The 69567-nt window shown below is 40.5% G+C and overlaps 1 protein-coding gene across 1 annotated transcript; it reads left to right on the top strand.

Annotated features, from left to right (window-relative positions):
• The first annotated feature begins 38358 nt into the window (after positions 1-38358).
• Positions 38359-66274, top strand: MGST3 (microsomal glutathione S-transferase 3). The gene is made up of 6 exons (XM_020979010.2): positions 38359-38469; positions 56565-56688; positions 61076-61149; positions 62103-62160; positions 65455-65527; positions 66023-66274. The coding sequence occupies exons 2-6, from the start codon at positions 56572-56574 to the stop codon at positions 66157-66159; spliced, it is 459 nt and encodes a 152-aa protein (XP_020834669.1). The 5' UTR covers positions 38359-38469; positions 56565-56571; the 3' UTR covers positions 66160-66274.
• Positions 66275-69567: the final 3293 nt, after the last annotated feature.

Raw genomic sequence — 69567 nt, 5'->3', positions numbered from 1 at the left:
ATATTAATTTGCCTGTTGTCCTACAGCCCCTCTAATCTGATGGGTATGAATGAAATCTCAGGGTTGTTTTAATTTGTATTTCTAGTGATTTTGAACACTTTTTCTTATCTCTATCAATAGCTTGGATGTCCCTTGAGAACTGACTACTCATATCTTTTGATCATTTATCATTTGAGAAAGGGCTCCTATTCTTACATATTTAAGTTAGTTTCTTATAATAGTGGGGAAATGATTCCTTCATCAAAGAAACTTGCTACAAAGATTTTTTCCCATTTTGATTTTAACATGAGTCTTATTCTACAGTCCTTATCCCAGTAAATTGCCCTAATACTTTGAGATTCTAAATCCAGCCACTTAGACTGGCCACCTAGTTGCTAGTATTTCACAATACGAACTTTCTTGATCTGAACTCTTTTAAGCCTTAATTGCCATTAAGACTGTAAAAAATTATCTCTTCATTGCAGGTTACAATATAGTGAGGGGTGTGTACTAGTGACCTGTCCAGAAAATTATGGGCCAGACATTACTGGACTTTAAAAGGAACCAATCTGACTTTTGGAAAGCATGGAAGCTGTGCTAAGCCCATGGCAATAGTAGGATAAAAATATTTAAAAGAGTTATTTAGTTTATCAGTTAGGACATGTATTTAGGTCATGAATGGATGAATAAATAAAGTATTTATTAAGCACTTACTAAATGCCAAGTGCTGTGCTAAGCTCTAGGGATACAAATGCAAATGCAAAAGAAGGAGGCATCTGAGACAGAATTCAAACCTAAGTCTTCTTATCTCCAAGTATAGCATTAAGAAGTAGGACAGAGAAGGAAGAGGAGCAGGAAGAGGAAAAGAAGAAGAAAAGTCCCTGTCCTCAACAAGGACTTTTTTCACCTCTATTGTAATAGAGAAAACAATGCATCTAGGGAACTGGTAATCTGGGATGAGCATTTTGGTGTGAAAGTTACTGGGATAATGAGTAGGGCCATGTTGTTGTTCAGTTGTTTCTCAGTTGTGTCCAACTCTTCATGACCCCTTGGGGTTTTCTTGGCAGAGATACTGGAATGGTTTTCCATTTCCTTCTCCAGCTCATTGTACAGATGAGTAAACTGAGGCAAACAAGGTTAAGTGACTTGCCCAGGGTCGCACAGCTAGTCTGAGATCAGATTTGAACTCAGGTCTTCCTGACTCCAGGCCCAGAGTTCTATCCACAGCACCAACTAGCTGCCTGAGTAGGGCCACAGGAAGTAGATTGGCACATTCCATCCAGGAACAACAGCAGCACTGATATAATCAGAACTGGATGAGAGGAAGAGGAAAGAGGCACTCAAGGGACTTCAAGAAGGCTATAGAAGAGGTGGCCAGAGAATGAGTAAAATGAAGTGTGGCTAGAGCTTTTTTGAAATAATGTTATTATGGGAGAAGCAGTCACCAATCAGGAGATCAGGACCCCAAGATGAAAGTTCCAGGTCATCCAATTAATATCTAAGAAAATAAAGTTAGATATGTGAGTTGGAATCTGCTTTACAGACTTCTGAAGTTAAAGTTCCCAATCAGTAAAGTGAAGTTAACGCTACCTGCTGTCCTTTGATCTTGGGAATTCTGCAAAGATTATGCATAAAACTTGTCTCCCAAAAAAGAAAACATCTTTCACTTCTTTTATATTCTCTTCACACTCTCCTAGGCACATAAGTTCTCAAATACTTCTGGAACTGAATTCTAAGCCACATTTATCAATTGCCTGTTCAATATTTACTATTTATTATCAGATCAACTTGACCACACATGAATTCAAAGCAAAGGCATTTAATTTAACGGAAAATCAAGGTAAATACATGAAAAATTTCTTCTACACACAAAGAGGCACATTCTCTCACAGATTTACATTGTCCCAGTAAGAGAGGGGAGAAGAAACATGGATAGCCCAGAAAACTAGGGTTGAATCTCTACTGAATGCTCCTGCCTCTGAATTTCCCAGCTCCACTCCTGACCCTGAATCTGCCACTAGCTGGCTCTTTAAGGAGATAGTAATGCCCTCTACTTGTATTCTTCTGTGTTGAGCTGCAAACCGTTCCTCTGCTGAATTGCTACTAACATCTGCTATTTCTCTGCTGAATTTGAGCTGATAGGAGGTCTCCTCCTTGCAGGGGAGTAGTAACAACCCTTTCCAGTGTTAGCCCACAGCTTCAGGGTTATTTTAGCTCTTTTTGGGGTCAGAACTCCCTTCCAACCACAAGAAGAGCCAAGACAAAAAGAATCCCTTAGGTCAAATCAATATTTTTTTTGACTGACTTTCATTACCCCCCGAGTGGAAATTCTCTCAAGCCAACTCGATATTTGATCTTAGGGAGTAAATGCCTTTTAAATCCCATCATGACTCTGGCTGCTATCAACAGAACCAAACAGATTGCCCCGGGGCTTTTCTTCACCATACTGGAGGGGCACTGGAGGGACTTTATTCAGGAAAGGTCTCTTGCAGGAGTTAGCAATTGAGCTGAGCCTAGAAAGCATAAAAAAATGTAGATGAGGAGGGCATATGTGCCCAGCATGGAAGACAGTACATGTGCAAAGACAGGATGGAAAAACAGAATATGACGGATGGAGAACAGCAACATAGTTTGGAAGCCGGAACTAAATCATGAAGGATTAAATGCCAGAGGGGTTTGTATTTTATCCTAGGGGCAAGAGAGAGCCACTGAAGGAAAAAAAAAATAGGAAAGCCACATGGTCAGATCTGTATTTTATTTTTTTTAATAATTTATTTATTTTTAGTTTTCAACATTCACTTCCATAAGATTTTGAGTTTTAAATTTTCTCCTCCTTCTTCTCCCCCCTCCCCAAGATGGCATGTAATCTGATATAGGCTCTATTTATATGTTCATATTAAGCATATTTTTATATTAGTCATGATGTAAACAAGAATTAGAACTAATGGGAAGAACCATGAGAAAGAAGAAAAAAAAACAATGAAAGAAAAGGAGAGCAAATAATGTGCTTCAATCTGCATTCAGACTCCATAGTTCTTTCTCTGGATGTGGATAGCATTCTCCATCATGAGTCTTTTGGAGTTGTCTTAGGTCCTTGCATTACTGAGTAAAGTCTATCAAAGTCAGTCATCGCACAATGTGGCTGTTACTGTGTACAATGTTCTCCTGGTTCTGCTCATTTCACTCAGCATCAGTTCGTATAAGTCTTCCAGGTTTTTCTAAAGTCTACCTGCTTATCATTTCTTACAGCACAATAGTATTTCATTACATTCATATACCATAATTTGTTCAGCAATTCCCCAGTTGATGGGCATCCCCTCAATTTCCAATTCTTTGCCACCACAAAGAGCTGCTACAAATATTTTTGTACAAGTGGGTCAGATCTGTACTTTAGAAATATTAGTCTGGCAGCTGAATGAATTGATAGGCAAGAGACACGAGGCAGGGACTCCAATCGGACTACTGTGATAGCTCAGGCAAGAGTTGATGAAGGCTAATGGAGAAGTAGGAAGTCTAGGTACATGAAAGGCACAGATAATTCAGAAGTTTCATTTTATTAAATACTTTCAAATATTTTCCTCATCAAATGTTGCAACAGAATGGGACAGATTTTAATTTCTCATCCTTTCATTTCTTCCATTCCAGTGGAGCTACTCATGAACAATAAACTACTCATGAGATAGACAAGAAAGAAAAAACATATATAATTTAACCCATAAAACATTTGTTAATTAGCTACTATATGTATGTAGCTTTGGGTGATCAACAAAAATTTAAATAACACACAACCCCTATGCTCATGGAGTTTAAGGTCCAGTAGGAAGATACGATTCACATACAAATAATGATAGTACAAATAATACTTGGTAAGTGCTTTAAAGGCTGAAGGTACAAAGGACTGAAGTGCAAACTGAGGTGAAAAATAATTAACAAGAAGAATCAGGAAAGGTTCATGGGAAAAACAGCAATTGAGCTGGGCTTTAAAGGATAGGTAGGGGGTCAACAGGTAAAGAGAGATAGCAAGGATATTCCAGGTGTGGGAAGCAAAGTCAGAAAAGGTACACAATTAGGTATCAAGAGTATTTTGTTAACAACAGGGATTCAAAGGATGGCTAGGTAGCACAGTGTTTAGAGCACCAGTCCTGCAGTCAAGAGGAGCTGAGTCCAAACCTGCCCTCAGACATTGGACACTTATTGGATGTGCAACCCTGGGCATGTCACTTACCCCAATTGCCTCACCAAAAAAATAAAGCCAATAGGGCTTCAAATTTATATGGAACGTGGAGGGTACACAGAGAATAGGATGAGATAACAATACAAAGTTAGAATGGTACCATACTGTAGAGGCCTTGAATATCAGGCAGAGTTTAAACAAACCTTACGCAAGAGGGAATAGCAAACTACCAAAATTTTTGAGCAGGGAAATAATGAGCATAACTATTTAAACAAAGGATTCAAATAACAGGTAATATAAGTCACTGGAGAAGCCACCCTTGGCCCATCCAGAAATGGCTGCATTAAAATTCTTAATTATCCACAGTAGGTTTTATTTTAGATTCAGACTAATTTCTTTTAGGTTCTGAACTGACCAGCCTGTATTAAACTCTACGGGTATTTCATATATTCCTGATATGAAGCAAGCCATGAACACTCCAGAGCATGCCTCTGTCATTCAGCTATACCATTTGGACATCTAGAGTAGGACAAAATTCATGATTCTGGGCCTAACATCTTGCATCCCACCATCTTCCAAGTTCACAGATGCTCACTAACTGACCCCATTTACAGGTAAGGAAACTGAAACTGTTTACTGAGATTTGATTAGACCAGGTACACAATTAGTGTCAAAGACTGAGTTGGAGGCTGCATCTATCAGAGGCCTTCATGTTTGGCTTCAGCACACAGTCAACCCAAATAGCTATTGTTTACTTTTCCAATCTCATTCTTGGTCAAATGAATGAGTGCTACTGCCTTTCTGAAACATTTGACAATTTTGAACTGAAAACAGAGTGGGTAAATACGAGTCATTTGCCACTGCCCATTTTAGGAGATGAAATTATGTACTCTTGGAAATCTCTCTGAGTTGTTTGAAGTTTCACGTGCACTATTTTATTGGATTGATGTGTTGATTGGTCACGTGGGGAGGTCCCAGCACTGTGCTTCATCATCCCATCCATCTCACCCCCATTCCCATTTATTATTGGTAGCAATGCGTACCCAGTGGATGCCTGAGATGCATGTCACCTATAGTTTATTGTACTATGGATTCACTTTGGAGTGTGGGTGGGACCAGCTGCCCACTGAGGTCTCTTCTGACTCTAAAATAAACTCCTTTATAGATAAGGGAACCAAGACGAAGTTGTTTACTCAGTAGGACACTGCTAATTTGGGCAATCCCCAGGTCTCTTGCCTCATAGGTCAGAGCTATATCCATAACACTGCCCTGTCCTTGGCACTTGGCCCTTAAGATATTTGGCTTTCTCTAACCAAGCCAATCAGGCCTGCAATGGAAGCCAATTCTCTCTAGCAAGGCCATTTTGCCTTGTCATTGTTAATAACAGTTGACATTTAAGGTATAAAATGCAATTTACATACATTATTTCATTTGGTCTTGCCAATAGCCCCATGAGGTAGGAGTTATAGGGAAGCAAATACTTCATATTTGATTAACTGGTCTCTCTAAAGCAAGCCTCCATGACATATGTTCTCCGAGCCACTCACAGCCCACCAAAGAATGGGGCAGACTGCGAAAAGCGTAGAGGATGTAAAAGAAAGTAAAGATGTAACGAGTACTTTGCCCTTCCGTTGGTCACCATTGCGCCCATTCTGTAACTTGGCAGGTGGGTTGCCACTGCACACTCTCTCCTGTTTGTCACATGACCCCGGGCATCCAACCATCCTAGGTCTGTCTCTAGTCTGAGAGGAGTGGGAGTTGAATCTTTTCACTGTGTTTTCAGTTGCTCCTGCCTTTGAACAGGGACAAAGTGAGTGTAGCCACGTGCCAACCCAGCTGACACCCCCCATGCAATGAGCGGCAACAACACGAGGGCTTCTTCCCCTCCCTCACTGCATGCCACGCTCCAAGGTCCATGAGCATCTGGTGCTCTCTCCCAGGTCAGTTTGGTATTTCTTTGTGAGCAGTTGCTATGGAGATTTTTTTGGTTCTAACATTAAAGTTTCTGGGGTAACTTTGTAAAATGGGTGATAAAAAGAAATGGAAGATCAAATCAGAACATAGAGTGTTTAATCTGGAGTGGACAAATAGATACTTGTTTTACTTACATGAAAGACAAAATATTTTACTTTGTTTGCCTCGAAGTAATGGCTGTTCTGAAGGGATACAATCTTCATTGCCATTTCAAATCCCAACATTCTGACTTAAACAAATTGAACACCAATGAAAAACAAAAATAAAGCATCCAAATTGTTGAAAAATCTCAGTGGGGAACAATGGTTTTTAAAGAAAGTAAACTCAGGAGCAGCTAGGTGACTCAGTGGATAGAGTAGCAGCCCTGAAGTCAGGAGGACCTGAGGTCAAATGCGGCCTCAGACCAAACACTTGACACTTACTAGCTGTGTGACCCTGGGCAAGTCACTTAACCCCAATTGCCTAAAAAAGAAAAAAAAGGAACATAAACTCAGCTAATGCGGTGGTCACTAAAGTTAGTTTTCAGATTTCTAAAGAAATCTATTGCAAATATGATTCCAGAGTACAATAAACTGCTGACAAGAGGGTATAATGCATCCCATTAATTAAATGTAAACAGTAAGAAAACATGAAAAATGTATTAAAACTTATACTGCTTAGCAAAGTAATTTTAACATTAATGTGATTTTATGATAAACAAAAAGTCTTAAGTAATAAGTGTAATTAATTGATATTAATTGGAAATTTCTCTTTTTAAATATGGTTTATTTACAAAATAGTTTAATCATTAGTTATATCTTTATTTGGAAAGTGGGCCACTAAACACCTATCTGCAGTCCTGAAGAAGTTTAGCATATTTAAATTTTAACCCCCACCTACTGCCAAGTTGTGCAGGTCTGCTCTACAGTAACAAACCGTGGCCCCCATGATGGTAATGAAGTAGGTAGCAAGTGTGTACCTCTTCACCTACCATCCTCCTTTGTCTTCCTGAAGTAGACATCCAAGCCCAGATTGCAACAGCCATGAAACCAGAAGGTACCCTGTGGTATCTGTGCTAGTAACTTTTCTTTGTCTTTACACTTAAATGCATGATTCAGGTCTGTGGTAAAAGATCACCTTGCAGAAATACAGTAAGGGTTACAAATACTTTAGGTCCCCATGGAGCCCTGTAATTTCACAACTACAGCAGCACTGATCTAGAGCCGTAAGAATTTTCTTCCAAATCATTCAGGGATCCAGTGTGGTGCTAGGCTCAGGGAAAGGTGAGGAGGTATTTTGGGATAGTGAGTTGACAGCACAGATTGGACTCCAGAGATATCACAGAAGGTTGGCATTGGAAGAGACTTGAGGACTCATCTAATCAAACTAATAGCTAGGCGGAAAAATCCCATCTAAAACATATACAACAAATGGTCGCTTTTCCCTTTGCTTGGAAACTTCTAATGTGAAGAAAGCACTACCCCAGCTGTGGGGAACCTGCGCCACATGTGGCCTTCGAGGTCCTCAAGTGTGGCTCTTTGACTGCATCTAAACTTCACAGAACAAAGTTCCTTAAGAAAAGGATTTGTTCTATAAAACTTGGACTCAGTTAAAAGGCTGCACCTGAGGACCTAGAAGGCCACATGTGGTCTCCAGGCCACAGGTTCCCCACCCCTGCACTCCCCTCTTCCCAAGATAACCCATCCTCCTTTGGGGTGGCTCACAATATTTGATTTCCAGTTAGTACATGTTCCTCATATAAAGCCCAAATCTGACTCCTTTCCATTTCTACCCATTATCTCTCTGCCATATTAAATCCCTTCAGATTCTTGAAGACAGCTATCAATCCCCCCAGTTTCTTTTCTCGAGGCTAAATATTCTCAGTTCCTTTGACTCTCCCTTGTCACAAACATGAGCCCCTTCATCATTCTAGCTGCCCTCTTCTGAATATTCTCTAGCTTATCAAAGTGCTTGTTAAAATGTGGTGCCCAGAACTGATGAAATATTCCAAATGTGACCTGCCTGGGGTGGAATAGTGTGACCACCATCTTCCTGCTGCTGGAAGCTATGCATCTCTTAATTCAGCCTAAGATCATATTATTGGGGGGAAGGAGGTTACCGCATGACAGTGTTGAGTCACAGTAAGTTTACAATCCACCCAAACCTTAAGATCTTTTCTGGACAAAATACTATCTTGTCATGTCTCCCTGACCTATTTTTTGAACTGAGGTATAAGACTTTCCATTTATCTTCGTCTTTTTTTTAATTCATCTTTATTTTATCTTTATTTGTTAAGTTTGATCTTATTGGGTTTAACTCAAACTTCATTTGTCAAGATTTTTTTGGATCCCAATTTTGTCATCTAGTAAATTAACTATCCTTCCTAGCTTTGTGTTTTCTCCAAATTTGACAGATATGCCATTTTTCATTTGCATTTTTCAAAGTAATTGATAATAGGGGCAGCTAGGTGGCTCAGTGGATTGAGCACTGGCCCTGAAGTCAGGAGTTCCTGAGTTCAAATCCAGCCTCAGACCAAACACTTGACATGTACTAGCTGTGTGACCCTAGGCAAGTCACTTAACCCCAATAGCCTAAAAAACAAACAAACAAAAAGTAATTGATAATAATGTTAAGGAGCACAGGATCAGGCATAGATAGCAAGAGCTCTCCAAAGAAGACTTTTTTCCAAGTTCACATTGAATCATTACTGAGTATTCTTTGGTCCAGTCACTCAACTACATCCAAATACACCTAACTGTCCTATCTTCTAGGGTGGGAGTGGGGAAACTGTGGGCCTCGAGGCCACATATGGCCCTCTAGGTCCTCAAGTGTGGCCCTTTAACTGAATCCAAACTTCACAGAACAAACCCCCTTCATAAAAGGAGATGTTCTGTAAAACTTGGACTCAATCAAAAGGCCACACCCAAGGACATAGAAGGCCACACGTGGCCTCAAGGCCACAGATTCCCCAAACCGGTCTGGTCTATTCACTTGTACTCAATGTCTAACACAAAAAAAATGCTCAATAACTGCATAGTGTGTTGTATTGAATTGAATTGAATCTGTTTGGCAAAGCGTTAAAAACTCCCATGGATGAAAGTGGTTAGCCAATCAGATCAATGTGTTGCAAAGAAAATTGCAAATGAGGCCTTTAGAATTTCTTGGAACTTAGTTGGACAGTTAGTATCATGCCCATCATTCTAAATAGTAAGATTCCTTTAAGAATCCTGTAGAGATGAAGATATTTCAGAACAAGGAAGGTATAAATTATCTCAAAAGAGTTCACAGAGAGTTCAGAGACAAGATTAAAAATCAAAAAACTGGGGGAGGAAACACTAGGGAATTAAAACATGGCTGCTTTGCTGAGTGAAAATGAAGGGTATCTAGGTAACCAGTCAACCAATCAATAAATATCGAGGACAAATACGTACTTACTGCTGTAAATGGAATGTGGCCCCTGCCCATGAGAAGATTATCGTCTAATGGAAGATGACACATGAAAATGGAAAAATTAATGAACAAAAACTTTTTTTCAATATGCTGAAACTCCACTAATCAGTTAGATGGAATTGTTTTTCCTTTCCTCTATTTTGAAGAAGAAAAAGACAAATCATAAAAAACACAAGTTCCTATCAAAATAATGAATTTCTAGGATGTGCCATGAAGCATAGTACAGAGTCAGCTAAAAATCATTTACCTTCTTAAGTCCCATGCATGAAAATTGATGGTCAGCTCTATGACCCTGAGGCAAGGTCCTAAAATACTTTTTAAAATCTTTGAATCCTGAACCATCAAATAAAAATTATGCTTATTCTGAAGGACATCAATCCCATTGTCAGCAGTGAGAGAGCAGTATTGTAATAAGGTAGATATGTTCAGGAACATTTAGGGTCTGTCTAAGTGAGAAGCAATGAATACACGTAAGGAATACAAGTATCAGGTATGTTGTGACGATAGCTGTTGCCATCTGGTCTGTGTAACAGACCATTACAAGTTATAAGTCACAGTCTATAATAGTCTGGGAAAGTACCAAGAAAGGAACAGTCCAGAAGTGTTCACCAGTTAACCAAGTGAAGTCCTAGAATGTTGCTGATGCCATCTCACATGCTGTCAGGAACAACATAGGCCAGGGCATGCCATGGATATCAGCTGCTGCAATTGCCTCCACCTTCTCTAGGCGGCAAGCACATCCTGCACAATGAATTTCAAAGTTCATAGAAAATTAAAAGGGAACTGCAAGATTAGTGCAGAGTAAAAGTTTCTAAATTTTTTTTAAAGGAAGAAAACAACAGAGTTTACAAGGGGCTTTACCCTCAGAATTCATCTGAAATATTCTGTTCAGTCCTGGTCAACATAGTTTAAGGATATTGGTAAGATGGAAAGTATCCAAAAGAAGGCACCCAGGATGGTGAAAGACCTTCAGCCCGTGCAATATGAGATCAGCTGGAAGGACCATTTATCCTGGAGTAGAGAAGATTTATGGGGGGAACATGATTGCCTTCTAAAAGTATTTGAAGGCCAGTTGTATGAAAAATGGATTAGATTCATTTTGTTTGGCAACCAGAGGACAGAACCAGGTGTGTGTGTGTGTGTGTGTGTGTGTGTGTGTGTGTGTGTGTGTGCGCGTGTGTGTGTATACATTTTTTTTGCCTGAAATCCTTTCAGTTCCTCAAGGTCTGCCACAGGCATGAAAGTACATGGCATGAGGGCAGGGAAGAACTGAAGATATTAACTATAAGTAGTAAAGGATGTAATCTGGGAATTGTAGCTTGAGGAAGAAGGTTGTCCAATTACCTTAACAGAAAAAGTAAAAAATGTAACAACTGAGCTGCTGTTCAAAATCCAGCTTATTCATCACACCTGACATAATTAGACTAGGGGTAGAATGTGGTCCACACATGTATCTTTGATTCGGTGCAGTGTAGAGTACTGTTCAAAAACATGAACAAACTGGAGATTATGTCTGAGATAATGTGTTTGGGATAGCACAGGGTCAGTATACCTCCCAGTTGAATGAAAAGTTTCCATCAGAAAAGTGATCCTTTGTAGGGAAGAAAGCAGCCCAATTTTGTGGGGGTATTCAATACCACCAGGATAGAGTCCTGGTCCTAAGATGGAAACAGATAAGGAATATAATAAAAGGTTGTCTTCCACCCAGATCTGTGAAAGCATCCAGATAAGTCCTTTGTCCAGGTGTAGACCCAAATAGCTTCACAGGTATTAAAGAATGTCATGACTAGTGCCAGGAGGCCAGGCAGATGATTTTCCGCACTTCCCCAGGGCTCCTGACTATTTTTCTATGGCAAAAACAGCCTCAGTAAAAAGTTTCATCAGTACCACATAAAGACAGGAATGGATGTATAGTAGACCACTGGATATGTTTTTTTCTTTGTAGGTTAAGAGTAAGGAGCTCCCATAAGGAAGTCTACAAGGCCTTGAATGCATACATTCTGTTATTATATTGCCAAATTGATTATTTCATTTAGACTCTTACTGAAGAAATTGCCAATACCATTTCCTTTGAGAAATTTTTATAGTATGTTTGAACAAGATAGCAACATAAACTTCATCCAAAAAAGTTTTAATAATCCCAAGAACTCAATATACCTTTAAAGTACTTGTGGTAATGTTAAATACTGACCACATCAAGAAAAGGAGACTCTGATCACTAAGATGTAGTAGAGGTGAGCAGACCATGTCAAACTAGCTTCCTTTCCTTTTTGAAGAGGTTTGCAGCACTAGAGAGTGTTCAATATATAAAGTGATCCCCAGACTTACTACATTGCATTCTGGCCACCTTACTAGAAACCCATCACTCCTACTACCCCCTGCTTTTTAAAAAATCTTTTACTCTGAAAACAGTAATCAAATCAACAATCTCATTCCTAGAAAAAATATATCATTCAATTGCCCTATGACTCTGCTCACCATCCCTGTGACCTCCTAGACCAAAATATCCCTCCCTGATCACCTATTTTTCCAATGAATGAATGTCCTGGAGGAACTGAGTCAAACCAGTCCTGGCATTTTTGCTATAATAAAGTCAAGAGAAAGAAGGGAAATTATGCATGTATGTGTTGCCTTCCCCTAAGCTCCCTGAGACAGGATCTGTATTGTTTTTTGTATTTGTGTTCTCAGCTCTTAGTACGGTGTCTGGTATATAGTAAATGACTTTTCATTCATTCATTCATTCATTTCTTAGCATTCACCACCACTTCAACTCATTCTGCATTTTGGCATTCCTAACACTATGCTTACCGGACTGAGTCACTCTTGCAGTTGCCTGCCCTTTCTTCCATCTTCTCTACATGTATTTTTCAAATGAAGTCGTTCAGTGTGATGAGAGGGTGATACCAGAAGTCAGAAAATCTCCCTGAGAAATATGAAAGTGTACCCTCAGGAGTAATGGGGAGGTCCTGAGAAAGGGAAGAAAGGAACATTTTTCATCAAGGTGTCAATGACCAAGAGGATTGTGTCCCACCTTTAGGATAGCCATAAGTTCATTTTCTCTTAAGAACTTTGGAATTGATTGTGAGACATGGGAGACACTGTCACAGTACTGCCCAGCATGGCATGCCTTCATCAACAAAGCTATTGCGCTCTATGAGCAAAGCAGAATTGAAGTAGCTCAAAAGAAACATGAGATGCACAAATTTAGAGAATCCACCCCAAATGTTCAATGGACTGCTTGTGCCCAACCTGTGTTAGAGCATTCCAAACTCGTATTCGTCTGATCAGCCACAGTGTGACACACTGTAACTTGATTCTAACATACTGATGTCATTTTGGTCCTCTTTTGAGAATGAAAACAACCACCACCAACCAATCCAGTTAATTTTGAAAGCAAACCTCTCCACCATCAAGGAATGAAGTGAAGTTGGTATATTTGGGGAGTAGCCTGCCAGCTTGCCCACTAAAGCCTCAGCCTGAGCTCCCACCTCACAAGAGCGCTAACAACCTGCTCAAGATATCACCATTAAAAATCCCAAGGGTAGAGGTCAGGCACCCAAAGGATTTCTGGCTTCAAAGTCGTTCTGAAGTTCACCTGCAAGAACAAGCCAGTCAACAGAGCCTCAGCACTCCAGCTATCAGGACAAAAGCAAGCAGCTGCTGATGGCAGTTATCCAGCATGAAAGTGAGAGTGAAGTTAAACCTAAAAGAAGAATAGTATGCACATGTCTGACAGGATGGTGAACTCTCTAAATCAGATCTAGACAACAAGGAACACCTTGTTCCAGGAGGTTTCATTCCTTTCAGCTGGTAATAACTTTGGAGAAGTAGGCACAAGGGTGAGGCCAAGGCTAGCAGGCTGGAGAACTCATGGGTCTATAATTAGAAGGGCTCCAAGGGCATTTCTGGAAGCATTCGTCTCCTAATGAAAGTTTTATAAGAAGCAAAGGACATTGGAAAGAACCTAGGTGAACAGATTCACTTTGTTTATATTGAATATGCTCAGCCGACAGGCTGACCCTCCCTGAAAAGGGAGCAATTGTGGAATCTCTGTTACTGATTTTCTGAGGCTTTGTAGTTGGTGTCAGCTAAACATTAGTACAAGTCTGTAAGGAAACTAATTTAGATTCAGCCACAGGCTCCATAGCTGAGTAGGCATTCTAGGATTCTGCTTCCTCCCCTAGGAATGTGCCTGGAGGAGTTTCAGAGATAACACGGAACATCTAGAAGTGAGATTTGTGAGATCATTTCAGCCTCATCTATTTCTCCCTATATTGGAAGCTTCAAAGGCACTAGCCGTCACTGAGAAGCAGGGAGCAGAGGCAGGGCTTCTCTCCCTTTGCCTCCAAGAAACTCCACAATTTCGATAAGAGTGTGTCACACCTGGAAATGAGAGCTGTGAGGTCAGCACCCCACAACATTTCCCCTTTCCTACCCTAAGCTCCATCAGAGCTTGATATAAGTTCCCAGGATCCTTAGTTCTAAATAACCCCACTGTGCTTGTGCCATGCTAGATAATATAAACATTTGAGCTTAGCCCATAAACACCCCCACTGTGCATGCTCTATGCTGACACATCATTATATAACCAAAGTTAATGTAAACTTATGATCTTATTGTTGGTATGTTGCTTTCTTTGTGTGCTGCTCTATAAATCAAGGGAGCACTGGTTAGTGAATGAAGAATGTGAACGCAGATGTTCTCTGTGCTTGTCTCGACCTGCCACCATCAAGAGTAAAGAGGTTAGGTATTGTTAAACTGAACCCTTCTTAGCATCACAAGGATTGAAGACATCTCCACAGGCCTCAGGATGGAAAATGCTGTCCACATCCAAAGAAAGAACTACGGAAGTCGAATCGCTATCACTTATTTTTACCTTCTGCTGAGTTTTGTTTCCTCTTTCTGATGGTTCCTCCTATTGGTTTTAATTTTTACTTACAACTTCACTAACATGAAAATATGTTTAATGGGTATGTAAATGTAAAGCCTATATCAGATTGTGCACCATCTTGGGGAGGTGGGGGGGAGGAAGGGGGAGAAAATTTTCATCTCAAAAGAATATGGAAGTGATTGTTGATAAATCAATTTGGTCAGTTCTCTGTTAGGTCCATGTTCAAACTCTTCTCTTCTTTCTTCCAGATGTAGCCAAGTGGGGTGGGAGTGGCAGGAATCGGACCCTCAGAGCATCTAGAAGATCTTTGAGGATGTTGCTCCAGCCTTTTAAAATTTCCTCTCCGGTTCACAGCTACCATCACAAAGGGCCTCAGAAAATTCTGGAAAGGAAAAGTGAACACCCTGGGCCTTCTTCCTCTATCCTCAATGAGAGATTCAAAAACCACCATGCCATGGAGTCTCTGAAGGGGTGGGATTTGTGAGGGCAACACCTTAGCCCAGGTGATGATTCATCAGCCCAGGCATGGGGAAGCTGCAGCCTTGAGGCCACATGTGGCCCTCTAGGTCCTCAAGTGCAGCCCTATCACTGAATCCAAACTTCACAGGACAAATCCTTCTGTTGAGGAACTAGCCCTACCTCTCCTTTCTCTGCTGGCAGCTTCCTGGGTATTATTAGAGAGGGCACATGTGGGACTGATTTGGGAGAGAAAAGCTCCATGTCAAACCAACAATTCAGGTGGTGAGGTTTACAAATGGCAGTGGTCCAGGCATGGAGCCCCACAGGTTATCAGTGAGAACCTCCAAACATCTTGGAATGCAGCATTCATGCCCTATCCTGCTCTCCCCTACTGGAATCCCACTTGCTTCAGTGGGGACCTGGAGAGAAAGTCTGTTGAGAGAATGGCTCTTTCTCCCTGAGAGCTGTACTTACTTAGTACCAATCAATCCACGTGGGACAATGGAAAAATCACCCACTCCAGAATCAGAGGGTTCAAGTATGACACTTCTCATATACATCCCCTTCTCTCCCTTCCAACAGCCACCACCCTGGTTCAGCTCCTCCTTACCTTTCACCTGCACTATTGCAATTGCTACATAATTCATTGTCTTGCCTCAAATTCCTCTCTACTCCATTCCAGCCTCCACTTAACTGATAAATGATTTTCCTAAAGCACAGGTCTGATCCCCAGTCAGCGAGCTCCTGTGGAAGCTCTTGGCATCCAATACAAATTCCTCTCTAGCATTTAAAACCCTTCAGACTGTGGTCCCTTCCTACCTTTCCAATGCTCATACACCCTTTACACTTTAGGATCCAACTATTCTAGATTAGTTATTGTTCCTCCCATACTGTCTCCTCTCCATATTCTTGCACTGGCTGCCCTCCAGGCCTGGAATGCTCTGCCCTCCTCAACTTCATTTAGTTTCCCTGGATTCCTTCTAGGCTCAGTTCAAACACTACTTTCTGCAGCATCCCTTTCTTGTCACTACCGCCACCACCCCATCCCTCAGGTACTAATACCTTTAGCTCTGAGATGACCTTCCATCTGTTCTGTATGTAATGGGGGTCTGGCATATGTATAGATCCCATGAACTAGGTGGGCTGACATCACCTCTTTGTGGAGAAGGCTAGAGAGTTGGCTTCTGGGACAGTTGTGCTGATGTTTAAGTGAAGTGTCTTGAAGAGAGTCTGGAGCATGAGTGGATATCATGTCATTGTTTCTGTTGGCTAAACATGGTTTGGAGGAGCCATTTTTAAAAAATTGGCTGCATAGCCAAAACTAGCAGTCTTCAAAAATGCCCTAGTTGATAGTGGCCACTTCTTTATTTTATTCAAGTCAGGAGATGATTTCTTCACTTAGTGTCTGGTGAGAGATTATGCTATGAGAGAAAAGACCTCAGGGCCTTCTTCCCCTCTGAAGCCTCATGGCCCCTGACAAATACATCTCTATCCTTGGACTTTCCATTCATTCTTTTCAATTCTAGGTGCAGGGAGTAGAATCTTCAATCACAGCAGAATGAGCCGCAGAAACCCAGGAATCAGAATCCAGGGCCAGGTCTTAACAAATGGGGAGGATATGTCCAATGGGACTTGAGCTTATGGTAGAGAAAAAAGTGCAAACCCTCAGGGCTCCCCTCCAAAGCCCTGTTGAGTGATGTATCCTGCCTGCCCCTGAGAGAATGAGGCTAAAGCATATTTGTTATGAATGTTATGGATAGATCGAGACACAGTTATAGACTGTGGCTAAGAGAGGTTAAGGTATTTGTCACACAGCTAGGAAGTATCGGAGTCAGGGTTTATTTACAAGCCTTATTGGGTGCTATGTGCCAGGTGCTGCTAAGACAAAAATAGAATGAAAGGGGTACTCCCTGCCCTTGATTAGCTTATAATGGAGGTAGGGTAGGGAAGTAGGGAGAGAGACAATATGTATATATAGAGGTATGTGCAAGGTATGCAAGATGATTTTGAGGGGAGGACAGGAGCAACTAGGAGAAAGAGGTAAGGTCTCATGTAGAAAGTAGCCCTTGAGCTGAACCTTGAGGCACCCCAAAGTTCCTCAGAACAAATAGCAATGAAGCTAATCTGACTTCTCTTTGAGCTGACTCCCCAGTTACCTCCTGACAACCACAGAAGATCAAAGACAAATATCCCTGCTCCCCCTAGAAAAAGAGATAAAACTTATGTCCCCCTCCAATGACAGATTCTGAAGAAGACACACTGACACATATGTAGGCAGCTAGGGAGGGAGGGTGACTTTCAAAACTGTGCACATGGTAATTCCCACAATCATTCCTTCTGAAGAAGCTCTTGGGATATCCTTAAAGACAAGATGGAGACATGTGGAGTAGATAATAAGACTGATAGATCCAGATCTAGTGGAATGGTTGAATCCAAAAAGATTAATAGATCAATATCAACCTGAATGAGCTCTGGCCATGGCCCTATGCTGTTTGACGTTTTTAAGGGTGACTTGGAGAAAGACACAGATGGCCTGCTCATCAGTTCTAGGAGGACACAAATCTGAGGGAGAAAGCTAATAATGCTTGATGGCAGAATCGGGCTCCAAAAATATGACAGGCTGGAAATATTGGCCTAGTCTGATAAAAGGAAATGTAACAGGGCCAGGAAAAGAGGTCAGGATGGCTCTTAATTTCCCTACTTCAGACCTTTCTTCTGCCACTTTCCTTTAGTAATCTTTTCTCTGGAATTTATGAAATTTGATGATTGTATCCTCTATGCTGTAATCTACTGACCTCCCAGTCACTCTCCCTTCTTTCTCAGTAGCTTTAGCAAGTGCCTGATCATCTTTTCTACCCCAGCCTTGGATTTCAGCATTTATGTTTATGACCCTTCCAATCTCTTGTCATTATTCTTTAGTCCCAATGACCTCCATTTCCACCTATTTCGGTCACACAAACCTTGGAACTCACAGTTGCCTGACACTTGCACAATGGTCAGTATAGGTCACTTGCTGAGGCTCTCCATGGATGCAGAAAGGGTGGTGCTCATGTTCACTCCTTATTGCAATTCCCCCACTATCCTGAATAATGTTAATCTGCTACAATTCTCCACAGATTCCTGTAGTAGAATGGAAGCTTCCTGAGGACAGGGATTACTTCACTTTTTGTATACCTAGTCCCTAGCATAATGTCTGGCATGTAGTAAGTACTTAATAATGTTTGCTGTATGTTAGAAAAGCTGTGAAAAGACAAGCACACTAACACACTCTTGGCAGGACTGTGAATTGATCCAGCCATTCTTAGGGGTTAATTTGAAACTAAAATCCACAAAAGCTCCATAACACTAAAGGGCATTTCCCATTGACTCAACCCTGAGTTTCCATTGCTTTGTGCATAGCCAGGAGACTATTTAAATCAATTCAATTAACATTTATTAAGCATCTACTATGTGCCAGGCACTGGGTTAAGCAATTCGGCTACAAAAAAAAAAAAAAAGGAAAAAGACAGTCTTGCATTCAAGGAGCTTACAGTTTAATAGTAGAGAGAATATGCAACAAATATATACGAAGCGAGCTCTACTTAGGATAAATAGTAAATAATTAACAGGAAAATCACTAGAATTAAGAGGGGTTAGGAAAGGCTTCCTGTAGAAGTTGGGCTTTTAGTTGGGACACAAAGGGATTTAAATAGGAGAGGAGAAGAAGCATTCTAGGCCTGTGGGACTGCCCCAGAAAATGCTCAGAGTGGAGAGTTGGAGTGTCTTGTTTGGGGAATAGCCAAGAGGCAAGTCACTGGATCAAAGAGTATATGTCAGGGAGTAAATTGTAAGAAGATTGGAATAACCTGAAAGGCCAAAAGAACATGGTGCTGGGGACAGAATGCTGAATTTTGAGTCTGAAAACCTAATTTGAATCCCAGATCTGCCATGGAACCTTGGGCACATCTCTGGGCCTCTGTTTCCTCATCTCCAAAATGAGGCAGTTGGATGGTCTCTTAGGGTCCCTTTCCCTTCTGAATCTATAATCCTCAGAGGCCCTTGAAGCTTAGAAGGCCTGGCTGTGGAATTCCAGTTTAAATGTCATGTGCTGGACAGCCTGGCACCAGTGAATTGGGCCCAGAGCACTAGTTATATCTTCCAGTCCTCTGATCTGGTGTTATCTATAAGTCAAGTGAAGACCAGGAAATGTAATATAGTCACCAAATACAGACATGGTTCTGAGACAGCCAGGATGTTCCCTGGAAAATGCTCCTTTTCTTTTCACCCCACTGCTCTTCCTGATTTCCATCTACCAACAAGGGCATGATTTACTCCCTATTATTACCTCTACAATGGAATATGATTCTTCCAAGAACATTGAAGGGAGCAGTTCAAAAGTCCTCAGTCTGAGGAAAGAGATTAATTCACCAAATAGCTCTAGGTCTAAGCAAGACAATTCAGGGTCTTTAAAAAGTTTTCCAAGGAATCAAATGTCCACTTGGGCTTTTTCCAGACACTGATACTGCTCAAAATTAACCTTTCTGAAACACACACTATGGGTTTCCATTCCTAAGGTGAAAGGTCAGGCTACTGGGCAGACAAATGTCTGAAGAGATGATTAGAAAGGGAGTATCCAGAAACTGGACTGAGTCTTCCAGTGACTGACTTCTAAAAAGTAGCTAAAAGCTACAATTCCTCCTACCTGCATCAGCTACCCTGCAATGTTGGCAAGAAGCAAGAGCCAATGAAAGAATAGCTCAATCCCAATGAAAAGCATCAGTGTTGTAGTTCTTGGATAGAAGGTAAAGGCAAGAGAAATTTTCTCCAATCACCTTTGGTACCATAACCATGCTGCTGCTGCTTTTTAATAGCACCACCTAGGCAGAATGGTATAGTGCAGGAGTGGGGAACCTGCTGCCTCAAGGCCACATGTGATCCTCTAGGTCCTCAAGTTTAGCTTTTTGACTGAATCCAAACTTCACAGAACAAATCCCCTTAATAAACCCACCTTAATGAAAGGATTTGTTCTGTGAGGTTTGGATTCAATCAATAGTGGAAAGTATAGTGGAATAGTGGAAAGAGCTTTGGACCTGGGTGAAGAAGACCTGTGGAAGAAGAAGGAGGAGGAGGAGGAAGAGGAGGAGGAGGAGGAGGAAGAGGAGGAGAAGAAGAAGAAGAAGAAGAAGAAGAAGGAAGAAGAAGAAGAAGAAGAATTAGCATTTCTGTGGTCCTTATGATGTTCTATGCACTATGCTAAGTGCTTTACAATTATTATCTCTAAGCACTTTACAGTTATCTTCTCATTTGGTTCTCACAATAACCCTGTGAGATAAGTGCAAATGTTATCCCCATTTTATAGATAAGGAAACTGAAGCAAACAGAGCTTAAGAGATTTGCCCAGGGTCACACAGCGAGTAAGTGTCTGAGGCCAGCTTTGAACCCAGGAAGATGAGTCTTCCTAACTCCAGGCCTGGCCCTCTACCCACCTTGACACCTAGCTTCCCCAGTTAGATTACAGTGGGGTCAAAGTTAACTGATCCCTTATTAAATTATCCTTTCCCTATGGGTCAGTTTGTTATTCAGTTGGCTCAAAGGAAGCAGACCAGGGGCTGACACTAGAAAATTCTGTGCGCAAATCAAGATTATTTTGGAAAGACTGTTATATTTTAGGAAGTAGAGACATTCCCACATGCTCCTTCTCACCACTCACAGGGCCTCCACCCTTGCACCAGCTTTCATTATCCCTTGCTTAGACAATTGCAATAGCCTGCTAATTGTACTTCCAACTTCCAGTACCTCCCCTCTCCATTCTACCCTCCATCCAAAACTACAATACTCCTCCTAAAGCACAAGTATGGCCATATGACTCCCTGCCCAAGTATTTCCAGTGGTTCTGTATTGCCTGTGGGCTGAAATACAAATTCCTCAGCTTGACATTGAAAACCTTGCACAATCTGGCTCCAGACCACCTTTCTAGATTTATTTTGCATTATTAATTTTCATGCATTTTACATTCCAGCTAAACTAACCTATTTATGGCTTCCTGTCCTCACAATGGCCTTCTTATCTTGGAAGTTCACTCTGCCCCTGTGGCCTCCTCATACACTCCCCATAGAATTTGGTTTCCTTGAGAGCAGTAACAATTTTTTTTCAATATGTCTCTGTATTTGCAGAGCCTACCACAGTGCCTTGAGCATAGTAGGTACTTAATCAATGGTTCTTAGATTGAATAGGATTGGATAAGTACTTCAAACATGATTAGACCAGTGCTTTAGGAAATGATGAACTGTTGATGGAAAGATTCTCCAAATGCTTCTAATTACAGATAAAATTCTACTAATTGTGCCTCCTAGTGAATTCTTAACCACTTAGAATTCAGCCTCCATTCCCACAACACAGCTGAACCTGCTGTCTCCAAAGTCACCAAAGATCTCCTAACTGCTATGTTTGATGGCATTTTCTCAGCCCTCATTCTATCGCTGTGTAGGTTTGGCCACTGTTAGCCAGTCCTTCCTCCCAGATATTCTCTCTTCCCTTGGCTTCCATGATGCTGCCCTCTCCTGGTTCTCTTCCTCCTCGTCTGACCTCTCATTTTCTTCTGCTGAATCATTATCTATCTCTCATCCTCCCTACCATGGATCTGTCCAGTGGATCTGCCCTGGGCCGTTTTCACTTATCTTTCTATATTATCTCTCTGTTCCCGGAATGATTTCATCAGTTCTCATAGATTCAATTATCTTTACATAGATTATTCCAAAGCCTATCTATTCCACTTTAACTTATGTAGTTCTACTCTATATACTTCTATACAGACTCCTCACAACCTGCTCCCTTCCTGTTTTTATAGTCTTCTCACACTCAATGCCCTTCAATGCACTCTGTGGTTCAGCAAAATTGGTCCACTAGCTGTTCCTCCCCCAGGACACTCAGTCAGTCAACAAGCGGTCATTATGCACCTCCTATGTAATAGGCATTGTGGTAAGTGCTGAGCATACAAAGAAAGGCAAATGCGCTCCCTGATCTCAAGAGCTCATAATCTAATAGGTCAAAACAACAGATAAAAAGGAAGTGAAAAGGAGTCGGGCAGAATGATGAAGTCCAGAGAGTCTGGTGTCTGGCGAGTGATGAGATGGCTGCCCTGGGCCCCCTTTTTAAATAGAGGATCTGGGAGGAGTTCTCCATTGTCCACCTTCCACCATCTCCAATCAGAGGGAGGGAGGGACTGGGAAGGGGGTACTGAGGAGGTGTGAGTTTCAGGATTAATGTTATCTTACAGGATGCTGAGATTCCAGGGAGCATGGTGAAACTAGAGGAGCGCATCCAAGTGAGAAACTGTGATCTCCTGTCTCTGTACCTTTGCCCTTAGGCCTGAAATGCTTTCCTTACCTTGACTTCTCGACATCATAGCTTCTTTTAAAGCTCGCATCAATGCCACTTTCTTCAGGAGGCCTTCCTAACCCTATCCCCACCCAACCACTTGAGCCTTCCCCTCAAAAATTACCTTCCTCCTAACTCAGCCTGCTCTTATACATACCTAATAATTTAAGTCTCCCACATCAGGGACTGTTTTTGTTTGGTTTTGCCCTTTTTTGTGTTAATAGTCACAAGCAGAGTGCCTAGCGTATAACAAACACTAAACAAATCCTTATTGATCTATCAATGTATCTTCTGGTTTCTATGGGAGATGACTGGGCTTGGGGAGAGAGACAGGGAGAAAGAGGCGGAATAGAGGGAGAGAGAGAAACATTTATTAATAGCTTCCCATTTGCTGGACCTTGCTCTAGCCACTGGGCATACAAATACAATCAAGCAAAGCAGTCCTTACCTGCAAAGGGCTTACATTCTAATAGTAGAAGCCAACATGTATGGTGGTGTTGGAAGTAGGGTGGAAAGGAAGAAGAAGGTACCCACACAGGAACAATGTTGCAGATAAAGAGACAAAGGTAGAGTCCAAAGAGTTGAGGAAAGGGTGAGGGGAAATATAGAGAATCAATGATATAGGTGGCTTAGAGGAAATTGAACTAGTAAAGTAGGTCTGAGATTAAATTTGAGGAAGAAAAATTTGGCAAAATATGAGAGAAATTGATTAAAATGTAAAGGGAAATAATCTCCTGGTGCAGAAACTAGTCCAGATTATACTTCAGACAAGCATTAGGTGACGTTCTGTTCTCAGCAGATGGAGAAACCAAGACCCAGACATATTCAATGACTTGTCTCAACTTACACTGATGGACAAGAAGATTAAAACCTCCAAGCTTTAAAGGCCCATTCTTGCTGTTACTCCATTGACCTCATGCTACCTCATATCCCACCAAATCAGTTTAAGTGCTTTTCTGCTAAGTCTGGAGACCTTCCCTGTTACCTGAGACAGGTTAATGGATGTGTGCACGTGAATAGACTCTGAAAAATCATGATTCCAGAATGGGCCTTTCTAGCCAGATATTCTGCTTAGTATTGAAATGCCGTGCACATACAGATTAACAACTTCCGAAGAACTAGAATACGACGAAATATACTTGACGCTAAAACTACGTTCAATACAATTCAGTAATTCTGTGATGATTCAGAAGGCACTTGAGGATCTTGGAATGCTACAGCAGTATTACAAATATCACTCGTCATTATACTACAAATGTGCTGAAATTCCAGTTAAGGGGGTATGCCAATTGACTAAATACTGGAAAAAACTTAGCTTTATTCTGTGTGTGTGTGTTTGTGCACACGTGCACGGCAGCACAGGAGCAAGCACTTGTAGGTCTTTATAGCTCAAAGATGACACAATTTGCTGGTGGTGATATCCATCAAAGTATTTGTATAAGATTTCAAAAAGGTTCTTACTACATTGAATTTAGGAGAAGAATTGTTCTTTGACTTAGTTTTAGGTTCTGTTACTATTTTCAGTTTTCCTGACAGTTAATGCTGTATTCTGGTACCATGTTGTCATACCTGTCATTGACCCCCAATGAAGCACCCCTTGACTTAATGTCATCTCCTAATCCCTGAGGCTACTTCCCCCTGTGGATCAACTCTGGGTTAGGGGCTTTTTCCATCAACCACTCTTGAAGGTTAATATTTCAGGGTAGTTCACTGAGACCAGTCATTTCTATGACAGCTCAGGAAGCTGGACATCCAAACTGAGGGGAGAGAGAGAGAGAGAGAGAGAGAGAGAGAGAGAGAGAGAGAGAGAGACAGACAGACAGAGAGACAGAGAGAGAGACAGAGAGAGAGAGAGAGAGAGACAGACAGACAGACAGACAGACAGAGAGACAGAGAGAGAGACAGCCTGAGCCTTCTGGCTTTAGCTGCTCAGGAATCAATGAATTGGGCAATGCTGCCCCCGACAGCTCAAGAATAAAAGTGCTGCTGATCCTTTCAAGTTTGTAACAATGAATCACAAAATTTTACTTTATAGTGAAGAGGGATCAATGGGTAATTTGTAACATATTTAATGTGGGCAACAGATGAATTTTTATTGCTGTTCTTATTATAGCCACAGCAGTAACCTATTAGTATTTATGTTCCACTGAAGAATTGCACCATTTATAACTGTAGCTTGACTGATGAAAGTGAAGATATAGGAAAGATTGAGGAAGTTGTGTACTTCAGCTGACAAGGTGGTCAGCAATCCCATTCAGTGCATGGGGAGGTAGGAGGGAAAAGATAGATCTGGAAAATGAGACAATGTCAATGAAGTCAGGGCCACAGTTGGTACCAACATGGTAGTAAAGGACCTCAAATGATAAGTAAATGACAGCAAAATGCAGAAATAGGAAGCAAAGGGAAATATGGAAGTATTTGATGGCAAACTTACCTTTGTTCACATTTGGGCAGAAGGGAGAGGAGAAGCAGACAGAACCCATGTCTGTCTGTCTGTGTCTCTCTGTCTCTGTGTGTGTGTGTGTGTGTGTGTCTCTCTCTCTGTGTCTCTCTGCCTCTCTTATCTCTCTATGTCTCTCTTATCTCTCTATGTCTCTCTGTCTCTGTGTCTTTCTCTCTCTCTCTCTGTGGGTGTGTGTGTATGTATGTGTGTGTGTGTGTGTGTGTGTCTCTTTCTCTTTCTCTCCCCACCCCCCAGATTACCTGCAAAGTGGAGAAGAAGCAGCTGGGGTATGGAAAGGAAAGCTCTTGCAAAGACACAACTTCTCTATGAGGGCTTTCATGTATGTGTGAGGACACAGAGATGAAATTGAATCTATTAGCCCCTCAGCAGTTGATAGGCAGAGAAATCCCTACTCGTGGTTCAATTAAGAAAGCTATAATTAACCAGGAGTTTCACAACATGAGGAAACTAATGAAGCCTGATTTCCTCTGGATTGGAGCCTTCTGGGTGACTGGCTTGCTCATTGAATTATTCCAAAGTTTCCACATGTTATAATACATAAATAATACCTTGAATTTATCCTAGAAGCATATGGTTTGTTTGTCTCTACAAAGAACTTTGCATTCTTTGTACCAAAGAAGCTGGAGCTGGAATTAAAATGTTATGGGGAAAGAGATTGAGGGCCCTGGTGGTAGGAAGAAATAATACAGTAATAGTAGTAGTAGTAGCAGTAATAGTAACAAATAATAATGGGTTGCATTTCTATAGCACTTTATGGTTACAGGGCACTTTTGCATTATCTCATTTGATCCTGACAACAGCCCTGTTAAGGAAAGTAGGGCAAGTATTATTATCCCTGTTTGAGAGATGAGGAAATGGAAAGTGAGCCCAAGGAAGAGAATCACTATATATAAAGGATGGGACCAGCTGTTTTCCATCTCCACTGAGCACAAAACAACAGCTTCAACTGCAGCATAAGAAACTTAAGTTAATTATATATCAAGCCTGTATATAGTGTTTTAAAGTTGGCAAAAAAAATACTTTACAGACTGTTTTCATTTGCTCCTAAAAATCCCATGAATTTAATACTATTATGACTATTTTACAGATGGGGAAACTGAGTGGTTATGACTCTTGAGAGGCAGCAGGTGATAGTAAAGGCCTGTGTATTCTACCCTCCCTCCTTCTACTCTGTAAGATACATCCCATTTACACTGTATTTATAGTGTATGTGCATAATTATTCACATGTTGTCTCCCTTTCAGAATGTGAGATCCTTGAGGGCAGAGACCATGTTGGGTTTTTTTTTTAATTTCTTTGTATCCCTAGCACAATGATTGGCACACAGGAAGTACTTAATAAATGCTTGTTGATTGACTGGAAATCAGGGCGAGTTTGGAGCCAGATGGACTAAGTTTCAATCCCACTATACTACTTGATAACTGTGTGACCTTAAGCAAATCATTTAACCTCTGGTATCAGTTTCCTCCCCCTGTAAATTGAGAGAATTGGACTGGATGACCTCTCGGGTTCCTTCTAATTCTCTGTGATCCTATGATTTCCCCAAGGCTCACACCTAGTGAATGTCTCAGAAAAGTTTTGAACCCAGATCACCTTGACTCCATGGCCAGTACACTACCTGCCACACCCCTAGTGCTTCTCTGAGCTAAGAATAAGTAAAAATCTTCTTGATGGCTGGGGTCACTGACCACTGAAATTGACTCTAACAGAAAGGCTTCCCTTCCCTTGCAAATAATAATAAAAGTCTTTCTGGGGGAGCATAACAGTTGATTTCTAGACTCAAGGGAGAGAAATACGCCTCTACTTGCTGGGAACTTACCTGGTTAGAAACAAAAGATATAATGAGGACATGTAGCTATTCTGGTCCCCCTGTCCTGATTCTGGGATTTGCCAGGGCACTCATGAGTTGGCCAGCAGCACCAGGACTTCGAACTGCGTCTAAGGGGCCTGCTATTCCCAATTATATCCCTTTCTGTATGCATTCCTTTGTATTCCTGTTAAAAACAAGCTGTTTGGGTGTATTTTATAACTGTGCCAACCCAAGATAGGAAAACCCCATGCTTCTTGTGAATCTACCAATCAGAAGTAAACCAGATAAAAAACTATTCCTTGGCTTGGCACAGTTTCTCTGGTTCTCAGTGGTAACACCTATGAATTCATCAGTTGCTTTAGACATTTATGTAAACATGTCCTTTACCACTACATGAACCCCACTACACCACCAAGCAGTTCTGACCAGAATGTTTCACGCTGTTGGGATGGAAATGCCACAGTCAGCTGCACACTTATTTGATTTGTTAAAGGGAAACCAGTCACCCATTTGGCTGCCTTATGAGCCACTCATTTATCAGAAAAATAGCTGGCTGCACAAACTTAGCTGTGGCTTCAGCTCAGAAAAGCCCCAAGAGGAGCAAGCAACAGTAGCGCTCAGCTTCACTGCCAGGAACTCCGTCCAGGAGATAAGAGTCATGCTAATACGTCTGGGCATCTGAATAAAATACGAGATAGCAGACTGGTGAGAAGCCACTCATACCAGGTAATGGAAATGCCAGGTAACCTGCTAGCTTATAATGTAGCCCGAGATTAGTCAAAGCCCTACGAAGACAACATATCACAGCCACCTGTTGCCCATAGGAGAATTTGTCAGACTCCTCAGTGAGACAAAAACAACAGTCATCCAAGTAACTTCCGAGAAGGGTTCAGGCACCAGTTTCAGGGAGATTATATGATGGAGCTCCTATGATGGAGAATGAGCAGGAAATTGCATGTTGGTATTCTCAAAAAGGTCAGAGAGGGTCGTTAGACTTCCCTGACCCTGGGAGGGTCTCTGCCCAGATAGAGGGAGAGGGTTTGAATCTAGAGTCCACCCATTTCCTTCCTTACTTCTGCTGTTAAGTCTGAAAGAGAATACAGGCCACCTATAGAGGCTGGTTAATTTGGCACTAGATTGGGCCATTCATGAACTCCATTAAATCTGTAAGGAAGTGGGTATCATAATGCCCAGGCTGTGAAACTGACTGAGCAGGTCACAGAAGAAAGGTCAGGACTATCTTGTCTAGTGGCCAAGCTTCAGAAGGAATGGGAGAGGGGGCATCTAGGTGGCAAAATGGCTAGAGCACTGGCCCTGGATTCAGGAGGACCTGAGTTCAAATCCGGCCTCAGACACATAACACTTACTAGCTGTGTGACCCTGGGCAAGTCACTTAACCCCATTGCCTAGCCCCCCCCAAAAAAAAAAAAAACCAGAAGTAATGGGAGAAGAGATCATATGTACCAGATATGACTATTGATGCATATTATGAATACTTTGCATGAAACAGCAATAGACAGTGTTAAGTTTTGTATAACACTTTCGTAGGTGTTCTGTGGAGAATGAATGTAAATAGCAATTGTTTCTGATCTGGCCAGAAACCCTGAGGGTGTTTACCTCCCAGTTTGATCTTTTTTTCTTTTTTGAGTAGGCAGACTAGGCCATCTTTTGCCTCATTTCTTACTTAGACTTAAATCATTGAATGGGTTTTGCCTCAGACAAACTGAGACCTGGAAAAGATCTTAGCTTAAAAAGGTCTTCCCCTGCCTCTGGGGTCATCTCCAGGCATGCTGACCTGTCTTGCCACTGGACTCAGATGACCCGGGAGGAGAGAGAAAGGCTGATGTCTTTGCACAGCCTTGCTTCACTTACATCCAATTCACCCTCCTGATGTCTTTGGTCCTGTTTGAGAATGAAGGACAAACAATAACAATTGTCATATGTTTCCCTGAATCTGTGCTACGCATTGCATGAAACCTTCGCATTAGTCTATGGTGTACATCTTTTCCATATTGGACTTGCTTTTGTGCTTTATACAATATTTTAACACGTACTCCAAGACTGCTAGAAGCTTGGATGTATAGATTATATACTAGGTCAGTGGCTCTCTAACTTTTTGGTCTCATATGTGTTGAGGAACCCAAAGGACTTTTTAAGGTGATGCATGTGTATATATTTACTGTATTCAAAATTAAAACATCTTAGCATTATTATAAAATGGTTTGACCTTGTACGCCCTCAAGAGTCCCTAGACTTCATTTTGAGATCTGCTGTACTAGGTGGAAATAATAAAAATTAATAATAATAACTGGCATTTACATAGTGCTTCCGGGTTTGCAACGTACTTCACAAATATTATTTCATAAAAAATAAAAATTTTAGAAAGTTTTTTAAAAATTTAAAGAAAATTTAAAACAAATATTATTTCACCTTATCTTTACCTGGGAGGTAGATGCTATTATTATCCCTATTTTACAGGTGAGGACAGTGAGGCAGACAGAGATTAAGTGACTTGCCCACGGTCACACAGGTAGTAATTGTCTAAGCCTGGATTTGAACTCAGGCCTTCCTAACTCACTGTTCCAAGCCCTATCCACTGTACCACTTAGCTGTCTGTATGTGCCCTATGTATCTGAGATAATTGCCTGTTACTGTGCTTTGTGCCAACTGACCAATGTTTATGATGTGTGCTTTCAGTTTGAACCAACGTAATTGTCAAGGACTGCACAATTTTTATTGAGGGTTTGGAGTACAGAATGGAGAAATTCTACATTTACTAGAGCAATAGCTTGATGGCACTACTCCAGTGAGAGAAATCAAATTTAGGAAGTTTAGAAAAAGCAACAACAATAATAACATTTACATAGCACTTTAAGGTTTCCAAAGCACTTGACAAATATCTCATTTTATCCTCACAACAACCCTGAGAAGTAGGTGCTAATATTATCCCCATTTTATAGTTGAAGAAACTGAGGCTCTAAAAGAAACCTATCTTAGAGGTTAAAGGCACAAAACTAGTAAGTGTCTCAGGCTGGATGTGAACTCAGGTCTTCCTGACTCTAGGTCTTGCATTTGTATCCACTGTACCACCCAGTCGCCTAAGTATCTTAGGAACAGCCAAGCCAGAGTAGGAAAAGATAAATGCCAAAGAGCCATACAGACAAAGAAGAGAAAGGGCAGAGAATGAGACGTCAGAAAGGACCAAAAGGAGAAGTGACATATAAATGGATGCTGGGAAATAGAGAAGGACCTGATCCAGAAGTCCCAAGCCTCCAGATCCCAAGAAGCAGCTCTCTCCAGAAACGGAGTTTCTTCAATTTTGACTGGACCTCATTGATGATGATCAGAGTCTGGACCAGGGTTGCCACGTTGCTCAGCGATGTTAATGAGAGCACAGGGTGGGATTTCTACAGTCCTCTAATCTCTGCTGCTTTACCCATTAACCTAACACCCAGCTGCCATGCTGACGAGCCAGGACAAGAATCAGGACTTTTATCCTCCCCTTCTCCCCATCCCTGCACCCCCACCCCTAACTAAAGGTGTAAAACTACTAAACAAAGTGGGAGGAAATGGGTGGTGAGAATGTTCTCTGTCTCGTTTGTAACTTCTTGTTATTTGCTTTGTGTTTTATTCTAAGGAAATGCTTTATGCTTTCCTATGATGCACCAGAACTAGTTCCAGCTAGTCCAGGGAGAGAGTGGTTGAATATATGACCAACCTGAATAGGTTTTAGGAAACAGGATGTGACAGCAAAATATTATAAATTGCTAATGACCAACTAGGCAGGAAGTGGAGCAGTGAATAGAGAGTGCTGTGGCTGCAGTCAGGAAGACTCATCTTCATGACTTCAAATCTGGTCTCTGACACTTACTAGGTGTGTGACCCTGGGCGAGTCACTTAACCCTGTTTGTCTCAGTTTCATCATCTGTAAAATGAGCTGAAAAAGGAAATGGCAAACCACATCAGTATCTTTGCCAACTTGCAAGCAACAATTGCAAATAATGCTGAGAAAGATATGTAATTATAGAATTTCAATTGCCCTCAAATTCCCAAATTTCTAGTGAAGACATCCTAACCTCATGTGTACGAGTCGCACTGACCACAGTGATTGAGGACTAGGCCAAAGCCCTAAGGAATGATACCAACAGAGATTCTATCTTGTGCCCTCCCACAGAAAGCCAAGGGGTATCACAGGTAGAAATTGGCCAGCCTTCACTTTTGTTTATTCTACAATATAAGGCTCCATATCTGTCCTAGCATCTTCACGCTGTTCCTTCCTGGAGACCCCTTTTCCAGGTCCTCTTTAAGAATGGCCTTTGGTATCTGGCTCTCTGCATAAAGCAGCCCCCAAAAAAGTAAATTAAGCTAATGTAAAACACTACCTGTTGCCAACTGTTTGAACAGTGAGCAAGGAATAGCAAGAAATATTTTATTTCAGCTATTATCAATTTTAGTACCATGTGATATTTTCCACTAATACAAGTAGGAACATTTGGATGCAAGTGATAATCACTTGTTTAAGCAGTTTTGCTGCTGAAAATGATAATTTCCAAAAGCTACTTTCCAATACAAATAGCCTCTTGTTGAGACCCACCACAAACAGCATGACTCATACAAGAGAAATGGGCAGAAGATCTTGTAATAAACTAGAGAACCCAAATGCAGACTCCATAAACCAAAAAGCATTAATGGAAAACAGACCCATTCTTTGTAGGATCATATGAGGAAGATATATTGCCTCCCAAGAATTGGCTGTGTTTCAAAGTCCACACCCCGCTGCTTGTCAGAGAAGATTGTGGTTAATGCTGAGAAAGACATGTGCTGATAGAATTGTAATTGCCCTCAAATGCCTGAATTCCTAGTAAAAATGTCTTAACCTTATATGTGCAAGACAAAACGATCTAAGGAATAAAGTATAGACAGGTCCAGCTGTAGGAGATGATTATTCATATTACAAAAGAATTCACCTTATCTGAAGAGAAGTCATGGGGCCCCATGCATAGTAGGTGCTTTAAAAAATGTTTATTGATTGATATGACTGTAATTGCACTATTGGCATTTATTGATTGAAAAAATGCTTGATGATAGAAAGCTCCAATACTTTTAATTCAGCAAATTTGTATTCTACAATTCCAGCAGTGGTGACATACATTTGAAAATGCTTCATTACTTTGGTGAATCTGTGATCTCATGGATGCAGTTTCAATATCGAAAGATGCCTCAGATACTTATTAGCTGCTATGGCCCTGGACAAATCATGTAGTCTCTGTTTACCTCATTCCCTTCATTTGCAGAATGAAGATAATAGTACCTACCAACTATGATGTATAAAAAGTTGGAGAGACATTGTTTCTGGGCAATTAATCATTTCATTAATTTTTGCTAGAAGATAATTAATAAAAGGATCAGTTATTGGGCCACCTCTTGTGAACCAAAGATGCATCATGGTGGCTTCTTTATGCTTATATGCCCTTGGAAAAGTGGGTAATCTCAAAAGATGGCAATCAACTCTGATTGGTTAATAATTAATTAGAAAAATGAATATTATTATGAGGGGTGGACCTATTCTAATGAGGGGCTGGGGGACATGACAGATCACTCAGACTTGTCTGACTAGAACCCAAGAATTTCACCCAGATTAGATTTTCTTTGTAAGGTTTTTCTGGTCAGGTTGGGCAACAGTTCCATTTGGATAAAATGGTCTAGGTAGGGTAAATTTTGGGGCAAGGTCAGAGATCTCTTTGAAAGACTAGACTTTGAAATAGGCAAAAGGAAAAAAAACCCAGATCTTCCCAATAATTCATTATTTAAATATAAGAGAGAAGTAATCATTTCTTTCACTCTCAGGAATGTTGCGAGGATCAAATGAGATAGTATTTATAAAGCACTGAGCATAGTGCCTGGCACATCGCAAGCACTATAGAAACATTGACTATTGTGATAATTATGTAGGCTGCAACCCATCCATGCCTACCTATCCTGACTGTGTTCCAGACTCTCCCAAAAATCTTCCTCATGGGGTTCATGCAATAAACAGGGGAACTTCCTCTATCTTTCTCCATATTTGTGGATATCAGTGGAACACGGAGGCTCTCTGGTCAGTTATTGCTGCTTGCTATGTGAACAACCCATCTGTATTTCCAATCATATATCTTTCTGCTGATATCCTTTATGCAAGGATATGCTTTACCCTCCTGTGCAATTCTTCATTGTTCATATGAGTCAGCCTGTTCATGCCTGTAATGTACCTCCTCAATTCTGTTTTGGCTGACCCTCAACTTTAATTTGGAAAATAGTAATATGTCTACAAATGTGACATATTATTTATTAAGTTTATGAAAAATAAACTGTGGGGATTTGAGAGAGGTATTAGCAAACATTGACTTTTCTACATACCCACCAGCAGCTACAGGAGGAACTAATATCATTTTCAAGGCCTGTGGACTTTCATTTTTGTTCTTAGATTTTTTAATATACTGAGTCATGCTACATATTTTAGAGCCGAATAAAGATCAAAATGGCAATGCTTGGTGCAAGCGTGGATTCACAGGCCTTTTGCAATAACTCTGCAGCCACTAGAGGTCCTCCACCTATCCATGGGGGACCACTAATCTACACAGCCCATTCATTAACCACTTGAAAGAGAGGCAGATATATAGGCCTACTTGAAGACACAATGTTGCCAACAATCGCTTTGCACTCATGAGCAATCTGAAAGCAAAGTAAGACAAAGACTAATTTGCAAATGAAAATGAAAGTCAACAAGGAAATAGTATTGATTTTTTTTAATGAGCTACATAACTTTTCAGAAACATGCTGTATCAACAGAAGAAATCCTGTATTGACATGAGCAACACAACCTAACAAGTAAGAGGTGGCTAGGGGACTTCTGAATCAATTTGGTAATTCTAATTAATTTGGAAGAAGGTAGCCTCTTCCTCCTACTGGTGAGTTCCTCACTATTCACACATGTATATACATTTGATGGGATGCCTACTACATTATGCCAAAGCAATAGGAATAGGGCTCAGTAAAATATGATAGATTCAGGAAAGAAGTGGAGCTTCTAGTTAGCAGGGGCTTAAAAGCTAAATCTGATTGGATAACTCCCCACTAACCACAAGATTTATGCTGTTGTTAGTCATTTTCAGTCATGTCCTTCTCTTTATGACCCCATTTCCTTCTCCAATTCATTTTACAGATGAGGAAACTGAGGTCAACAGGATTAAGTGACTTACCCAGGGTTGCATAGCTACTAAGTGTATGAGGCCAGATTTGAACTCAGGAAGCTGAGTCTTCCTGACTGCAGGCCTGGCTCTCTATCCACTGAGCCACCTAGCTGCTCACAACATTTATACTAGTAAGACAAATGCAGCCTCCCAAAATGAAACAGAAAAGGAAGACAGATGGTCACCTATTCTTTGAGAACCATAGAGAATTTGGCTCCTCCCCTGATGGAGTGGAGCACACTTGTGGTGGGATGTCCCAGAGTCCAAGCATTTTGGTGACTAGGGTCAGGTTAGCAGCAGTGCTGCTTGGTAGGTAAATGAGGAAGGTTCACAGTACTATCAATAATACATAGCACGATGTCATGGGGAGAATTCTGGATTGAGAGAGAACCTGGGTTTGAATCCTGCCTCTGACACTTGCTATTCATGTCACCTTAGCCAGGTCACTAGGCCTATCTGGACCTTAATTTAATCATCTATAAAATGAGGAGGGAGAGGGAGGAAGAATTATATAACTTCTAAGTTCCCTTCCAGCTCTCAATCTACAGTCCTATAACCAAGCACTCATTTTAATACAGCAAAACTCCAGCATTAGGTAACCCCTTGTTCCCAAGCACTGAGACATATCCCATCACCTGAGTCTCTCCCCACTTCTCACTGCCTTCTCAACCCTGCCCCAGCAAGTCTGATTTTTACAATGAATTTTTTTGTTGTTTTTTAAATTTGCTGTTTGGGCAGCTAGATATCCCAGTAGATAGAGTGAGAGGCCTAGAGTCAGGAAGACTCATCTTCTTGAGTTCAAATCTGGCCTCTGACATTTATGAACAAGTCACTTAACCCAATTTGCCTCAGTTTCCTCATTTGTAAAATGAGCTGGAGAAGGAAATAGCAAACCACTCCAGTATCTTTGTCAAGAAAACCCCAAATGGGGTCAACAAAGAGTCAAGCAGGACTGAACAACTATAGCAACAAATTAGTTGCGAAGACTCTGTGTCTTTCTCCACCCTTGCCCCATACCAAGAGGATCAAGAAAAAGCCCTGATTTCACAAAAATGTTCAATATTTTTATATTGCTATTTTTAGGCTTGCCATGTTGTTCCATTCACATAAAATACATCAGACAGCTTATAACATTAATCACTAGCACAATCTTGAAAGTCAGTTGGAAATCAATCATTACTTTTTTATTCTAATGCTCCCTGTCCTGGTCTGACTCTGATCCACTTAGCCCTTTACCTTCCTGGGGATTCCCTTCTGTGGAGAGGTGCCCCAGACACTCTGGAGAACTTAGCTCTTCCTTGATCAGAGTAGTCTGCTTCCAAAAGGATTCTTAGCCTGGGGTCAATGAATTTGTAGGGGGTTTTTTTCAATATTTTGATAACTTTATTGCAATGTAATTGGTTTACTTTGTAATCTTAATGTGTTTTATATTATGCTTTTAAAAAAACATTATTCTGAGAAGGCTTAGTGCTTAGCACAGTGCCTGACTTGTAGTAGGTGCTTAATAAATGTTTATTGATTGATTGGAAATGGGTTCATAGGATTTACCAGCCTTGTAATGGGGTCCATGACACAGAAAGATTAAGAGTTCTGGTGACTAACTCATCCCCAAGTCTTCCTGGGTCTCTCTCACCCAGTGCTCCCCACAGGTATTGGCACATTTATAACCCATTTCTCATTAATAACATTGTTTCTGTTGAACTAAGCTTTCCCTGCAAGGTTGTTTTAGCTAAAGTTGCATTTTTATAAAAACCAGTTAAGAACATTAACCAGGGTGTGCCTATGTTCCCTGTGAATGGATACCTTAGTGAGAGTCTAGGGATGTCTATTCTGCCTCTCTTCAAGCCGAATATGAACAACCCTCACCACTGGTAAACATTAGGTTTACTCTTTTCGTACAGTTGTTTGATGGATTTGAAAGAAAGCCTGATAAAGAAAATCTTTGAGAAAAATGTGCTCAGAATGCTGGACACAAGTACACTGGGCCTTACTGTACAGCACTTGTAGTTGTTCTGAACAGCTAGCAGCAGAAAAAGTAGAAAACCAGGAGCCAGCTACAGCTTTGTTGCAAACTTGCTGTTGTCCAACGGAGAAAAGGAAACTACCCGTTTCCTTATAGATATGAGCCTATTCACTCCAGGTACTTGTAGGGAGATCAGGTCACATTCTCCACCAAATCTAATCCATGAGGGGTGAAAAAAGAGAAGGGCCTTAGAAGGTGTGATACTTTTAGCACAATCAGGGAAGTTAGGTTGAATTAAAGGCTCAAACAGTCATCGAGAGCCTTAACGTAGTTATTAGCTTCTCTCCTGGTCTTCGATATACAAATGCTGGGAAACCCAGAACCTCTAGAATGGTCTTCCTAAATTGGCCACTGCAATATGATAGCAGGGCTAATGAGTTGACAATAGATAGAGCTAGTACAGTAGAATTATAAAGCCCAAAGGTGCCTGGTGCTGCTAGATGGTCTTCCTTTGGTGAGTACATATTGTTGAGAATATCTCTGGCACTAGGCTATTCTGTAACCTACTCAGGATCTTGGGCACAGAGAACTTCAAAAGTTTAAGGTCATGACACTATGTCAAAAGACCAGTGGTAGATGCATTCTTAACCACACCTTCTGAAGCCTCCCCACTTTCTCATGTATCCTCATGTTTTGAACCCTACCATCCCATAGTTTTGGTAAAGAGTTAAAGGATCTGATTTTTTAAATGTTGAGTGGGATAATTAACAATGTGCTATCATGGAGACTTCAAGGTTTCTTCAGCTTTTGTGACTATGAAAATTTGGATCCATGTTGGAATCATATGTTCCATTTGTAAATTGCTCATTTTAAAAGAATAAAATAGTATATTCTGGATCTTGCCAGCTTGGTCTATTGGGTTCAGAGGGTTACTTCTCCTAAATGCTAATTAACTTTTGCCATTCTTCTGATTTTGTTGGTTGTTGTATTATCATAAATAATTTAAAAAGAAAATTTGGTCACTATGGAGATGCTGGCAAATTTGTCCCATTTTTCATCGATTTGTTCTCTTCCCAACTGCATCTATAAATATTCTTAGAATGACCTAGCTTACTGGGTGTCTCGCCTCAAGATTTTGGCACCTTTATTTTCCTCTCTGCCTCATCCATTCACTCCCGACTCATAATCTTCTCCCATAATTCTCTCCATTAACATTTTGGAAATAATTTATATTCTAAAGCTGGTGTTGTCCCTTGCTGTCATGCCTCTCTTTATTAAATGCTGGACAGCTAAGGCAGTTTAGGGACTCTGTTGAAAGAAACAGTAGAGCTGTATCCTAGAATGAAGTAGCTCTTTGTCCCTTCCTTCTAGAAACAGAAGGGGCTAGGGCTGGGGTGGGAAAACTTCAGCCTTGAGGCCACCTGTGGCCCTCTACGTCCTCAAGTGCGGCTCTTTGACTGAATCCAAACTTCACAGAACAAATTTGACCTAGAAGTCAATAGACCTCTAAACAGTCAAAAAACAGTCAATAGAGAACTCCCCCCTTCCCCAAGTCCAGAAGACCTTTGTTCAAATCCAGCCTCAAATACTTACCAGCCTTATGACCCTGGGCAAGTCACTGGATCTCTGTTTGCCTCAGTTTCCTCATCTGTAATACAGCACCTATCTCCCAGGGCTCTTGTGAGAATCACATGAGGTAATCATTGTAAATCGCTTAGCACAGTGCCTGGCACACAGTAACAGCTATAAAAATGTTAGCTATTATTAAAAAGGGGTGGGGAGGGGAAGGGCAGAGAACAATCAAACCACGGAGACTCAAACAGGAATTAAGTAAAACTTCACCAGCATGAATGCCACTTCTCCTTCTCTACCCACTTAGCTAAATCTTGTTTCAATTTCTTGGTGAAATACAGAATTTAGCTAACAGAGGTAGTGTAAAATTAAGAGTCTGAATCTTGAAGGAAACATGCCTCCTTTCTTTCGGTTAGAGGAGGTTTTAGACTACTTGGATTTTTGCCCAAATTTGTCTTTGCTACCAAGGACGATATTGGGAAATTATTGCTGTTTTTAAGGAAAAAAAGCATAAATAAAAGTAATAACTAGTAGTACAGAGTCAGATTCTCCCCCAAATCTAGGCATTTTTAAAAACAATGAACAGTAACATATCACAGATTCCCATGCTTCTGCTAAAGAAGTTACTAGGGCAGAGGCTTCCGGCCGGTTTTCCGCAATGTATTCCTGCCAAATAGAAAGAGGAGAGAATCAAAAGCTAGAGTTGCTTTCTCTCCAGACCTTAAAAAATAAAGATAGAGCAGAACTACGGTGGTTCTGTGGAGGCAAACGTAATAACGCGCTACTTCCCGGCTCCCGTTGCGAGACAGCAAAGAGTAGAACGTCAGTGGAGCCGGGGCTGGGAACAAAGGACCACCTAGATGAGTTAGGTTCTTGGAAAGGGGGTGTCGCAGTGCAGAGAAGCATCAGGCCATGGTTCTCGCGATTCCAGCCGCACTCCTCCCCAGGAGCCCATCCTTGGACCCCAGAGCCCCGCCCAATAGAAGAGAAGGGAGGGAAAGGGCGTGGCCTGTGGCCAGGGAGGGGAGGGGTTCTTCCGAGGGCGTGGTCCACTCTGGGCACAGCCTCCTCCTCCTCCTCCTCCTTTTTCTCCTCTCTGCCTGTTTGTCAGTAGAGCGCTCTACTACCTATTCAGATCGCCTTGCGCCTGTTGGGGGAAGGTAATTTAGGTAAGTGGATGGGGGCTGTGGGACTGCTAAGCTGAGTAGGGTGCCACTCACTCGCTCTGGCTGTACCGCCTCCCCTTCTCCGGACCCTAACTAGAACCCCAGCCGCCTGCTGATTAGCTTTTAGGTACTCTTTCCCTCTCTTTTCTCTCAATTTAAAAAACTATCTCTTTGCCCTCCCCCTCCCCCATCTCGTTCCTCTTCCCAGCCTGTCAGAGTCGCGGGTGGAAGGGTTAGGAAGCAGGGTCACAGGCTGAGTAGCCAGGGGGAGCTCCAAGGTCAAGGTTTTCTTGGTTGCGTCCCTTATTCTCACCACCTCCCGCCCTCGTTGGGTGCACATCTAGCGAGCACCGCCTGCCCGAGCCCTTTCCCTGGGCCTCTCTGAACTGAAAGTACGCGCGGCGCGGAGGAGACCGAAGGTCACGGGGCTGGGCCTGCCGCGGGCCTCTTTCGATGACATTGGGGTTTCCGAGCTGGCCTAGTAGGCACGCAGCCCCGGATGCAGCCAGCAAGACTCCCTTTTGGGAACACGGGCGGGGGCGGCTGGGTTGTTGCTAGGAGCCGGTCACCGCCCAGGGAATTGGGGCTCTCTTTTTTTCCTGCCTCGTGGAAACGTTTTGTCCATTTGTATTTGCACTTGCATGTTAGTTTCCTCCCTACTGCAGTAGTTGCCAGAATGCCAGGAGGCCCGATGGTGGGGGCCCAGAGACACGGGGGACAGTCTCTGAGGTGCAACTTTAAAATAGTGCTGGGCATTTGCGGAAGGATTTTCAGGAGCTGTCCCAGTACCGATGATGCAGAGAGATCCAGTGGAACCAGGGTGGGGCTGCGGGACTTAGTGCTGGAAGGCTGCTGCCCTTGAGTCATTCTCTGAAGTTGTGACTTCTGTGTCAAACTTCCATCTTTAAGGCCTTCCTTTTTGATGTCTAGAGTTTACTAGCTATGTATTAGCGCCACGGGTGGAGAAAAGCGGAAAGCGATGACCCTCATCCTTTGGGGAGAAACACGATAGTAGGAAAGGTTTGGGGGCTTGCCTCCGTGGCCTTATTTTGCAGATACAGCATTTGTCACTGTGGTGGATTTCCTTGAAGCTAAACTGTAGGGTTGAATCTGGGGATTTAAAGCTAAAAGAACCGGGTATCATTTGGTCCAACCTCCTCGTTTTTTACCGATGGGGAAACTGAGGCACAGAAAAGTTAAATGACTTGCCTGTGATCCCACCTGTAGTAAGTAGCAGAACTAGGTCTAGGACCCTGATCCTCTGACTTAGCAGAGCCTTTCTAAAGCAGGCATAGGAGTTCTCTCCTTGTAGGCCAGAGGCTGCTCTTGGAAAAATTGCTTATCACATGCAACCTACAGCTAATAGAAGACAGTCAAGGTTATTGGGCACACACCTCACTGCAGCATTTGGAAGGGCTCTAGTTTTGCTGTGCTTTTAAAGTCTTGCTTGAGTTGGATACTGTGAGCCTTGAATGGGTTTAAATGGATTTTTAAAGATGAAACCAGAACAGTCTGCTACAGTGTTTTGGAAAGAAGTTGCAAAACCTGGGTTCAAGTCCCAGTTCTCCCCCTTTCCTACCTGTGTGACCTTGGGTAAAGCATTCCACTGCTCTGGTCCCTCATCTGTAATATGAAGAAGGTGACTTAGGATCCTTTTGGAAGAATAAAGTTGCTTATTTTCATTCTGACACAATGATATTCTGATATATAATGATAATGAGATGTCATTGTGGATACTCAATCATGGCAGACTTTTGAAAGCCTATATAAAAGTCCTCATTAGTTATCAAGGCCAGATCATTTGATACTAAGTAAGGCCTTAAACAAAATCAAAGGTTGTCTTTTGATTTACTCACTACCGACAGGACCACCACCTTAGTTCAGGCTTTTATCATCTCATCTGGACTACTGAAATGGCTTTCTAATTCATGTCTCTGCCTCAAGTTTTTCTCACTTCAATCCATTCTCCATACAGCTGCCAAAGTATGGGGGAAAGTCATCAATGAATGATGCTTCAACTTCCTCTTTTCTAAACAATCTGCAGCCTCGTCATTCAGCTGAGACTGCTCACTCCAGAGTTGCCAATTATCTTTTAACTACCAAACTGCATGATCTTTTCTCAATCCTCAGCCTTTGTCACCTCTCTGCAGCATTTGACACTGTTGGTCACAGCCTTCTAATAGATATTCTGTCAGGGTTTTTATGATGTTACCTTCTCTTGGTTCTTTTCTCATTCCACTGTTCCTCGGTCTACTTTGCTGGATTTTCATCTTTGTAATAACCTCTAAGGGTATCACCAAAGGTTCTCTCCTGACCCTCTTCTCTTTTTTCTCTTTACCCTCTCCCTCTATGCTCTCATCAGCTCCCTCGGGTTTAATTATCTCTATGAAGCTGGTATACATGTGTATATATAAATATATATGTATGTATGTATATATATATATATATATGTGTGTGTGTGTGTGTGTGTGTGTGTGTATACATACGTATATACACACACACAAACACACATCCAACTATTGGACATTTCGAACCACACCTTTCATGCTTTCAAACTCATTACATTCAAAACAGAATTTGTGATCTGTCTCCCAAAACCTTCTTCTCTTCCCCAACTTCCTGTAACTGTTGAGAGTACCAAAACCTTCTAGCTTCCCAGGCAAGTAGCTGCCAAATCTTTTCTTTACTATGTTCACCCTTGTATATGTCCCCATCTTTCTAGTTACACATCTACCCCTTTATTTCAGGTCCTTGTCACCTCTTGCCTGGACTATTTCAATAGCCTCCAGATTGATCTCCTTGCCTGAACTTTCTCCCCTTTCCAATCCATTCTCCATACAGCCTTCCAAAGTGATTTTCCAAAATCAAAAGTCTAACCTTGTCACTCCCCATTCTCAGTAAACTCCAGTAGGTCTCACTTCCATGATCAAATAGAAACTCCTACATTTGTCATTTAAGGTTTTTCACAACCTGCCCCCTTCCTACTTTCCCAGTCTTTTGTTTTGAGGGTTCGGGAATCAATCGGGGTTAAGTGACTTGCCCAGGGTCACACAGCTATTAAGTGTCTGAGGACAGATTTGGACTCAGAATGAGAAGTCTTCCTGACTTCAGGCTTAGCACATTATCTACTGTGCCACCTAGAAGCATTTATTACTGCCATTTTTGAGTCTTCAAATATCCTTGTTACAATCTATTGAATCTTTTTACAACCTGAAGGATATTTATAACATCCTTTACTACTAAAGCATTGACTCATTATCTTCAGGTGAAGTATCTCTGGGTAGGTTACTTGATTCTAGGTTACCTTTTGCTCATTTTCTATTATATTCTTGTCTATTTGCTCTTGCCCACTGAGGAGCTTGTATGTTTTGGGAATCAAGCTAATATAACTATTTGGTTAGGTAAAATATAATTAGGAAGGTAAGCACTTTAGAAAAAAAAAAGATGCATTTCAAAAGCAATTGTAAATTATTTTCACAAAATCCTGTTTGGCATTATATCTGCCATTGTTCCCATTCTATTAACAGTTTTTATGAATTTGAGACTGTGGTTTAGTGGAAAGAGAGCTGGACTGTGATTCAGAAGGATGTAAGATCTTGTTCTGTCTCTGATAGCACTAACAGAGGAGCAAGATTGCACTACTGTAGTGGTGTCAAACTCACGTAGCAAAATGGTATTCGTAAGGATCCCTGCAAGCAGTATATTGACTTAGAAAACCACCAATTAACATTATCCATGTTTTATTGCATTTTTATTTATTTTGTTAAACATTTCCCAATTAACATTTTAATCTGGTTCTGGCCACACTCAGGAATTTTACACACTTCATGTTCTCAGTCAGGTGTTTGAAACCTCTAGTCTAGGCAACTCCCTAGAGCTGTAATTGAAGGGAAAGTGCTGCCCTTCATTGGTTGAGGGAATTTCCCCTGTTAATGAAATCAGGTCCAGTAGTTCTCTATTTGAACCAAAGTGTAAATCTCATCTAGATCAAGTCCCAACTCTTTAATGGTGATTGTGACTCTGCCTCAGTTTATCTCTTCACAGAATTTTCAAAAAGTAATATTTTATCTCTGCAGGTTGGGATGTGCCTATGACTACATTTTAAATAAAGCTGTGCAGAGATTTATTCGTATTGGAGCTAACACCTCCCATGTGGTGGTGCTGGAGCACAGCCGGTGATACTGCAGACTCCTGAGAATCAGCTTTAGGCGGCCAGCATTTCCTTTGCTAGACTAGGGGTGAGAGGTGGGAGGATGTTTGCAAGCTTCAATTTTTTTTTTCCAGCCTTGGCTTTTTCTCCTCTGTAACTGTTTCTCCTCCATAGCATCCCATGTCCTTCCTTAAGTATTTCACTTCTATGTCTTGGGATTTAAGTTCATGGGTTATCATGAGGCAAAAGAGTCAGCAGGAAGGTTGCCATAGTTTTGCATGCATCATTAGTACTACTGGCCACACAACAAATACTATGAAGAAAAACCAGTAGCCTCTAAAAACTGGGGAAAGTGGGAATCGTGCTCCTTCCCGTGGCTCCTACTCTTGTGTTAGAGTCCAAGTACAGCGTTAACTTCTTAAGAGTGAAGGCTTGCTATTCAGTTTGGAGCTCTTTCCAAACTTTTTTGTTTCCCCACAGAAATTCCCTATGGTGGGAAATCTCAGGCTGAAATCAACATCGCTTCAGCTAGTTAACTACTTCCTAGACATTTATTTGCAGTGCACTCTAATTTGGGGAGGTCTCCTAAGAATTACATTAGAAGCTAACCAATCTAGGAGATAACACATGGGCAACAATGTAGACTTATTCAATGATACTGTATATGTGATGTGCAGAATGAATGAGTTGTTAAAAGAATAATCAGGGTTAAATAACATTACTTCAGGAAGACTTCTTGAAGGAGGCAATTTTTAAGGTAGTTCTAGACGGTGACTTACATGGTTTCAGACATTGAAAGGGAATTTCGTTTGGGAGAAGACATTTTGATATATCAAGTCAAGGATGACTTTCTGTATTTGTTGTTGAAAATGATAACTAACCTTTAAATGCATTTCAGCATTTCCAAAGCACTTAGCTCTTAGGGTTGTGAGAAAGGTGGAACAGACCCCACTTCACTCTGAGGAGTCAGACTCAGAGATTGTGACTTGCCCATAGTCACATAGCTAATAAGCATCAGAGCTGGAAAGTAAACCCTAGTCTCCAAATTCAGCACTCTTTCTAACTATGTACTGTTGCTAAATTGTTATAGGATCTGGCCACAAGCTCAAGTGTACTGCCAATGAATTTCACTCTCTATTCCCTGCCTGTTTAGACTTTTACCATTTGTGAAACAAACTAGACACTAGGAAACAGTGTTTACCCTAAAGGTTACATTATTGGAGAGCTAAAGGAAGTTAAACTGAACTCCAGATAAAAGTGGAATTTATTAAACATGGACAGGGCTCGACCCGACCTTGCAAGGTCACATCTGGGAAAGCAAGCTTTAGATTTATGCATATGTGGGGGGTTTTATGTCTTTCTTTTTTTAATCAGAACTCAAAGTAGGAGATTTGGAGTTTATATTCACTTGCCACCAATCTAGTTTTTTAAAGATTCTTTTCCGAGAGGAGAAGAAATTCAGTTTCATTTGAGATTATTTTAATACCTCTTCACATCAAAGTGTGGATCCAGAGACAAGGGAACAGGTAATACTCTTGTTTTGACCTTAACACAGCTGACTCGTACCAGCTGAGAGCTAAGCACGGGATGATGTCTGTACCAATGGTGATCCCTCCTTCTCTTCTCTCTCAAGGGGAAGATAGTGTGTTAGGTGATTATTTTCATTGCTGATAGTTTTTACAAAAAGTGTTGTATTGGACTTAACATGCCTAGATTTGGAAAAGTTTCACGCCTGAGTCATGTTAGCCATGATCTGTCATTTCATTAGTACAGAGAAAACTCCTTCCACCAATGCAGTAGGTTGGCATCTTTTTTGTAATTGACAGCCCTACAGAGTTACCTAGAACAGTGAGATATTAAATGAAATATGCCCAGGTCATATAGCTTGTATCAGAGGTGAGACTTGAACCCAGGTCTTCAAAGATCTCAGACTAGCTCTGTATCCATTATGCTGTGCTGCCTCTCATGGATATTTACTTCTTAAAAAATTGCGTTAAAGAGCACTGCCCATTGACTTTTCATTCTGAGAGTTGGAATTCCAGCTATGCTTACTTAAATAAAGCTAAATTCCATTTTTTCCCAGACCTTTCACAGGCAGCACCTGCTGTGCTCTGTTGTATTCAGGTGTAGTGCTGGACAGCAGATTCCTGACTCTCCACTGCCTGGTAATCTGCTATCCCGGCCTGGGTTAAGACCTAAGAGTGAGAAAAGAATTGGAAATAGCCCATTTCCTGCAGAAGTACCTTCTCTGGAACTCTTTATTGATGTGAATAATCAGGTTTTGAGTTTAAGAAAATTTATTCCTATTTTAATCTTTTTTGAAACTCGCTATTTAGCCCTTAATGACATTGCAATTTTACTACTTATAATTTACCTATGTTTATGTGCTATATATTCTCTAACTCTTCCCCCCAACCCCCACGTAATATAATTTCACTAAAGGCAGGAGACTGGAATTTTTGGCACCAGACCTTACCACAGTACCTTGTCCCAGCAGGTGTTTAATACATGTTTTAACTTGAATTCACTATAACATACTGCAGCTTAATAAAAGGGATTGCTTTATTAATTAAAAACTAAATAGATCCATGGTTTTTAAACAAAATAAGTTGTAGTCCCAGAACTTTGATCTGCCTTATGAACTTTGATATTCCTTATGAGGAAAAGCTTGGCCTGAGTGTCAGGTAGCAGGGAAGGAGCTTTTATTTTGTTTTAATCACTTCATAATATAAGTTTTATTCAAAAGTACTTTGTGCTAGGAAACTAGGTATCTTGTAAGGAAGCAATTTGATTAGTGAAGGAGGGCCCCACACCCAGTTGCGTTCACTTAAGTATAATTCAGAAATACTGTTAGCTTAGCTCTGATGCAATAGAAGGAACTCCTACCTAAATAAAATAAGACTAGATCCAGAAGCACAAAACTGGAAAAAAGGTTAGATGAAGTCCTCACAGTTGAAAAACCTTCACCAGTGAGTGGCATTGCTAAAGAAGAAAGTACCTTGGCCAAAAGTTCATTCTAAAACTCATCTCAAAACAAAGTGAAGAACTAGCCATTTCTTCTAAAACTCATATTCTATCATTCTACAGCAGATACTACTTATTCTTAAGCTTTTAAGAGTTTGTAATAGTCACAATTTCAAATGGAAGCATATGGTCCCTTTGGGGCTTGCCTGAGAAAAGGTTCCCAACCAATGATCCCCAGCAGAAAAAAATTTCCCAGCCTACTTTGATTCTTAATACCACAAACTCCTACCTTACAAGCTTCAACGATGCCCAGTTTTCCCCCTGCCCCTCAACCTCAGCCACTGACAGTTGGTGTGGCTAGTTTACATTTTATACAGGATAGAAATGTAGTTTGGGAAACACTGCTCTGTTCAGACCTGACTTCATCCTGCCAATGTTTGTCCTTTGGTCCAATATGACTTGAGCCTTCGGATTTTTTCCCTTTGATTCTAATTAACCTGAACAGACATTCTACCTTTTGAGAATCTAATCTAGTTGCCTGGCTTAGGAAAAGGGAGTCATTTCCTTAGCTGGTCCCAAAAGATTTTCTTCCCTGAGCTTCAGGTAGATCATAACTGTGAATTTGTAGTTAACATCTTTCCCATTTCTTAGAAGGTTCCTGATCTTCCACTGTCTGGGCTCTCTTTGGCCCAATTTCCATAGAACTTTACTCTCTAACTCATTTTCTGGGTCTGCTTGTCCCACTTGGTCTTGGCACATTTAAGAGCAGGTGAACCTGCTTATGCCTTTAAGTTAAAGCTACATACTCATGTGTTCTAGGCCAGGGGTGGGGAACTTGCCACCTTAAGGCCACAGGTTCCCCATCCCTGTTCTAGGCCTAGTTTCCTAAGGAAACATTTTCCCAAACCATGTCGCATTCTAGACAGTCCAGGTATCCAGGTCATCTCAGAGTAGGAATGGACAGTGAAGGGGAGATCAAGTCTTACTCCAACCCCAAAGCATAAGCATGTCTTTCTACATAACCCTTAACCACCATGCTGCTCTGCATTATCTCTCATACTGACCTTGAATCTCAAGTGTGATTCAGTTTGATTTCAGCAAGTATTCTGTGTTCATATATAGAACCTTATTCAATGCATAAACTATTTGGGAAATTTTAGCTCCACTAATCACTCTCAGATTGGGATGTTGGTTGGGGGGGGGGGTTTGTTTTTATTTTAGGTTTTGTTTTGTTTTTATTTAAAGGATCATTAAATGAATTGAAGTACCACAACAAACAGAACAAGGACCTCTCTTTAAAAGGGAAAAGTCTTGAGTTCGTACTAGAAGTGATCACCTACTTTTATGGGGATAGAGGTAGGCAGCATGAAGTCTTAAGAATATAACTGAAATACATCCTATGGTACAGAAGGAAACAGAGCTCAGATTCAGACTCAGATCCCAGATTCAGACTCAGATCCCAGTCCCTCTCTCACTGTCAGCTAGAACTGGTCAGCCTCATATATTTTGTTGGTTCTGATAGTTAGGCCTAACCAAATCAAGCTTTGTGAAGCAAGGATGGAGACTAAGGGTGTTTCATTTTGGATCTCCAAACTGGATGTTTTAAGAGTTTGTAATAATAACCATTCCATTTCTGAACTGCTTTTTGTGTGGTTTTTTTTGTGTGTGTGAGGCAATTGGGGTTAAGTGACTTGCCCAGGGTCACACAGCTAGGGAGTGTTATATGTCTGAGGCTAGATTTGAACTCAGGTCCTCTTGACTCCAAGGCCAGAGCTCTATCCACTATGCCACTTAGTTGCCCCTCTGTTTTCTACTTGTATTATCTTTAAAGTAGGGATAGGGAATGGACCTGTGGTTACATGGATCTAGGAAACTACCTTTACCGATGAAAGTCAACACCTTTGGGACTTAAGAGTTTCTAAAAGTCATCTATGAGTATTACAAATATTCTAATCAACTACAAAGGATCTATGAAGGGAGATGCTACCCATCTCCAAGAGACTGATAAGTACAAGTATACGTAATATGGTTTTACAGATATAGATATAGGTGTGTATGTATACACACACACACACACACACACACACATACACACACACACACACACCCCTGTGTCAAATGATAGCCTTCTCTAGTGTGGGGTGGGGGAGAGAGCTTAGAACTTAAAATGTGACCAAAAAAAATAAATTAAACTTTAAAAAGTCCACTAGACCTCTTAAAGGTGGAATGATTTGGTTAGGGTCACAAATCCGGTATATGTCAGAAGCAGGATTTGAACTTGGGTCTTCTGGATTCTGAGGTATGGAAAAATGGGGCATGGGTGTTTTATTGAAAAGTCTATTCTGGTTCATCACTATGAACATGAAGGCCAGAAACTAATCATTTTGTTTTCAAGAGACTATGGACTATTTTCCCCTTCTCTTATGATAAAAAAAAATGGAGGGCTTCTAATTTGTATTAATGGAGGATGGATACCTTTGAAATTGCAAATCCATCAAAGCACAGAGCACTGAACTTCCAGTAAGGAGACCTGGGTTCAAATCTCAGCTGTCACCTGTGGGTGACCTTGGGCAAGTACTTAACTTCTCTAGATTTCTGTCTTCTCGTCTGCAAAATGAGAGGATTGAATAATCTCCAAAGTCCCTTCCAGCTCTAAATCTGTGATCTTATGACTCACTCACTAACAGTATAAAGTGCTTTTCTTGAGCATCCCCCACCCCAAGAGACATCACAAGAAGTAACCCACAGGTGTGTTTTGGGAAGGACTGGCCAAGCCAAGTATTCGATAAATAGAACAACCTTTAGCAGACTTAGTCTGATTAGCTCCACCCTGCCTGGCTCAGAAGTTTTCTCCTCTTTGGCAACTATTGGGAGTATGCCCAAAGTAGAAAAGGCAAAGTCTAGGCTTTACCCATCTTATTTCAGACCTGATAAAAGTCTTTCCTTTTTACTGAAGTTTGACCTATGGATCTATAAATGTCTTCAAATCTTTGAGTTCCTTCTGAATACAAAGCATTGAGTGGGGTACAAAGAATTATAAGGAACAGAGACCCTGCCCTCAAGGGATTTATAGTCTAATTACAGAAAAAACAAGTCCACTGCCTTGCGTTTATTGTTAGTTTACTTTTCTAGCATTCTTGCAGTGCTAAATGGGTAATAGGCAAATATGAAAGATCTTCAGAGAAGAGGGAGAGGATGATCCAGTTACAACAGATAGAACTGAAGGTAGGCAAGAGAATAGGTGAGAAGAAGAGGACACTGCTAAAGCAGACATTCAGGAAACCCATTAAGGGGGTCGATTTGTGCCCCTATTCTTGAACACCTTCTCACTGCCTACCCCTCTTCAGCTTAATTGGCTCTTAGTTCCTACATCCAACTCAAAGACTTTATTCTCCTAAATATCTCCTGGGATTTAAAGGTTGCAATTCAAAGATCACAATCAGTGATTCAGCAAAGATCTTGGAGAATGGGAAAGATACTGCTCTTGGTCAAGGAAAAGTGTTTATGTATTTTTCCAGAAAGGAATGAAAATAGAACCTGCAAATTATAGGCCAGTGAACTCTGAGTTTGGTTGCTGGAAAAATTCTAGACTATTATTAAAGGAGGGGTTAGTGAATATCTGGGGGGAGGGGAGGAAAGTAATGCTCCCCAAAAACCAGAATGCCTTTAATCTGACTAGATCTCTCCAGACTAACTTTTTTTGAAAGGGCTACTAAACTGGAAAAGTGCAGTCGTGTTGTAGATTTGCAATAACTTACCTGGATTTTAGCAAGGTGTTTGACAGTCTCATGCTGTTGTGGACTAGATGGAATAAGATGAATTCAGAACTAGTTGGGTGGCCAGCTCCAAAGAAGTCTTTAACTGTTGGATGTCAACTTGGATGTCAACAGGGAACTGTTCTTGATCCTATGCCGTTAATCTTATCAATGATCTGGTGAGGGGTATTGATGGATTGCTTATCAAATGTGTAGACGATACACAGATGGTAGGGCTATCTAGATATACTGGATGTTGGTATCCAAAACTATTTTGACATTGGGCTGGAACAAGATAAATACAATAGGGCTGAATATAAAGCTATGCACCTCTGTTTAAAAAAATTCTCAAGTACCAGTTGGGGGAGGCATGGTTAGACAGTTTGGGGGTGGAGGGAGGGTTAGTGGACTGAAAACCTAAAGTGAATCAACAGTGTGCTAGGGAAACCAATCAAGCTAATGCAGTTTGGGGATGCATTAAAAGAAACATAAGGGATAAGAGGGTGATAGTCTCATTATACTATACCCTAGTCAGACCATATCTACAGATAGCATAGTGTTCAGTTTGGGTGTCACATTTTAAAACCATTGATAAGCTGGAGGGCCACCAGAATGCTAAATAATATGAGGCTCAGTTGAAGGAACTGAGGGTATTTAGCCTGAAGAAAAAGATGGGGGGCAGGAAGTAACAGTATAGTTGTATTCAAATATTTGAAGGCCCTTCATGTGCAGGAGAGGTTAGATTTGTTCTGTTTCTCAGAGGGCAGAACTAGGAACATTAAGTAGAAGTTGCAAAGACAGAAATTGAATCTTCGTGCAAGTAAAAGCTTTCTAACTAGGACTGCCCCACAATAGAATGGGCTGCCTCAGGGAATGAAGGTCCTTCCTTTGCTGAAGGCCTCCAAGCTAAGTTTATACTTTAAAAGGAATCCATTGTGAGTTATGGGTTGCATTAGATGGCTACTGAGGTCCCTTCCAGCTCTGAAATTCTATAATTCTGTGACTACCAAGGTCTTCCTTGATCTTATGACACCATCCTGGTCCTCTCTCTACCTCTTCACTTCCTTCAGTGGCTCTTTTTCATATTCCATTTCTTTACCTAGCACAGGTTCTTAGTGAAAATTCTAAAAGACTTTTAGGAGCTCTCCATTATAACATTGTTCTCAAGGTTGATGTTATGAAACTCCAGCTCCACTGGATGAGGTTTAAGTGGATATGCAGTGTATTTTTCCTACCAGTGATAAAGATGACAGTGCACCATTGCACACCCACCTATGCAGCTCTCCTCAGATCCTTATAAGAGCACCACAAAGGACCCACCTAAAGTACTAGGATCCCTGCTTAAGTCTTTTTTCTCACTGTTCATCTGTTGTCCCTTGCTCTCAACACATGACCAGCCCCTATTCTTTTTCATATTTTCTTTGATATCCTTTACACTTCTTGGTGGCTAATTACTTGTTTGTAAGTGCCAAAGCCTGCTCACTCCTACCATAGTCCTCTCCATTGCTTTTCGGGTAATAATCAGATTGAGGTTTTTTAGAGATTGTAATGCAACACAACTGGGGACATTGAATCTGATAGTTGGAAGGGACTTAAGGAGCCATCTATCAGCCATATCAGAAAGGAATCCCCTTTATAACAAACCTGGATTATTTAGTCTCCACTTGAAGACCCAAGAGTACTCAACTTCAGAGTCACTGAACTTCAATTCAAAACCAAAGTTTGAATCACAACTCTACCACTCATTACATGTGTGGCCCTTGGACAAATTAATTCATCTCTCTGCCTCAGTGTCTTCATCTTTAAAATGAGAGGGTTGGCTAAATCTATGATCCTGTAACTTCTCAAGGCATTCTACCTGTGTTTCCCAGCCATATAATTCTATAGTATTGCATAACATGGAATGACACTCTTACAACCAGTGTACCAGCTAATTAAGCAACCCCCTCCTTTTAAACATTCAACTTAAAAAAAAAAACCCAAGGAACAAAGTCCTTGTCCTAATCCTATCAAAGGAAATGAACTGGCTAACAAAAAACTATATTAGAGTGACAAAATACATAGTACACCCAGAAAAAGGTAAAACCATTGTTCGGTGCCCAAAGGGAGTAGCCCTGTGCTTTTGTTTGATCAGCTACTCAAACCCAGTCAGTTGGCTTTAAAATATCTGTTAGCTCTGTGACAAATACTCTGTAGGAAGTGGTTGTGACTGCCAAGGAGCAAGAATTCAGCAAGTATCGATCCGGTTATTTTAAATTTGGAGTGAATTGTGCTGTGTGTGAGGTTTGGGGGGGGCGGGGTTTTGGCTTGTTTCCCATCATCCCTCACCATTTGTCCACCTCCTATGCACTGTCAAAAGTGTTGTGTATAGACTCACAAAAACCTGATTCTGTTTCCTCATGATGGCAGAGAGATGACCCTGGGTTTACAAGAACATTTCCAATTGAGCAAATGAGCTCCGACAGTGCACATAGTAAGAGCATAGTAAATGCTGGTTGCTCACAGTTGGGGAGTCTTTTCATATGGGCCTGGTGATTGGTTCTGAGGGTGAACCTAGCTAAGCCCAGAGAGGCTCATAACTAGATAGTTGGCCTTCTTCCTTCCAACTGCAGTAAATCATGATGACTACCCACTCAGATCTGCTTTGTCTATGAAGGGAATTATCCATACTAGCTCACTCAGAGATCCTTGTAATACTTTTAAGCAAGGTAGATTTGATGTCTATTAGTACAGTCTGCCCTTTATTCTCAGCTATTTTTTCTCAATAATAATTGGTACATGTAATCTTTCAGATATTTTAAAACGTTCTAAATGAGAATAATGTCTGAAGGTCACTTTGAATGATCTAGTCAAACCAGCAAGGGGATTTTTCTTTTTGATGAGTGCAGCTGCCATCACCAGCTGTTTGGGCCAAGTTTGTCTTTTGCCACTTCCTCTTCTGTATTTGCACCTAGTCACCAAAGGTTTAATAGAATATAAGCTCATTGAGGACAGGGAAAACTTTGGTTTGTGTCTTTGTGTCTATAGTGCCTAGCATGTAACTTGTAAAAGTCTGGCAAATTTCTTTATATTTTCCTCTGCCTGTCCAAACCTATCTCCTTCACCCAATTGGCAACACGTACAGAGAAGGCGGGTGAGGCTTCCTCTGCTTCAGGCTTATTCCTGCCTCCTTTATTTTTTCAAATCATAGTTCCTAGACTCATTGTAACAAAAATCCACCTTCCATTAAGTAGGGCTGATTAATTTATACAGAGTTGTGACTTCTGTTCCTTCCAGAAACCATTAGCATTTTAAAAGAAGAACTTATATGTAAATCCATATAAATATCAAACTTCTGAAATGTCAATTAGTGACATTTGTACCAAGAAGGTTTCCTGAGTATTCTTTGCTTATTCTAAGGATATTAGCTTCCCCAACTCCTACATGTGCCCTTAAAAAAAAGGTGGGGTCAATAAATTGGAACCCTTGTATTTTTAGACTACTTTTCTATGGGTCATTCAATGACTTCAAGTTGGTCTATGGATTAGAGCCTTCATTTTTTTTCTCCCTAGCTAGTCTTCTACCCCCAATGCATCCTACACACTTCCACCAAAATAATTTTCCTAAGCTAGGAATCTGACTGTGCCATCTCTCTACTCAGAAACCTTTAGGAATTCCACATTGTCTTTAGGCTAAAATGCAAATGCCTTAGCTAGGTGTTTAAGGTCCCCAACAATTTAGTTTTTACCTAGCCACAATGTAGTGTAGTGGAAAGAGTCCCGAATTTGGTCTCAGTAACTGAGGTCACATCTAGCCTCTAGCACATACCGCCTCATGTGTGATCTTAGACAAATTACTTAACCTCATCGGTTTCCCATCTGTAAAAGTGAGAGGTTGGGCTAAATGAACTCCTGGGTCCCTTACAGGTCTAAATGTATGATCTTACCTTCCCAGAACTTATTTCATACTTTTCCCCTTAATAAACTGTGTTTCAGTCAAACTGGACTACGAGCCATTCATTCCCTGAACTCTACATCCTTTCTCCTGACTAGGTGCATTTGTGAAAGCCATCCTGCATGCCTGTAAATGCAGTCTTTCCTCATTTCTATTTTTCCTCTACCTTCAAGGCTAAGCTAGCCTTGCTGCCTCTTCTGGATAGCCTTTTCAGACTTGTCCCACTCCAATTAATGTCCTTGACTGCCTCAGTTTTTCATGTATTACAATTGTCTACATATTGCATACCCCAGGAGAATCTAAGCTCCTTGAAGGCATTTCTTTTTCAATTTTTTTTCTATTTTACAGATGAGAAAATTGAGGCTTAGAGGTTAAGTGGCATGCAGAGGATCCCATAGTTAATAGGACAGGATTTGAACCCAGATCATTCTAACTCCAAGTCTGGCACTCTGTTCCCTACACCATGGGGCCTGTTTCATACATAATGGCCACTTAAAAATTGTTCGAATTGAATATACTACTATGTGACTTGGAATATAATTGTCTTGTTCATTTATAAACTTGAAAAAGACTGAAGCAAACTTGCTTACATCTAGACAGAGGAATAACTCAAAGAATATGTGTAGAAAAATCGGAACTATTTTGTCTACAAGGTGTCCTTGTGTTGGGGGAGGGGGAACAGTGTAGAGACCCTTCATTAATGTTATTTGCAATGTGATTTTTGTTTGCTGGTCAAACTTGAAATCAGAACTGAGTTTGGGTCCTAAATTCATCACTTACCAATTGTGTGACCTTGGAAGATTACTCTGAACCTGTCTTCATCTTTAAGAGGGGAAGATAACATGTGGGGCCATTCTAGGCATTAAAAGGAGATAGCCATTCATAGAGATAGATGTATATACACAGGTCTTTCTGCCTGTTTCTGTCTCTCTCTATCCTTGTCTCTATCTCTTTATCTCTGTCCCTCTCCTTTTTTCTCTCCCCCTTCTCCTTCGATATAACTTATTAACATACATATATACATATATGTTTATGTATGTGTATAGTCTTGCCTTTGGAACTATAAAATGTGATATGTTTGCCTTTGGAACTGTAAAATGTTGTATAAGTTTGAATTTATACTATTCTATTAATAATTGCTGCTCCGTTTATCTTTTTATTCTCTAACTTATTTTCTAAACTCTAGAAATGATCAAAAAGCTTTCTGGGAAAGGGCCAAAGTCCTTGTCTGATCAGTCTCTGGGCCCTGCTGAGCAATCCTTTCACAGCCATAGCTGCCAGTTGCAGAGTCATGGAGGGGGCAGTGCTGCCAGCCTTGTGCCCTGCTGGGATCTGGCCATCACGCAGGAGCAGGCCAGGCGGAGCCTTTTGCATTTTTGTGTTTGGTTTAATGATTTAATAGCTGAGCTGTTCTGTCTGAGTTCCCATGTAAAACACAATTCATGTGAACCTCTGTCCAAACAACCCCACAAAACCCTTTTTTGTCTTCATGAAAAACCTGATTTTGTCGGCTTTTTCTGGACTTTGATAATCTGTTCAATCCTGGGATCAGGAAGACCTGAGTTCAAATCTGTCCTCAAACGCTTACAATCTGTGTGACCCTGAGCAAGTTACTTAACCTCTGCCTGCCTCAGTTACCCCATCTGTAAAATAGGGACAATAATAGTACCTACCTCCTAGAGTTGTGATGAGGATCTAATGAGATCATTGTGAAGTGCTTAGTACAGTGCCTGGCACATAATAAGCACTATGTAAATGTTAGCTAGTGTGATTAGTACTCATGTATGCTCCAGCAGTACTGAGCAGATGGTAGGTAATAAATAAATCGTTATTGGGGTGTTAGAAAATCTGTATTGTACATCCTCTCCAAAGGTTATTTTTACCTTTTCTCCTTAACAGGGATATTTACCTAGTAAGAACATTATAAAAACACAGATCTACTTTTTCTTGCTATTTTCACATAACCAAGACTCATATTTAATTCTGTGAAGACTTACTAAGTATTTACTCTGTGCATAGCTGTTTGTTAGAGAAAATGCCAAATTTGGAGAACATACAATTCCTGCCCTCATGGAGCTAGACTGGAAGTCTAGCAAGATACTACACATACCCAGTTAACTAAAATGCAACAACATATAATGAATGTAAAACAAAATACTATGTATTATTGTAGGTAGCCAAGTTCATTGTCATCCGAAGAACACAGAAAAGGTGTCAGGGAAGATGTGAAATCTGAATTGAGCTTTAAAGGATAGACGGGAATTTACCAGGCAGAGAAGGGGGAAATTGGTCACTCCAGGCATAAGGAATAGAATGAAGGGTACAATGGAGATAAGTACAGCATGTTTGAGGGTACAATCCTAGATGACTGAAATGTAGAGTTCATAGAGGAAAGTAGTCAAATAAAAATGTATACTATGTTGTCCTAATTTCATAGGACAGTAACTATCTATTATTTGGTCTTAGAATTGCCCAGAGTACTGCAAGTTTATGCCCTATCCATGGTCCCACAGCTAGTATTTATAAAAGACAGGATGTGAACTCACGTCTTTTAGATTGGCCTTTCCACTTTATCATATTGCCTCTCCTTCATATATGTTTCAGTGTGTATATACAAGTGTGTATTATTTCTGTAGAACTTTAAAGTATATAAAGCACTCTCTTCGAGCCCAGCACCCTGTAAGGTAAGTAAAAGTTGCATCCTTATTTTCTAAAGATAACCAAGAAAGAGGGGTTGTGTGACTTGCCCACAAACGCACAGCTAGTAAGTAGAGTCAGTATTCAAGCTCAGCCCTTGATTCCAAGTTCATGTTGCCTTTCATTTTGTCCCCTCAGTGCTATTGAAGATCCAGATAAGAAAGTTCCTATCACCAAATTCCTTGGCAGTGTCCAATCATTCTTCAGAATTGTATGTGGCTTTATCAGTGAAAATGACATTAAATATATCCACTTTACCACTGCACTCCAAATTCCCTAGCCCTTTCTACCTGAAACCTCTTACCTGTGTTACCTCCCCCTATTAGAATGCCAGCTCATTGAGAGCAAGTAATATCTTGGCTTTTTATTTGTATCCTCAGGGCTTAACTCAGTATATTACAGGTAGTCAGTGCTTAAATGCTTTTTTATAAATAATACATTTATTCAATAATAAAAATAAATTTATCCATTCATTCTTCCATTATATGAAAATTGGTTCAAACTTCGTCTTTTATCCCTCCTCAATACCTCATCCAACTACACTGAAAACTGGTCTGTTGTTCTTTAGCATCCTAATGGTGTGCTTCTTTTTCTGACAGTGCCGAGATGGCCGTCCTCTCAAAGGAATATGGTTTTGTGGTTCTCACTGGTGCTGCCAGTTTCATATTGGTCACTCATCTTGCCATCAATGTAGGCAAGGCCCGGAAGAAGTACAAGGTGGAGGTAAGTGAAGGGTATGAGCCGATCCTTTTTACAGGCTAGCCTCTGGCTCTTGGCAGGGGGGAGGGAGAGGGGCAGGCTAGCAATGGTGGCAACTTTTGCAAGGATACATTACCATTGGATATTATGACAGGGAAAAAGAAGGAAGAGTGAAACACTTGGTTACCTCAAAATAGGATTGAATGTTTATATCTGCCGTTTGGAAGGCATCCATTATGGTAACATGTAACAGAGGACCTGAGTTCAAATCTCGTCTCTACCGCTTGACCTGTGTGACCCTGGGCAAATAATTTAACCTCTCAATGTTCTCATTTGTGTAAATGAAATATGGTACTATGATTATATTTTTATGGATCTGCAGTTAACAGGGCTGTAAGCCAAATATATTTTTAAAGTGTGATTTATAATTCTGCAGTCAATCAGTCAGCATGTATTTATTAAGTGCCTATATATGCTAGGCTTAGCGCTAGGTGCCAAGCTTCAATACCCTACTCACAAAATAGCTTCATTAGGTTGTTTTGGAATAATGAAGTATGAATCTGTGAAACTAAATTTCAGCCTCAGTTGGGAAATTATGCCTGGAATTGATCTGTTTGCCAGGATCAGCAGATAGCAAAACTGATATTTGAGAGCGTGGGACCTGGAGTTAGCAGAAACCAGTTCCAGACCCAGCTCTGACATTTGCCAGCTGGATGTCATCAGGTCAATCTCCAGTCTTGTTTTTTCTGTCTCTAAAATTGAAGGAAAAAATAATGCTAGCACTAGCCACAAGGTTGTTGTGAGGTGGGTGTTTTGTTTTTTACTGATTTTTAATTGATCTATTTTATTTTTATAGAGCCCAAATTGTCCCCTTCACTTCCAGAGAGTCACCCCTTATAGCCAATAAATAAATAAATATTTTTTTAAAAAGGAGAAAGAGAAAACTATTCAGCAAAGCCAAGCAATATATAGGGGAGAAATCTGACATATGCTATGTTTCACACCAGCAAATAAAGCAACCTCCCACACCCCTTGCAAAGGAGCAAGGAGAAGTAACTTCTGATATCTCTTTGGAGGAAAACACTTTGTAAACCATAAAGCATGTAATAAGTATGAGCCATCCTCAGTATTGGTTTCAATCTCCCTAGAAGAATTAATGTTTATTCCCTCACTATCTACCATAGTGCTCTGTGCCAGGGGACCTAACAAATGTCTGAAGCCCAGCTAGCATTTCTCAGGCAGTTCATAACAAAAGAGCAGAAACTGGGCAGGGTTCTGGCCACCCCCGCTCTCAAACTCATATGTTGACTTTGCTTCAAGAATTTAAAATAGGGAAATTTTGACTAACATGTGAAGCTAGGTAGCCTCAATGAGTCAGCTTTGTACTGGAAGGAATTGTGGGCAAGTTAACTCTAATCACTGTATGGAAGCCAGCTTCCCAAAGTGCCTGCCCTGGGAGAAGGGTGTGGTGAAAGCAGCTTGGAACCTCCCCTGCCAACCTTACCCTGCAAAAGAATTTGTAGCCATAGGTCGGATAATAAATGGTAGCTTCTTAAAACTGGCCTAGGAGTAGCATCAGCTCTGTCCTACACACACACACACACACACACACACACCCTCCCTGTGAAAAATCCAGGATAGAAAAAATATTTGTACCATACACCAAAGATACATACTGACTACACATGTTGGGGTAGTGGGGAGGATTGTGGTCTAGATTATACTGGAGGTAGCAATAGTATTATTGCTTTAACACAGTTTCCCAGGCTTTACTAGTGATGTCTATTTTCTGAAATCATTGATGTATAAGTGATCATTTGGTGTCCTAAAAGTCTTAAGTTAAAAGCTTAAAGCTACCTTAAGACTTTTGGGACACCTTCTATTTGGGGTGAGGACAGAGATTCTTTTCCATCAAATGAATTATTTAAAGTTCTTTTTATTTATTTATATTTAAAGGCAAAGAGGGTTAAATGACTTGCCAGGGGTCACACAGCTAGTAAGTATCTGAGGCCAGATTTGAATTCAGGTTCTTCTGAAGCCAGGCCCAGTGCTCTATCCATTGTGCACCTAGATGCCCTAGTAAAGTTCCTTTTAGAACTTTTTACATATCTAGGTTACTTTGTTTAAAAAATATATATTAAAGTATACTGAACTTGGAACATTATAACCAGTTTACTCCGGCAGCTACAAATTTAATAATTGAATTAGTTTTTAATGGTATTTCATTTGCTAACAGATGGTGGTACTACCTGCTGAGTATTAGGGAACATAGCATCTTTGATTTTTGTGAGTGTATAGAAAAAGGAAAAAACTTCCAAACATAAGGACCCCCACCCAGATTTTCCCTCCCTCATCATGTTTTCTGGATTCAGCCTCGCAACAGAGTTGGGGAGAGAGCCAGACAAAAGCTTTGGCAAAATCATGGGATACAAACCTTGCCCTGTGGAACGTGATCTAATCCAAGCTACGTTCTGACCTATCACTGGCCCTTTTTGCCTGTTTACGATAACTTTTGAGGTAAGATAGCCTCCAAGATACCTTTCCTGGCCTATATCTAAGACTCTATTTTTGAGTGGCTCACTTTTTTTTTTATCATTTCCCCCACCGTAATCCTGTGAGATGAATAGCACAACTGTTTTCCCCCCACTTTACAGGGAAAGAAACTGAGGCTTTGAAACAGTCATACAGCTTCTGACTCAAAGTTCAGGATTCTCCATCCCTTTCCTCAGCTATACAGTGGTATCTATCATTATCATAAACTTCAAAAAACTGAACTGTGCCCTTGTGGACACCACCACCACCAAATATAGCCACTGAAATAACCTTAAGGATTCTCTGTTTCACTGTCCTCAGGATAAAGATGAGAAATTTAAGTAACTGAGATGTTAATTAACTCACTTATCCAACAACATAAAGTAGCAAAGCTGAATGTTTTCCATCTTTCTAAAGAAAGTCATGGGTTGGGTGGGGTGCCGTATTTTTTCAGTTGAAGGAAAAAAAATCAAAGTAGTCAAAACTATCACTCTTCTAGTTTTTTTTTCCTCCCACACTTTCACACCTCTAGTCTTTACTTTTAACTTTTTAATTGGCTTGGCTACTTAGCTTTTTAAACCTTCCCTAATAAGAGACATAACATTTTAAATTGCAATATAGATATTGATTTTATTATACTTAAAGGAAAAGAAAGCCATGCATAATGGAGATTCGTAGCTTCATGTATAGTCATCCTTTTCTTTTTACTTTAGCATATGGAAATGTTCCTTTCATTTGTTGTTTAAATTTAGAATTAAATGGAATAAAATTCCTTTCCTCCTTCCTCTTTCCTCTTCCCCCCCAAAAAAATTCAGTATAGGCTTGTGATGAGGTAATGGAAGCTCTTATATTTTGAGGAAGATTCCCTCTGGTATAACACTTAACTGTCCAAGGAGGAGATTTCTATTCTCAAGCCCTTAATGCCATGTTCTTCTCTACAAATGGAAGCACCTCTTATTTTATTAAAATGATCAGCACCATTAGACCTGAGCTCTTTCAACTCCTTTCTTACTTGATTTGTTTCTCTGTATCTTTATCCATTCTCTTTTCCTTTCCTCCTGTCTCAGAAAAAAAGGTTTCCTTCCTTTCCAGGACTAACCCCATCACTTATGTCCTTGATTTCATTACCTATAACTTCCCCCAAAATTTTGCTCTACCCAGCTTTGATCCTCACTACCTCTGGCCTGAACAGTAGTTATTGCCTTCTAACTTTGAAGGTGATATAGAGAAAGTGACAGTCCCAGATTCTATGGAGTTTAGTCTAAAAGGGAAGAATCTGGGACTGTCACTTTCTTTCCATCACCTTCAAAGCCTACTACAATCCCTTGCACAATAAAGACCTAAAGAATGGCTAGTCTTTGAACAATATCTGGAATCCAAGATTATGTTACATCATTTTAAAACTGTGTTATTTGCCAGCTTTAAATTCCCTTTACCAACCCCACTCCCTTGCTCTAAGGCTAGCACTGACCCAAAGCTTTGTTGCTTTCTGGTTAACATAAGACAGATTAACTCTCACTTAAAAATTACTGAGTTTTCCATGACTAGAAATATCTAAGCAACAACTAGATCAATAAATATGCTGAAGATAGAAAGACAAAAATAAAAGTCCCTGCCCTCAGGGAGTTTATATTCTACCAGGAAACAAGATGTATCTTCATAAATAAATACAAAGTAGCTGGAGGAGGGGGGCTGCCTCAGGAAAGGCTTCTTGTCTGAGCCTTGAAATAAACAAAGCTTACTTTGGAAGACCTGGAGGTGAAGAGGGGTTGTGTTCCAGTCATGGTTTGCATATTTGTCAAAAATACCTTAAAAAGTTTGCCTTAAATTATGTGAACCTGTAATATTGGGGCTAACATGAGCTCTGTGTTTGTTTTAGTATCCCACCATGTACAGCACTGATCCTGAAAATGGGCACATTTTCAACTGCATTCAGCGAGCCCACCAGAATACGTGAGTATTGGGTTTAATGTTTGTGCATGAAGCTCTGGTTTCTGTCCCTATCAGGCAATCAGAGAAATTTCTAAAGTCCTGAGCATTCTGCCTCCTATTCCAAAATTTCCTTCTCAGATCCTGGGATCTCTAGAGTTATGCCAATGGATCATAAGCACTGGCAGGTCCTACCAGGCTAGAAAGGCTTTGATCATGAGCCCAGCAAGAGACTGTGTGTCAAAAATATTGAAATTAGTGCAATAAGGTTTGTTTTTGCCCTCTGACCTTTTTGCAAACAGTGACCTCTCAGTGACAAGTGAGAGCAGTACAATCATGGAGACTGTTTCTAGGTAAGCATAGGCAGTCTGGTGAGAACAGCTAGGGGGGATCAAATCCAGCATTGGTTCCAAAGGACTGATATTGGGACATAGTTTAGGCATAACAGCAGAGACTTGGTGGACTTTGGGTATATAATGTTACTCTATCAATTACAGTTGCTGTATGAGGAAGTTCTGCTTAATTTTTGGTATGTGTGAAGAGGGGTATGATGGGTATATATTTACTGGAGAGTGCTGTAATATATATGTGGGCAGGGAGGGGTGCATCAATAAACATTTTCTTAAAGATAAAAAAAGGAATAGTTGCCAAGAAAGTAGGACACCAGGGATCAGAACTTCCTGAAAACTTTTGACCAGATAAGATTCCTAATGTAAATCTGTACGCCACCTTTCTTTAGCATACTGTAGTAGACCTTGATTCCCTACAAAGCTGGAGGGAAAGAGTGACTTCTAAACCTCCTGGGTGGCTGCCAGTGGCTTAATCCATCCTTTGCAACCCATTGCTTGGTGGTTGGGGGTTTTTTTTTGGGGGGGAGGGGAAGGAAAGAGAGGGTCAAGATGTTCTCCTGTGGAAAACTTGTTAAACAAGGCTTTTATTTCTGAAGCAGAATTAATCTTAATGTGTTTGTATTTCAGATTGGAAGTGTATCCTTCCTATTTATTCTTTCTAGCTGTTGGAGGTATTTACCATCCTGTAAGTAGTATTTTCTTATATATTTATTTTTTATAAATGTATTATCTCGGGGTAGCTAGGTGGCACAGCGGATAGAGCACCAGCCCTGGAGTTAGGAGGACCTGAGTTCAAATCCAGCCTCAGACGCATAACACTCACTAACTGTAACTCTGGGCATGTCACTTAACCCCAATTGCCTCACCAAAAAAAAAAATGTATTATCTCTGTATCCTGCTGCCCTCCCCTAACTGAACAATTTTTTTTAAAAAAGCTAACAAATAATGTGTAGACCAGCAAAACAAGTTTCCACATTGGTCATGTCTAAAAATATATGTCCCATTCTCTCTTTTAAGTCTATCACCTCTGAATCAGGAACTTCATCTTCAGTCCTCTGAACTCGTGGTTTACCCATTGCATTTGATCAAAGTTCTAAAGTCTTTCAAAGCCACTTTATAATTTGTTGTCACTGTAAAAATTACTCATTTTTACACATTTCACTCTACATTAGTTCTTGGAGGTCTGTCCAGTTTTCTCTGAGATTATCCATTGTTCATTGTACAATAATATCGCATTACATTAGTATACCATGATTTGCTTAGCTATTCCCGAAACATGGACTCTCCCTTAGTTTCCAATTCTTTGCAATACCCCCCCCAAAAAAAAAAGAGTTGCTATAAATATTTTTGTACATATAAGTCCTTTTCCTCTCTCTTTGATTTTTTTGGGGTAGAGGCCTAATGGTAGTAGTATAACTGGGATAAAAGTGCACTTTGGGGGAGGGGGAGAAGAAATTCAAATTGCTTCCCAGAATGGCTCCATCAATTCACAGCTTCCTGCAGCCCCTCCAGAATTTGTCATTTTCCTCTTTTGTCATTTTTGCCATTCTAGGTATGAGGTGGAGTTTCTTTAATTTATTTTTCTCTAATTATTAGTGATTTGGAGTGTTTTTAATATGGTTGTTGAAAACTATTCATATTCTTTGACCATTTTTCTGTTGGGGAATCACCATTCCCCAGTCTTTCACATTAAAGTCTTATACATTTGAATCAGTGCCTGTTATACAGTGTCCCCAAAAGTCTTGGTGCAGTTTTAAGCCTTCATAACTTAAGATTTTTCATAGCTTAAAACTGCACCAAGACTTTTGGGCCACCCTGTATAGCTTGGAAATGAGAGCTTTATCAAAGAAATTTGCAAAGATTTTTTCTATATACCTATCTCCCTTGTAAGTTTAACTACATTAATTTTAACTACATTAACTACATTAACTACATTAATTTTGTGCAGAAGTTTTTTAATTCCACTATGTCCATTTTATCTTGCTATCCCTTCCATTCCTTTGTTTGGTCATGAACTCTTCCCTTATTCATAGATCAAGAAAATAATTTTTTCTTTGTTCTAATGTGCTTAGGAATAACTCGCATCTTTTTGGAATTTGTCTTGTTATGCTTGCTGTAAAATGTTTGTCTACACCTAACTTCTGCCAAACTGCTTTCCAATTTTCTTAGCAGTTTTTGTCACATAGGGAATCCTTACGCCAATAACTGAGATCTTTGAATTTATCAAACACAGTGTTACTGTGTCCATTTGCTTCTGCTTGTTGTGTACCTAATCTGTTTCACTGATCAACCTCTCTATTTTTAACTATTACCAAGTCATTTAACGGTTAATGCTTTGTAGTATAGAACAGTGATTCTGTAAGACACCATAGATCATCCGATCTTCAAGGATACAGGATTCTGGTGGTGCGGTTGCCCACTCCACTGAGACAGATTATAGGTGGTTTTCAAAATCTGCAGTTCACCTTTTGGCCAACCTGCTGGTGAGTCTCTCTGTACTAATATCATTCTGAGGCCCAGCCTAGCTCTCACTCATTCTGTACCCAGTCTTTCCAGCTTGGTAGCATTTTCTGTAGCTTGAATGACTTATGTTTCCTTTTCATCTCCAAACCTGCAGCACAGATTTTGCAAACTCAAGGGCACTGCCAATGTTATAATTAGCTCATACAATAAGACTTTAGTGAAAGTATAGAGTCTTTTTTTGTGCAATTTGTTTTAATGAACTGAAATCTATTTTCTTTCCCTTCCACCTCCCCCGTACATTGGAGAAGTTAAAAAAAGAAGACAAAGACAACTCCTGTAAGAAATATGCATAGTCAAAACAAATTATCACATTGGTTATGTCCCAGAAATATGTTTTGTTCTACATACTAAGCCATACCCATCAGGAACTAGCACACTTCATTGACCCTTTGGAATAATAGTCAGTCATAGTTGCCTTGGTCAGAGTTTTAAGTCTTTCAAAGTTGTTTTTACAACATTATTATTGTAATTAAGAAATAGATTTATCAGTGGAACCAATTAGATATGCAATGTACACCAGCAAACAAACACAGTAGTCTAGTGTTTGAGTCACCCAAAGACGCAAAGTATGGGTATGAGAACTATTTGACCAAAACCTGGGAAAACTGAAAAGCAGTATAGCAAAAGCTAGATACACTTAGACCAACCTCTCACACTGTATGCAAAGATAAGCACCATATGGATATATAACTTAGATCTAAAGAATGACATGGTAAAGAAATTAGAGGAACAAGGAAACATGAAAGTTTAACACCTCATTCTTCAGGTGCAAACAAATTGAGGTAACCCCAAAGTTGTCTAGGCTCATGACTGTGGCCTCTGATGTCACTAGTCCACCTGACCCATTCATTGTACAAGCTCCATCTTTCCCATTAGCACCCCTTCTTTCCCTGCCATCACCCCCACTTATACCCAAGTTTTCCCAGATCCGTAGAATAATAGCACATCCAAATTCTATCTGCAATTCAGTATTTCTGGGGCAAGGGAAGCTGAGATAATAACGTCAGCTAACATTTATATAAGTGCACACTATGTGCCAGGCACTGTGATATGTACAGTATAAAGGGCTAAGTACTTTACAAATATTATCTCATTTGATCCTCACAACAAACTTGGAAGGTAGGTACTATTATCCCCATTTTACAGATGGGGAAACTGAAACAAACAGAGGTTAAGTGACCTCCCAAAGTCGCGCAGCTAGTTAAATGTCTGAGACCAGATTTGAACTCATATACTCCTAACTCCAGGCCCATCTGCTTCACCACTTAGCTGCCTGACCCCTCAAATATATCTGACTTTTGAGTAAAGGGAAGATATTTGACCATATAACCAAAGTATATAAATATGCCAAATTCTGAAAGGTAAAACTTAGTAAAAACCTTGTCAAATGTAGGTATTAAGTCTAATGTTTTTCTGTTTTATTTATGATGCTGAAATGAATCTACTTTTGTTTTAGCGCTTAGTTTCTGGTTTGGGGATTGCCTGGATAATTGGACGTGTACTTTATGCTTATGGCTATTACACAGGAGGTGAGTATATTTATATGAGTATACATCTATATGTAGTTTGTTCCCTTAATATATAACCTACTCAATCTTCTTTCACCTGAACATGGCTTTAATGGGGAGGGGCGGGGTGAGAATAGAGACAGGGGCTGGGAGAATATACCGGACTAAGATTTAGATCAATGATCTACCTTGGCTTCGGGGAAACTCACCATAAAAAAAGAGTTAAAAAAAAAAAAAAGAAAAGCAGGAGTGCACAGGGGAAAGAATTCTGCTCCAAAGAAGCAGGGTCATGGACTCTTGCCATGTCTTATCAGGTACCCTATAATGCTGTTTCATGATATTGTTTCTATCTGGTATGCCAAGTACTGATAATAACTTCAGCCTGCAATTGTGGTTTTCTGTGTTAACCTCCTGAAGACCAAGTGCCTGATAATCCTAAGATACTTTCATGGTATGTGTGACAAGCATAAAGCTTGGAACCTTCTGGGTAACTTATTCTTCTTACTTCTTTTCTAGAACCCAGCAAGCGGAATCGAGGCATGGTAGGTTCCCTTGCTCTCCTAGGACTGATGGGGACAGCTGTGTACTCTGCTTTCCAACATCTTGGTTGGATTACCCGAGGCTTGGGCCATGGGCCTAGGAATTGTCATTGAAGAAACAAAGGCTTAACTATCTCCTTCTTTTGGATGATAAACCTTTAACATTTAAGTGTGCTTTTTTCTTTTTCTAAATACAATAAACCTATTTGGCATTAGCCTCATACCTATACCTCCAGAAATACCAGCTTGGTTTTTTGACGTGTCTGCCTTGAATAAATCAGCTACTTAGATTGGTGAAAAGTAAGTACAGAGATAACTAAGTAACCAGGTGAACCCAGAAAATTGTTAGCTGCCTTTTAGAATTCAAAATGGCAAAAGGTGATTCTTTCCATCTTTTTAGTACAAACACAAAAGGTGAATTAATATTGCATTAGCATCTGAAGAAATTGTTGGAGGAGGGAAATTAATCAGATTCACCTGTCCATATTTCATACATTTGTCTTTAATTGACTGCTAAATGAGTGAGTGGTTTTTGTGGTAAACTAGCTACTACAAAAGGGATGGAAAAAATAGCTCATGTTTAGAATTTATATAACCTAAAGAATATACTAGGTGACACATTGGATATAGTGCTGGCCCTGAAGACAGGAAGACTCATCTTAGTGAGTTCAAATCTGGCCTCAGACACTTACTAGCTGGGTGACACTGGGCAAGTCACTTAACCCTGTTTGTCGCTGTTTCCTCATCTGTAAATTGAGCTAGAGAAGGAAATGGCAACCTATTCCAGTATCTTTGCCAAGAAAACCCCAAATGGGGTCATGAATAGTAGGACATGACAGAGCAACAACAAAGGAATATTCTTTAGAACCAGCAGAAATCTCGAGAGGTCAAGAAGGAAGGGAGGCAACATGATTAGCACATTGTAAATAATACACCATTTGCTCCTTACAACAACCCTGGTAGGTGGGTACTGTAATTATCTCCATTTTACAGTTGCTAAACTGATACAAATTGAGGGTAAGTGACTTGCCCCAGGGTCACACAACTTGTAAGTACCTGAGACTGGATTTAAATTTAGGTCTTCCTAACTCCAGGCCCAGCAATCACCCATTACAGCATTGATTCTTCAGTTCTAAGTCTGAAGTTGTCTTTCAGGTGACTCATGGGAGTTGCAATATCAAGTGTGTTACACATTTTCCTTAGTTATTTAAGAAAAGTCCCATCCCTATTGGTTGTCAGACATGTTTGTTTTCTGATTCAGAGACTCTAAGGCCATGATTAGTTAAGTGGGACAGCAGGTATAGGCTTAGAACACCCGTGTCTACTCAGGAGGACAAAATATTTCTAGTCCAAGGGGCTAGAGGGCTCCAAAAAAAAGTTTTATTTGAACCAAAATGAACATTATGGGTAAAAATCATAATTTTTGGAAATGGAGAAATCTCAGAAGTTTGGGAACATGAAGCAAAAAATAACAGAAAACAATATATTGCATATGCAAGTAAGAAACAAAAGACTGAAGGAAGTTGAGCATCCTGATGGAGTTCTTTTGTCTTCGGCCCTCACCAAGCACCCTAAAATCCGATGTAGTCAGCAGCACCTTGTACCTCATACAGAGGACTTTTCACTCCATGTTCCTTGCTTAAAGGGAATGCTTTTAACAACCACTGAGTCAAAGAAAGTTTTAAAACTACACGAGATGGACAATACCAAAATCATTCACCAATCCCTCCTTACCCTCAACAACAATTTAATCAGCCTTCCACTGCCTCAGTAATGAGAATTTCATCAGTTAAGGCCTCCAAGGTACAGGGTTGGAGAAAGGAAAAATGGAGGGACTAAGGAAATAAATCAGAGGAAAACTCCTAAAAAAAATGAAATATGGGGCAGAGGGAAAGAATTCTAGAATAAAATGTGAAAAGAAAATAATTATGTAGTAACCTCAGAAAAGAATGTGGAATGCCCACAAGTATTCTGTGAGAGGTTAGAGGACTCAATAAAGAGACAGAGAAGAGATGAAGGGTGGGATAGACTGCCTAGAATGAAAGTTATGAAATTTAAGCATAGAGGACATCCAGAAAAAAATTAATGAAACCACCTCAAATGATACAATCACAAATTGCATTTTTTAAAAATAACTGAAAGAGCATGTGAAATATATAGTAGCAAAAACAACTGACTCAGAAGACAAAGCAAAAAGAGAATCTAAGAATCATAACATTCTCATAAGAGCACATTAAAGCAAAAAGTCCAAGTACCACACTTTAAGAAATCATAAAAGAAAATTTATCAGAAACTAAAAAGTTTCCCAAATGATCCAGAGGTCAAAGTGTAGCTTGGTAAGAATTCAAAGATTACCACCACAAACCCCAAATACAAGACCCAGATATGCCGTGGAGCATCTACAGACATCAAAAATGCCAAGGTCATCTATTGTACCCTGGGCCATCACCAGTCATCTTGACTGTTGCCTTGCCAATGGATTTCAATGACTCAGTAAGAGAGAGTGAGGCTGCCAACTTTGCACAGCTCTCTCACTTAAATCCAATTCACACACAAGTCAAGACATCACCCCATAATTTTATTGGTTATCTTTGAAAATGGGACAAACAACAACAACATGCCAAGATTCAGAATCATCTGAGATAGACATACAAGGTGTTCAAGAAGTCTTCATAAGGTTTTAAGTTATTAAAATACACATACATACATACATGTATGCCTGTATATGATCTATCATCTACATACTTTGTACATATATATTACTTGTAATATGTATTACAAAGAAGATGTAGATTACAGGTCAAATGAACAAGTAGTTGTTAAGCACCTAATATGTGCCAGGTACTGTGCTAAGGACTGAGGATACAAAGAAAGAGAGGTGGGGACACTTCCTGCTCTCAAGGAGCTCACAGTCTAATAGGAGAGACTATATGCAAACAAGTATGTACAAACAAGATATATACAGGATAAATTGGAGATCATTACAGAGAGAAGGCACTAGGGAAATCAGGAAGGCTTCTTGTAGAAGGTGGAATTTTTAACTGGAATTTTAAGGAAACCAAAAAAGCCTGAAGTTGGAGATGAGAAGGGAGAGAATGACATGGAATGGCATGGAATGCAGCCAGTAAAAATGAACAGTCAAGAGACAGAGTGTCCTGTGTGAAGTAAATGTCGTTGCATTACAAAATACATGGAGGAGAGTAAGGTGTAAGAAGATTGGAATGGTAGGAAGAGGCCAGGTTTTGAAGGGCTTTAAAAGCCAAACGGGATTTTATATTTGATCCTGGAGGCAATAAGGAGCTATGAGAATGAAATGGAAGAGCACGTAGTAACAACCCACTACATACCAAGCACTGGGGTTAGAAATAGAAAACCAGGCTTTCAATTCTGTTTTCAAAGATCTCATATTCTAATTGGGTGTAACAACACATAATGGAAGATGCCAATTTACAGCAGATGGAAAGACTAGGAGATGCCTAGGATTTGTCAGGCAAAGTAGAAGGCCAAGACGGTAAGGTCCCA

The sequence above is a fragment of the Phascolarctos cinereus genome, unplaced genomic scaffold (assembly GCF_003287225.1).
Source record: "Phascolarctos cinereus isolate Bilbo 61053 unplaced genomic scaffold, phaCin_HiC Scaffold_5;HRSCAF=322, whole genome shotgun sequence".
NCBI classification, from domain to species: domain Eukaryota; kingdom Metazoa; phylum Chordata; class Mammalia; order Diprotodontia; family Phascolarctidae; genus Phascolarctos; species Phascolarctos cinereus.
Note: the sequence above shows the minus strand (reverse complement) of the source record. Positions and strands in the feature narration are given on the sequence as shown.

Bases quoted from the DNA above. Each gene is read 5' to 3' on its own strand.
- MGST3 (XM_020979010.2), top strand. From the start codon at position 56,572: ATGGCCGTCCTCTCAAAGGAATATGGTTTTGTGGTTCTCACTGGTGCT. The intron at 56,689-61,075 runs GTAAGTGAAGGG...TGTTTGTTTTAG, and splicing joins GGAAGAAGTACAAGGTGGAG to TATCCCACCATGTACAGCAC. The intron at 62,161-65,454 runs GTAAGTAGTATT...CTTTTGTTTTAG, and splicing joins TTGGAGGTATTTACCATCCT to CGCTTAGTTTCTGGTTTGGG.